Raw genomic sequence first — 72,089 nt, 5'->3', positions numbered from 1 at the left:
CTAAATAAACAGCTGAGCTCCTGTTTACAGGCTATGCTGTCAGTCAGTGTGCAGGCTGGAGATTGGTGGAGCAGAGGGGGGAGGGGGTGCCCGCTAGGTATTGTAAACGAGTATGTGTGTATGGAGTGTGTGTGTTACGCTAGAAGAGTCAGAGTTTGGGACGGAGTGGAGTGTTACCAGAGTTTTTGGAGTGCTCAAACAAACTGGCCTTTTTCCCAAATGCTACTCTGGTCTCCTGCTCGAGAGGGATTCATTACAATATCGTAACATGTTTTAGATTTCTAAATAAACATTCACCTCGTCGCTACATAAACCTACTCCTGAAAAACTCTTGTCTGCGCAAGGCTTTTTGTCCCTACAAGGCCACCGTCATTTACCCGATGGGAGGGGTGAGCAAGTGAGCCCTGCAATCTAGAATTTGACCACTGATGTCACTGGTTTCAACAGTTTTCAACCCATTTTACACAGTGGCCCTTTAAGAGAAACTGACAGTATGTGCTCTTGTGTCCACATCATTACACTATAGTTTCCAGCCACTTGTTGCAGCACTGAACATAATGCTACTGTATGTAGTAGATATGTAGAATAATATGTGGAATATATCTGAATAAAAATGAAAGAGCCGTGCTATTCTTATAGATGGTAGTTGTAGAAAATGAAGAAAACTGAACTGAGCAGGGGTTCACAGTACAAAGTCCAAAAACAATGTGCAATGTAAATAGCAAGACATTCTCACTCGGACCTTGCCACATATCGACGCTTGGTCATGGACTTTCCACGTCAACATATGACGTGCAAGGTACCCTGGATGCATTGGTTGTTGGCATGTCAACTTCAGCCTGTTACATGCATTGTCTCTTTTCAAAATACACTTCCATTTTCACAGGATATGTACAGTTTACATACAGTCTCTTTCAAAATAAATGTACTACGTTGGTACAACATTGCAAATGGACATTTTTTCCTTCAACAGCAAATGCAAGTGGTTACGTTTGGCGAACACAATACATGTGATTTAGTTTTAGGCAACAAAAGCATGTGTTTGTGTTTAGAAAAAAACACCAAGGTTTGGCTCTACATTCAAACGGAGAGCAGACACCGGCCTCCCAGGTGAAAGTGGTTGTTGTTTTTGGCAGTGGCAGCAGCATACAGATGTTAATAGAGGGGTGAGGGTGGGCTCAGTGATGACATTGTAAAATTGCATCATCACTGACTTTGACAAAATGAACTTCTTCAGCTGTCACAGGAAGTACAGTACATCCTGGGTGATGATGGAGTCCAGGAAGCAGAAGGACTCCACAGATTTGACTGGGGAGTCACACAGGGTGATGGGGTGGATGGTAAATACATTTAGTTTAAAAATCATGTGCATTATGTAGTCATTTGTGTTTTAAAAGTAACTGTGTTAACAGAAACTGCCAGTTGTTGTGGCCTCTGCAGTCATTATGAAGTGTTTGCAGTGGTGTCTGATTTAATACATTCATCCATTCATTCATTTTCCATAGCCACTTATCCTGTTGGAGGTTGCTGGGGGGCTGGAGCCTATCGCAGCTGACATAGGGTGAGAGGCAGGGTACACCCTGGACAGGAAGCCAGACTATCACAGGGTTGACACATAGAGACTAACAACCATTCATGCTTACATTCACAATTTAGAGTCACCAATTATCCTAACCCTAACCTGCATGTCTTTGGATTGAGACATGCAGGTTAGGGGAAGAGGAAGCTGGGGTACCCAGAGAAAACCAACGCTGACACAAGGAGAACATACAAACTCTGCACAGAAGGGCTCCCTTACCCTGGGTTCAAACCCCTCACCCTGGGTTCGGACCAGGAACCCTCTTGCTGTGAGGCAACAGTGCTAACCACTGCAAAACTGTGCCACCTTTGGATTTTGCTTGTAAAACATTGTCTTTCACATCCCTTAAAAGTGTGTTAAAATGAAAACAATATTGTGTTGTGCATTATTGCCTGTTTATTCATGCCTATGGGTTATTAATTTGGCTTAATTACTAATTTATGCACAAGTTTGTTTGTTTTTTTTTCACTCTGAGAGTCCACTGCACCCCAGCTGCTAATTGTAGAATAAATCATCTGCCATCTTTTATCCCCCTGTTCTATAAAGTTATGTTAACAGCAGCCTTAAATTGATTTATCCTCAGTTTTTTCCACTTGATGAGTCACTAGTAAGATTGCCCTTTCCTCAGTTAAGTTCATATATTCAATATAATTTTATGAACACCCAAGTCTTCCCTCTGAATATCAGTGAGCAGATCTGAATTCAGTTGGCCGCATTACGAACCACGTTCACTAAGATTACTCTCAGCAGAAATGGAGCTTTAACTAAGATGTCTCACTTGATCTGACTTCCATATTATCAGAGGATCATTACCGTCAATGTCTTTGAGCTGTGAGTGAATTACGTATCAGCAATCCTGCTGATCACTGACTGGGTCATCCTCGTGTAAATAAGCAAACAAAGGAGAGCATCAGATAAAGGCTTATCGGGGGATGAATAAAGCTTGAGAGCTCCCTGAGGATGTCGAGTAGGCAGACGATTTCACTCTCCTCTTCCACCTGAAGGAAAGAACAGAACCTGGCAAACAGCATTAGCCAGATGCTCACTCTGCCAATCAATAACACCAAGCCTAAACTTATTTCTCTTTATAACAACCACTGCACTCTGAGGTTATTGCAGCAGGGAGTGTCAAGTGTCAAGAGACAACGTTCCATAAGTGAAAGGTCACAGGTTTGACCTCTGCAAATCCCAATGGGCCTCCATTATTATTTGTGTTGTGCCGGTTGGTTTCACCTTGAGTTAACAAAGAGTGTTTTTAGTCCTTTAACTGAGTTAACCTACATCTAAGTCGTCACAGGAGAAAACTAAAGTGGGCAACCTGCAAAAATGACACAAGAAATAACAGTTGTTAAAACAGAAGCCTGAACAGATGTGCTCAGCTCAGGAGGCTGTGGTGTGGTAAAGCAGTTTTTATTTGTTGAGAAGAGCAGCCCAGTTGCCAGAGGAAAATGTTGGTATTGTACGTTTCTGTAAACCACGGACATGTAACGTGTATACATTTAATTCGTAGCATATGAACATTTCCACAGTGATGTAGTTCAGATTACATGTATACTGTATGAGCTGACTTTGTTTTGGCATTGCAGCACTTCCAAACCAGGGGGGTATTCCATCAAGCAGGCTAAAGGCAAATCCAGGCTTAAATGGCCAAGTCTGGCTAATGTGAGCCAGAGCTCTGTTCCATCAAAGTGGCTAAGATTAGCCTCACATCGGTAACCATGGAAACCATGGTTCTGGCTAAGCCTGATACATCGAGCTAAACTCCGGTTTCTGTTCCATCAAACTGAGCCACAACTCCGTTCCATCAAGGTGGTTAACCTGAATCCCAGCCCAGTAACCATGGTAACTTATGCTGCCAGGCAATCCTGGTCTGCTGAATTTTTTTTGTCACTTACGCATTAAGCCTGTCGGCAATATTCCGCCACGCCATCTCCCTTGCTTTATTAATTGCTGCAGTATTGCCTTTTTCTTAATCATGTCCTTATAGTCCTCATACACTTCCATAAGAAGCGTTTGCTCCGCCGCATAAAAAGTCTCTGCTTGATCCTTTCCTTTGCTTTTTGACATTTTGCAACATTTTCGGCACTCAACTAGTGTGGCTTGAATTAGCGTCAATTGGAGCCAGCTGATTTCACTTGGTGGAACGGGTTGGAGCTAGATTGGGAGTTGGCGTTTAGTCAAACTTCAAGATGACACCTTATGCTGCGTTCCAGGCAAGTTTCTGAGCCCATAAGTCACCACTTCAAGTCACGACTCACAACTTCATAGCGTTCCAGGCAAGTTATGCCAAACTCTCAAAGCAACATGGCGGACTGTGCGGGGTTTATGTTTGTTTATGATCACTTCTGTCACCAAAGGTGCCGGTTCCTTCCTCATTTGAGCGAAACGGAGGAGGAGAAGTGGCGCATAAGGTCACAGATGGTATTATACTTTTTATTTTACGTTATCTGTGTGTTTGGAAACGTATTTTGTATTGATTTATTCTTGCACTGGAAACCAGCTGTTAGAGCGGCTGCCAATAATGCGTTAACATTTTTTGTCTATTTCTCACCATGTATCACCTACATCAGCACTGCATCCATGGGGCTGCCATTGTTTAGAGGAGTAAGGTAATTGGTTTAGAGGGCTGTGTGACGTCAGAGAGCGTAACTGGAAGTACATAGATCTGGTACGAGTTCATGGGTGGTAAGTTACGGGTTTGACTGCCGTTCCAGTGCATTTTCACGGGTGGAAGGTTGTAAAAACACGAGTTACGGGTTGCCTGGAACGCGCCATTAGTCTGGATATTCTTAGCTACGTTGATGGAATACCCCCAGATGTTTTTTAGCAAGACATCAGGGCATTTCCAGCCATGATTGTGCCACCAAAACCAGGTATTTTCAGCCAAAACACTATTTTTTTCCAAACCATAACCAAGTGGGGGTATTTCTGTCTAAACATTGCCACAGTGATGTTAACACATAAAGAAATGTAAAAAGTTCTGTCATGTCAGCTAAATAATGATGTGCAAATGTAACATATCCGTGGTTTGCAGAAATGTACAATGCCAACATTTATTCTGGCGATTGGGTTTGCCAGAAGCAATGTGAAGATAAACAAAGTTGGAGGTTAAAGTTAGAAGCAAATGTCAGAAAGCAGGCATCATCAAAATAGGCGAGCAAAATATGAATATGTGTGGAAATCTGAGGAAACACAGACTCAAAAATCAGACTAACAAGATGCCAGTTTGTGTTGTTTGGACCGTTTGCATTGTGTTTGAACACTGGAACAGGCAGCTTAATCAGTCAACATAAAATTAAGTTGAACCTGTTTTGATTTGTTTTTTAAAGTTATGTTTTAGCATTTTGAGTTGAGAAAACTTCTCCAGTTCTGGCTTCCTCAATGTGAATGTATGCTGCTTTCCTTTGTCTTCTATGCATGTGGTCTGAATACCTATTGATTCTTTACAAAACAAGGCAAGACAACAACAAACAAAGACATCATCATTGATTTTTCATTATTTTTTGACCTTTTTTTTTTTTTAAACCAAATGATTATTCAAGCAAGTAACCACATTAAATGGCGCATGCCGCTCATGCACACTTGAACCGATGACTCTGCGTGGCAAGTAAACCACATATACCACTGTAAAAAAAAGTACTGATTAAAACATATATTCAGATGGCTTTAGTGACTGGATCCAAATGGTCCTGCACTGTCAACACTTAAAACACTTGAATTTTACAACAGCATCTTTGCCACCTGCTGCTGTTTGATGACAAGCTGAAAAAGATTCAGAGTCAGCATCGAACTATATGTGTACTGGAGCTAATAGCGAGCAGCTGAGCAGGCAGGAAGAAATTCAGTCATTCAGGAGTGGGACACTCATCAGTGGCAGATAGGGGACAGATGAGAGGGATTAGATAAGATCAGAGGAAGAAGACATTTCTGGTATGTGTTGAAATGTCAGTGCTCATATTGCACTGGTCAGCTCTTTAAATACATTTTTTTTTATTATTTCAAACATCCTCATTTATCCCTAGGACTGTATTCAGAAAGCTTCCTAGTTGCTCCTAGTGATGAAAATTTAAGACTAGGTCACTGGAAAGATAAAGTTATTCACAGAGCATCTAAAGAGCTCCTAAGGTGAAAAACTGTGAGGAGTAGAGAGGAGGACTTCTAAGAGTTTCGTAAGCAGAGGAGAAAATGGTGGAAAGACAGAGAGAAATATTCTCCAAACACTGCTGGAGAGTGAGTAAATAAAATGCTACAGATTAGATTGTGCAGGGATAATATTTGCGGTCGATCTCATTAGATATACCCACACATTTCCCACGTAATGCTATAACACCAGAAATAAAATAATCACAACACTAAGATATTTGGGAAACTGTAAAAACCCAACAGTGCAGCAGTGATGAGTTGAGTCTGTCTCAACCTTCCTTCAGCAGAGTGATCACACTAACAATGACAACACTTTCATAGTCAGCAGTTCATTTAATTTCAACGGGGTGTCCACACCCTGCAGGCTCACGAAGGGGCATGTTTCTGACAACCAATCAAGTCATCACTCCTGCACTTTTCCAGTTTTTCAAATATCTTAGTGTTGTGATAATTTAATTTCTGGTGTTATAGCATTATTGCGTTGGGTGTGATGTGTGTGTGTGTGTGTATCCCTAATGAAATTAATCACACATATTAATCCTGCATGATCTAATCAGCTGCATTTCATTTACTCACTGTCATCCAGCGTTTGGAGAATAATTCTCCAACCTCTTTGTGTTTCCACCATTTTCTCCCCTCCCTACTCCTTACATATTTTCCTTCTTTTAAGGACTAAGATGCTTTGTGAATATGTTTTATCTTTACAAGGACCTAGCCTTAACTTTAAGGGAAAATTCTAAGAAAAACATCACAATTCTAAGTATTTTCTTAGAATTTCATCACTAGGAGCAACTCTTAGCACTAGGAAGCTTTGTGAATACCGTCCCTGAGCTTGGCTAAGACAATAGGAACCAAAGCTAAAAGACAAATAGTTTAGTGGTTGTTACCCTGTCTGGCTGGTCCCTAAAAGACAAATGTAAAGTCATGTCTTAGCGTTTTGCACCGGTAGGTACCATGAAGGTTACCCCATCACTCACAGTAAATGAATCGCATGCACATACATGCTTCATACCAGGGTGTTTCTGCACCTGTGTGTGTGTTTGTTTTGTTTTTGGGAGAACTCTTAATCTATTTTCTTCTTCTTGCACCTCTTTCCTCTTCCTCTGTCTTACTCTCCTCAGGGAGAACACATTTTCCTCTCGGTTTGACACAATCGATTTCAACCCAGTTCAAGGATGAGTCATTTTCACCCCGTCTCCGTTGGCCTCTCCTTTCTCTTTCTCTGTAAATATTTATAGAAGTATCCAATTACTTCCTTCCTTTGGTCAATCCAATCAGATCAAATGAAATCAAATTTCAGTGCACCGTACTGGTGTCCTACACACAGTCACTGTCAGCACAGAAGAGAAGGAGACATGCACATCATGAGACAAATTAAAATGGCAGGAGTGACGCTGTTAACATCATGTTGCTGATAAGATTAAAGCGGAGCAGGTGGCAGAAAATCTTAGACACTGTAGCTCTTCTTCCCTGCGAGTCGAGTTTTCTCACACTAATATAACAACATCCTCTATTTTTCAGCTAATTTTAATTTATAAAGCCAAGAACCATACATTTTCCTCGGAGGGTTTTAAGATCTTTACAACAACACTTGCTGTCCTCAGACCAGCAGTGTAACATAATTGTGATTGGCCTGGTGCAAATATTTTTGTCACATACACATGCATGGACACATACAACCACTCCAGAAAATTGCAAAGCAGACCATGGAGAGGATCACTATGCAACTCCCATCCTGAGAACCAGCCTCTGATCGGCGCCACACACTGCAGTGAAAGCATTAAATTTATCAACACCAGTCTAGCAGCTTGCCCTGGACTCAAACCACCACAGCCTGATTTCTTCAGCTACAACTTCAACATCCAATACAGGTTTAGCCAGCCTACACAAACAAATCAACACAAAGGCTGCTTACACAATATGTCAATAAGCAGAGGTGGGGTTCTCAAGTCACATATTTGACTCAAGTCAGACTTGAGTCATAAATTTAAGAACTTGAGACTTTTGTGACTTACACTAATAAAAGACTTGACTTTGACTTGGTATTCATGACTTATGACTTGACTTAGACTTGAGGCAGATGACTCAAAAGGACTTTTTTTTATTGAATGTTTGCATTTTCTAGATATTGAGATGTTCTATTTTGTTTTTTAAAATATGATTTGGTGATGTAATGCGTGAAAACCTGGTAACCTACTGGACGCGGCAGTCGAGTAGAGGCAAAAGCATGAAGCAGCTATCATGGAGGCTAGTCCAAAAATAAAATAGGGTTCAAGCATTATGTCATCTATGATGGTACTACAAAGAGAAGTATGCAAAGTCTGCAACCACCACAACATGCAACTTCATCTGTCACTTCAAAACCCACAAAGAAATTTACTTAAATGTGTATTTTTAGTGGACTTATCAAATGTCAAATGTTAGCTTGAAAGCTAACAGATCATCAGAGTTTTTAATGACTTGTGGCTTCCTTTACCTTAGTAAGTCTTGACTTGCTTCATTTTCAACAGAGTAACTTGGGACTTGCTTGAGACTTTAAGGTAAAAGGCCCAGATACACCAAACTGATGTCAGAGAAATAGCGGTAACGAGAACAGACTGTTGCGTCGCCTGTGTCTTGGCCAAAAGGTTGCACATGAACACACCACAAAGACTACAGCAGTGACCAACCAGCATGTACATTCTGCGCCAGCATGAGAGGAAATAACTCTCTACACTGGCAGATGGCAGTGGTTTGTAATCGTGAGGGCAAACGGGAAGACCATCATGACACTAGTTAGCCAGATAGCACACTAACAACACAATATGGAGGTAAAAGAACAGAGCACATTTAATGTACGCCACTGAACAATAACACGAACCATCAGAGACATTTTTACTGAAGAGCTCTAATCTTACCTCATGTAACATGTTTTTTTCGATCTCACTCTCTCTTGACTTTAGTCATTTGTTGACTTTCCTCACTTGTGTTTCTCTTCATGCACTGAGCTGAACTGCCAGAGTGATTTCATTCACCGATGGGCTCTGCAGTCTCCACTGCCAATTGCATGATGAATCAGATGAAAAAAGCCGACATGGGCTTACAAGGGCCAGCGGTGTGGGACACACTGCAAAGACTAGGGCAACAGACAGCCTAACATTGAACTATGGCTGACCATCGGTTTGTAAGAGCCTTAACACTCGACACATGCACATGTATGACTTACTCCCACCTCTGCTAATAACCATAGAGCAAATAATTATTAAGAAAAGCACAGCAACTCATTACAGGCCCACTCAGTATGAATAAATGGATGATGGCACCTGATCACATCATTTATTAAAGCATTTTTAAAATTTTTCATTCATCATCAGTTGCACAGCAGCCAATGTTATCACTGACACAGATTACTATGGGTGCGCATTTTCCAAAATGTGAACGGTCACAACGACATTGCTTTATATATACAGTACATTTAAATCCCTGATCCCACTGTATAACAACATGAAACCTGTACTCACCCATTAGATGTTCATCCTACAAGCTTTGCTCTCAGCAGAGTCATTACCAACAGCAATACATAAAAAAGCTATGACTCAAAACCATAAGTGCCATACACAAGGTGGGAAGGTGGTTTATAAAGCTTTCACAATTCTAAGTAATTTTAGAGGTATTGCAGTAGCAGGTGCAATAGAGGGCCTGCCCACCTATAATTGTAAAGCACCAAAAAAAATCATCCCATGGGCGCCTGACAGCTTCTGGACTTCAGACCTCAGAAAGAGTGACAGAGATATCTCCTCTGGGAATGAGAGTTTTACCTTTTGTTTGAGATGAGGCTGCCATCGGATGTCAACCCTGACATGTAGATCAAGACCAATCAAATGCAGATATTCCTGTAATTTCAAGGATGCATGCTCTAAAAAAACATTGTTACTATATTTGAGCTCATTAATTCAATAGCAGAGTTTTGTTAAACATTTGTGATCCTCAGACAAAAGTTCCTTTTTATACCAATACAGATGCTTCCCTGCGTACACTCCTAATAATCCATTGTGCTCTGAGAGGCCTCTCCATATGGTGATTGCTTGAAATCACTCTGGCTTTTAGTGGGAAATGTTTGTGTGTTTTGATCAAGGCAAGGATACGAGGTGTCAGTCACCCCATGTTATGTTGAAAAGTGCCAGAAAAAATTGCTATATTTATCTTCTTCACAGAGCATGGTGACCGTGGTGAAAAGCTGTCACTATTGGGGAATCAAATAAAAACACTTTGTAAAACATTTTACAAATCCAATTCCCTACTGCGCTGTTTGCTCGTGTTACCAAAACAATTAGGAATAAAACACTCCTAACCTCTCACTGATAACCTATAACATATCGTAATATGGTTTAGATCTTCACCTCATTGCTTGTTGCTTCGGATATGTTACTGGCAGAGACGCTGCTCTCTGTCGCGGACGACGCCATTTTTCCAAAGTGTTTTGGTCCTCGGAGGCCACCGTAACTTTGCAGAGGGGAGGGGTGAGCACAGGCGAGCAAGTGAGTGCTGCAATCTAGAATCTAAACGCTACATGTCACTGTTTTCAACCCATTTTACACACTGGCCCTTTAAAGTAAGTGTGTTTGTTATGTACAGGATGTTGGTGAAGATTCTTAGTCATCCAGGTCAGAGTAATCTCAAAGCTCCAGTAGGCAACATTGTTTTGGTATAATTGAGTAAAAATTTTATAATATCCAATAAGCATAATGTAAATCAAGTGGTCTGAGACAAACAGTAGGTTTCTGCACCTCACCATGGCTCTGTGTTCAGCCTCTAAAGAATCAGTATCGTGCCAATGTGCATCAACCAATCAAATGTCATCTCAGACCACTGCATTCCTATTGGCTGTTCTACTGCATATGCGCGTTCCCATGCCGCCGGCAGAAGGGGAGAGCAAGTGGCAATGGCGAACAGTGCACCAGGTAAAATAGCTATTCCAGCATTGGCTACAACTGCCTACATGGCTAAACCCAAGAAAAGGAAGAAAGAACTCGGTTCCCCGGAGCCCCGGAGGGAGGGGAAGGGTGAGGTGGGGCTGGGGCCGGCCGGAGGGCGCGAGGGTCGGCCGTGGGAGCGGAGCCGAGGGCTCTCCGCAGAGAGGGAGAGCTGAGCCTTGGGGGTATGTGTGGGGTGGGCTGCTGCGCGGTGAGGGAGAGCCGAGGCTTGGGAGTATGTGGGGGTCTGCGAGGGAGAGATGGGGAGGGCTGCTGCGCGATGAGGGAGAGCCGAGGCTCCCAGAGAGGGAGAAATAGAACCAAGTAGGATAAAATACTTGCATGCTCGTCTGGTAGGAGGGGCTCAGGGCGGAGACGAATGAAAACTAACTCAGAAGAGACTCAAAAATCAACCGTTTTCAGGCTTTCTACCTACTGCAGCTTTAAGTGCTATATCATAGGCAACTGGACTTGCTTGAGTTTCTTGAAGACTTCTCCTCAGGTCAAGACTCCGCTGTCCATTTACATCTAAATGAAAAGGGACATTCTTTTGAGGACAGGAATGTTCACATCTTGGCCAGAGAAGACAGATGTTTCATCTGTATTAAATTGGAACAGCCATCCCTGAATAGAGGAGATGGTCTATGACACCACTTATCACCCACCCAATGCAGTGTTGGGATCCCTCCCCAGACTACTTAACACCCATTCACACCTGAGCCCATCTAACCCTAACAACACACATGATGGCCGGGTGGGTCAACAACTCACATGTGACCTTAATGACTCTGCAAGGATTCACACCCACAGTTTAAAGCATGTGACTCCACACCAGTCTATTAGAACTGAGGAAGCCTCTTGGATGAGAGGTGAAACGTCTTCAAGAAACTCAAGCAAATCCAGTTGCCTACAATATAGCACTTAAGATAACCTATGGGATGTAAGTAATGTCGTAATGTGATGTAACTACAGCATGTAACGTCACATGACTAGGTCATGTAACTTTGAGCAATTATATAAAGTACATAAGTACATAATGTTAAAATAAGGGGAAAGCAGGAAGTGGGTGCTCTGAAGAGTGCAACACACACATACACAAGCATCTCCCATGGATTTATAAAGAAAACTGGATACAGCGTTGGAGGTGGCAACCCATTCATTCCTTTAAAAGTTGTTCAGTGGTTCATGAAGCCAAAAAAGCCTGACTTCCGTGGGGCCCATACAGCAGGTGCACTAAAGATTTCCAAACAGCTAACCTCCACTAACCTGAACAGGGATGTAAAAGGTTTAATCATGCGGCTCCTCCTTTAATGATGATTTGTAAAACCTACAGTCGCCCATAGCACCTTTCTCTGAACCCATTTACGAGGATGTTTACATGCATCTTTGCAGAACAATAAATGGAAGAAGTGCATTTTTGTAGTATTTTACTATATAGAATTCTGCCAAGGATACATGAGGTTGTTAAAAAACTTTTTACATAGATTATTGTTTTTGCCTTTGCTCACCTTGACGGGGCGAACAAAGCCACCTGTCAGGCCTGCAGAGGGTACCTCATACTCAAAGGCTGATCACTTGGGAGTACTTGTTGTTGAGTATGCACTCTGGTGTGGTCTGTGTCACTTCCTAAAAATGTGCAATTAGTGAGTTTGTAATTGAAGTTATGAGGGTGTGTGTGTGTTTGTGTCTGGCTCACTCATTCTCCCTAAGATGTTGACCCTTTCAAGAACACTCATTAGAGCCCTAGTCAGGCATGATTGCCAGGCTGTGTTTTGGTCAGCTTTGGCAGGAGCACAAACAGACTGGCAGCCCTGTTTGTCTCTAAGTTGTCTGCCCTCTAAGTCACAGCTCAAAAACAACAACAAAACAGAGGGATGACATGATTTCAGGCCCAGATCTGCGTCACTAAAGCTTGTGATTTCGGCATAATGAGTTCGGTTTGTTTCTCTCAATCTCTCACATTTATGTGATGTGTTTTGAAGAACTAAAAACCAAACAATTCACTGCAAAGATCTATCAAGTTAAGTTACAATTTATTGGTCCCCTTGAGGAAATTTGTCCTCTGCATGAGACTCATCCAAAGTATTTACGAGCAACGCATGTTCTGAGGCCAAGGGCAATTCAAGCAACATCGGTGAGTTTGTGTGTTGTTCATTTCAAAGCCGAAGAGATTGAAAATAGACAACAAATGTGTTTAACTTTCAAGCCTTCCCTATTTTATAGCATTAGTGATCACTACTGCATTTTAACTTACCAAATTATGACTACTAACAGAGCAAATCATTCATGTAGCCAGCTATGAGGTCGCCGAGGTCCATCTGACACACTGGACAGCTTTTATTTTGAAATGACACGCAGGAAGTTATCTGATGTATCGGCAGACGCGGAAAACTTGAATTCAGTTGACAGGAAGATGATGATACTGCTAGCTGACAGACGAGGTGAGTGAATGACAGTTTTTTTATTATTATTTTAGCGACGACCAAGCAGCCCACTGTAAGTTAAGGAAAAGTTAAGTTCTTGCTAAGTAATGTTAATGTAACTTTAGCTGTGACACAATGGGTTGAAAGCTACTGGCTAATTAGTCTCGCCACCAGACAATCAGAGATCTCCGCCTTCTGATAGTCTGGGGACACTCCTTTCTAAAGTGTGTTTAACACACCGGAGAAAACGGCCAGCAACAAAGCAACGCCTCTTGCAGTTTTTGAAAAGGACACGCCTCGGAAATGTGCGCTCCCCCTTTTCTCGTCCGCAAGGAAACAAACACACAGAGAGCTTGAAAATGGATGCCGAGAGATTTAACTCTGTTTTATCAAACGTGTGCTCATCCGTAAAGAAAATATTTTAGTTACAACATTACTGAGCTATCTGGAGTAGTTTCATGTCGTATCCGACAACGGGAGGCTTTTAACAGATGACGTCCTGTTGTAGCTTTGCTGCTGCTGTTAGCTGTCCCTGTCAGCTGCAGCCACTGATGCTTTCTAGACATCGTGATTTCCCAAAACTGAATAAATACCACACATAGCAACACAAAACTGCTTTGCTAGCTCAGTCATGTTGTAACTAAGATATCCGCTGAAAAAGATATTTTTTTCACGGACCGTTTAATGAGTTATTACCTATTACAGACACCGCTAATGGCTAACAGGGCTAACAGCTAACGGTTAGCCCAGCTAAACGTGCACACAGAAATAGTAATGTTTGTTCAGTCATTGTGTTTATAGACTTTACAAACATCGGATTAGTCCAAACGGTGATACAGTGATGTGAAAAATGTGATATATAAGCTATATATATAGCTAAAAGCTCTGCTGGTTTTCTACCTGGAAGTATTTGTAAACAACAAGGCGATTCCCTCTATCGTCCTTCCGGACGGATGAGTCATGGCCTTGTAAAAGATTATGTTTGTTTCTTTTAGTTGGCGAGAATGTGTCGCCGCAAACGCGACAAACATCCACTAACTTTGACGGCGTTTTCTGCGAGCACGGCTGAGTCATTTTGTACCGCTACACGTGTTTCTAGTGCAACCTGATCTCACAGAAATATGTGAAATGACCACGACCTCTTAACACCGCATTCCGTGGTGGCATCACGTAATGGGTTGAAATTACGTGCTGCCACCACGAAAACAATGCCAATGTAAAGTCAATTAGGATCATCTCCCGTGGTGGACACACGGATTCCCTGATTCAATCACGTCACGTCAACCTCGTTTTTCTCAATGATATCTTTAACATTCCTGTACACACACAAAAACGGGGAAGTGTCCTTGATAACTCAACAATATGACAGGTTAATGTCAAGGCCATAAAATAAAATAAATGTATTTTGCCAGCTTTTGATAGCGTGGGGCTTTAAGAGCATTGTGCTGTGGGCGGATGGGACGCGTTCCACTACTGTTTTGTAGCTGCTGTCTGCCGTCTGTGGGCTTCATTCCATTTCAGATTGCCATCCGTCTGCCGTAACTGAATCCAAACGCCACTAATAAATAAATAAATAAGAAGATAAAAATAAGGCTGAGCACGGAAGAATCAGAGAGGAAACACCATCACATGGAGCCGGCTGCCCCTGGCAACCCGGCCACCCTGGAATGCGGTGTTAAGAGGTCGTGGTCATTTCACGTATTTCTGTGAGATCAGGTTGTTCTAGTGGGACTATGTTTACAAGCACAACAGTTCAGCGAGCCACTGAAGGACCGCCCTGCAGATTTACTATTGGTTCTGCAACGTAGGGAATTTTTTTAAACTCTGAAATTGTATCCGCCCATCTAAACACAAAATCAGGGAGAAAGTCATCAGTGTTTAGTTAAGCAAAGTGTCTAAAGACTGACTTGTGAGTCTACTGGCTAATCATGCATGGTGTGAGCTCGTTAAGTCAGTGCCATGCTCCCGAAGGTAACGTTATTTAACATTATGCAGGTGGCTGTTTCATGACCCAATAAAGTTACAAGAGTTTAGGTGGTGTAGAAACTACATACATATATATATATATATATATATGACAAAAATACTGAAGTTATTATAATATTCTAAGTTATGGTGATGCACTTGTATGTTGTACACTAGATTTAATTGAGGTGGGTATTTGATATATAATGCACTGGGTAATAAGAGCACCCCTTAATCTATCTGAACACTATTCATTGGCTTGAAGCCTTAAACCACATCAAATGTTGTTACATTATGCAGCGCTTTATTTACTTATTTGAAGAGTACATGACCTCACATGTTTGCGTCATCTACTATTTATTTGTTGTTGTTGCATTACTCTTGCTAGCCTAGAATTTGATAATGATCACATGCAATAATTCAAACCCTTCATTCCAAATTATCTTCAAGCATTATAATGTAATGTAATCAATAAGGTCTAATCAACCTTCTTGAGTCGAGTTGGGTAGTGTACTTGTATTTGTAGGTATCATTTTGGTATGAATTTTGCTAAAACTGGTTAAAGGGGTCTCTTCACCTCTCACCTCAATATGTCTCAGTGAAAATGGGCTTCTAGAGTCCTTACAATAGAAAATCTCTCTCCCTCCTCTCTCTCTCAAAAGACCATAATTGTTGTACTAAACCTACTAGTACAAAGTAGCGTGCCATAGAAAACCTCACTGTATAGGATTATGTACAGCCTACTATAAAGTAGCTGCTAGCTAGAGTGGTCCAAACTGATGTTAAAATGCATATATTTTGGTAGTCAAATAATGTGAACATTTCCTGCAGCTGGGCCAAATCCCCCCCACAGTGTTTGAAAGCACTGAAACAGCACATGGGCTTTTGGAAGCTCTGCAGCTCTGGCTGAAGTCAGACTAAAGGAAAGAAATTGATTGTGAAAACTTATTTGTTGAAACTGCACAAGGTCGTCCAGATTTAATAGGTTAAATTTAATAGGTTAAAAATTGGGGTATGTTTGTTGAAAAGGGAAAGTATATATGAAGTAAGTGAAATGTTGTTTAAACAATGTAATCATCTAAAATAAAACTTCCAACCAAATATAGGTCAGTTTTATTGTCTTTTGAACTGCACATCAGCAGCTATGCTTCAAGCTGGGGTTGCCAGTTTTCCAAAAAAAGTGGCAGAATTTGAAAATGCACCATTCTCCTGCAGCTCTTGGCTCTTTGTCCTAACCCCCTCCTGCCAGGCATATGCACCCGCTTTATAGAGTAACACAGTGTTCCTCATAAACTTATTTATGTAATCCTATTTTATTGTAGAGCTCTTTCTCTGTTTATCCAACCACAAATGAGACAAGAGCCCCTTTTACATTGCCTCATCAAGGCAGGAACTTCACGCTGTTATTTCGCCTTGCCATTCTGTATAAAAGGCACAATAGCAAAATGGGGGGACAGAGTGTTATCATGTGTGTCATGGGTGTGATGTTATGTGTGCAACCCATCACAGGAGCCTTTAAAAGTAGATGGTAGCAGTTAGCAGTTAACTCAAAGGAGAACAACATAGTCCTTAAATGTCCGGAAATTGGGAAAACAGTGAGGTCCAGGAGCTTAAAGTCAGCGGTCACAGCGGGCCAGTGGTCAACGGTAGTGCCAGGTCTAACCTGTGTAACAACAGCAACAGAAAGTTTACTTATCTGGTGGGGAGTCAGGGCTGTCCAGGGTTGCGCTGACTGTATTTTGGTTGCTGCTGCCGCTTACTTGGGGTCTGTCTCCAGAACTGCTTCCCACTTTCCTCCCATCAAGGTAGTGTGTAGCAGCACGGAGCGTGGTGGAGGACATGCTGTGTTTTGAGGCTCAAGCTAGCTTCATAAACATGAACTTGAATTAATGCCATAGCCATGAGTCTTTGGTTCCAGTTAGCAGAAGGCTAAACTATGATCAGCATTTCCTCTCCATCTCTGAAATGCTTCACCGATACTGACACATTTGATTTTGTTTATCGTTAGACTCTCTTATTAATGAGTCCGTCTTCCTTTTACAGGTTACTTTGCAGTGTAGGCAGTTCTTGCCAATACTAAAACAGCAACTTTCTCTGTAATGAAGCAATGTGCACACACATCTGTGTTTGTAGAAACACCCTCTCTCTGAAATGACCTGTGATTTTTTGCCAAATGACGCCAAAATGAACCTGCCTACCCCAGTTTTATCATGTGTATACACACACAGTCACACACATCATCCACACAAAGCCTGGAGGATATTATATCTCATAAGTTTCAACGGTTGCCTATTGGAAATCTATTTTAATTGTTCTGTAATTTCAACCTTGAGCCAATATATTGGCAGTTCAACAGTGGACGTACTTCCTGCAGCAGCTGAAGAAGTTTCAACCTGCCAAAGACAGTCATGGTGCATGGAGTCCATCCTCACCTCCTCTATCACCATCTGGTATGCTGCTGTCCCCGCCAAAGACAAGGGCAGAGTGCAGCATATTATTTGCTCCACTGAGAAGGTGATTGGCTCCAATCTGCAAATCTGATTCTGATTCTGTCAACAAGCAACCACAGAGGTTAGAAGATATAAAAAGGTGCTGCCATTTAGTTGTAGCAGGAGCAAAGATTAGTTGTTATTTATAAAATGACATTTGCTCCTCCTGATAATTGTTTCTTTCATGATCACACACATATTCTTTGAACATGACTGGCAGCAAAAATTGAAAGTAATTTTCCCAAGGTGTTTCTCACTGGTCGAGGATATGAGAACATCTTTATACTGGCAGACTTGCCAATAATGTCTTGAATGATGATGAAGTTCTTTTTTATGAGTCAAGGTCACATGCAAAGCAGTTGAAATGGAGAGGGAAAATAACATTTATGAAGCGGACCACAAAGACAGCGATGAAAAGACATATCCCTGAAATCAGCTCTTTTGTCAGGTGTGATTGCAGTTCAGGAGGCTTGTACAGGGACAAAGAGCGTTATCGTTATCACCATCCCTTCTGATCATTGGCGAGTCCTGAGTAATCAATCTTCAACAAACACAGGTCCAGTCTCCATTGGACACTTTTTAACTGTGTCTGATTGTCTACAGGCTCCACGAATATGAGCTGCAGGTCTGAAAGGCCGAAGTTATCAATGCACACTCCAGCATCAACTCAAATATTTTGATGCATCTTCTATTTAACACAAACCTCGCTTGGCTAAAACTTCAGCCAGGCGAGAGTGGAAGAAATCTGGCATTATTGGGACTGGCACGGCAAGTGATAAACAAGCTGTGCAGACAAAGATGGTCAGTGTTTTTGCGACAAAGTTTGATCTCAACCTGGCTGTCGACACACTTGGTGTCTATTTGAAAGAGAAGCTGGGTATGGATGTCAAGGTTTGTAAAACTGACTCTGTACAAAGTAGATTCAGCTCTTTTTGTGTCACTGCTGAATGTAACGATGTTGGGGAGATGTATGACCCGCAGCTCTGGCCAGCTGGGTCATTTTTCTGGCTACTATGAATCACGCCGCCCTAGAGTGGCTGACTTGGGTGGCCCCAATGGACATCCCTGCTATCAGAGCTCTGCACCGCTGTCCAACCGTGATGCACAGGAACCCTGCGAGTCTGCTGCCTCTGAAGCTGGGCCAGCAATCTCATACTGTGCCTGAAATCTCGCGAGCTTTAGATAAAGCCCAGCTGGATACTACTCCAGGTGGAGGTGTCTCGTCCTCGGTCCACAAAGTTGAAGTCAGGCAAAAAGTCAGCCATTATTCTATAAATCTTTCATAAAATAAATGGATGAACTTTTCAGGCTACTGTCCGGTTCTGCCTTCCAGCTGTTGCTGCTTGTTCTCGCGATATTTCAGGCACGGTATGAGATCACTGTATGTTCTCGCAATATTTCGGCCATGCTTTGGAAAGCAGAGCTAAATGGTAAACAAACATGGCACCACACCGGTAAGGTAAGACAACATGTTTACATGTCGTTTTCTATATGTTCTCTGACATTTATCCTAACGATATGAGGCGGTCTTTGTGGAAAAAAAGCTTGTTTAGTGGACTAACTTTGCACTTGAAGGTTGCCCGTTCACTTACGTTTTAACAGGTCTGATGCTACTATGCGCCCCGGCTGTATCTAGGCTAACGGCTAACATGCTAACTATTATTTTTATGTCACTAGTCGCTTGAAACAAATTTAGGACGATAGGAGACAGATTGAAATAAACCGAAATGTCCCTTTAAGTATGCCAGCTCTAGGCTCTGCCCTCTGCTTGCATGTGTTTCACAGGCCTCATGGTCATCTCATCAAAACAGCTGAATGGGTGTAACACTGGCTGTCTTGTGGGTGACACTGTTGTCAATCATCTCATGTATGCAGATAACTTGGTAATATGTAGTCCGTACAGTTCTGAACTGCAGCAATTATTGAAAATTTGCACACAATATGGCAAAGATTTTGACATCAAATATAATGCAAAAAAAAGTAACATCATGATCGTAAGAAGTAAAGAAGACAGGAAATTATCTTTTCCTACTTTTCATCTGTGTGATAATCCTCTCGTGATATGCAAGGAAATTAAGTACCTTGGGCATGTCCTCACTGATGATCTGACGGACAACAGAGATATTTACAGACAATGTTGTAAAATTTCTGCACAGGCCAATATGCTGCTGCGGAAATGTAAAATGTGTTCTGTTGATGTTAAGTGTTCAATGTTCAGAGCCTATGTCACACCTCTGTATACAGCTCATTTCTGGCATTTGTACAGTGTGAGGAGTATGCAGAGGCTCAGAGTGGCTGTTGCTTCACATTCCCAGATGGCATAGTGCCAGTGTACTGTTTGTGTCTGCTGGTGTGCCTACATTTGAGGCTCTTTTAAGACAATTAATGTACAATTTTATGTCTCACCTTGATGTGTCTGAGAACAGTATCATAGAGGCTCTAACCAGCCCTATGAGAAGCAGTTATCGGTACACATCTAGGCTCAGAGAGCACTGGCATAAGATTTATATTATATATGTATATTGAAAGGGCAGACATTCATGTTCCTGAGCATTTCATTTTATTGTGCGTGAGTCAGATAGAAATCCCATAAGTCAAAGCAAAGGCAAGACAATGTTACTCATAAAACACATTTGATTCTAGGTAAATTTAAGGAATTAAAAAACTGTTGTTGTTGATATGCCTGTTGAACGTTCCATTCTTGGGCTGCTTGTAAAGTGCCAGATATTGATTAAGTGTTTTGACTACAAGAAAAGTCAATGGGGAGACGCATCAAGCAAAGTTTGGACAGACACGACAGGTACATTTGGATAGGTTGGCGGGAATTGAAACAAGGACTGGATGCACAAGTTGAAAATGTTTCAACTTTGTGCGTAACCTGGGACTTTAAGAATCTGCTTCTTAAACGTTCAGAGATAAGAGGGAACAGTAGAGACACGAAGGAACTAACAGAAAGAAAAGGAGCCTCTGGTGAGAGGCTGAGCCGAGCACAGACACACAGGCATACTCCATTGCAAGATAGCTTACAGCTAACTAAGCTGGTACGTTGTCTGTTTGCGGTCAGATTTGCAACTTGAGGCTCCCGTTTCTCATTCAAACCCCACTGAAACTGCAACAGCTAGAAAACAAACTGGCACTAGAAAACACACACCACAAAACTTCTGCGTAGGCAGCACACACACTTAAAATGTGTAATCATAATTATGAACATGAGCTTAAGGTGTCGATCTGGTCTGATTAAGTGTCTGGGATGTGCCAGTACCCCGCCTCACAACCCACATGACTGAATCTGCCACCAACACCTGGTACCAGACACCATAGGACACCCCCCAGAGGTCCTGTGTCCATGCCTCTAAGGTCAGAGCCAAGATCAATCCAAGGAGTGGATCGGAGGTACCTCTGGGGTACCAGCACATCCAACAAATTCTGGATCAGATCTGGATCTAGGAAATTTTGAGGCCAGGTCGACACTTTGAGCTCTTTCTCACGTTCCTTGGGTCACTGCTGACCAGTTTTTGCAGTGTGGCATGGTGCATTGTCCTGCTGGGTGGGGGGCACTGCCATCGGGGAGTGCCATTGCCATGAGGTTGTGTACTTGTTCTGCAACAATATTTGGGTGGGTGAAGCGTGTCAAGTGGCATCCATATGAGTGCCAGGACTAAAGATTTCCTAGCAGGACATTGCACTGTAATAAGATGATCAATGTTCTTCACTTCATCGGTCAGTCGTTTTCATGTTTTGGCTGATCAGTGTATACACACAGAGCATTATGAGGCTATTTTAATAGTAAAAATAAAATAAAGGCCAGAGCATCTCAGTTGGCTATACTTAGTAGAGTACAGTATTTTGCAAGAAAAGACTTCAAACATAAACACAGCACGTATGACTGATTTTCAACAAAGGACTGTCGATACCCGTAAGCTTTAGAAACATAAGCAAAATATAACTTTTTTCCCCATCAACATCACAAAAACATACATAATGACACATGTACACACACAAAACCACTTTGCACACCCAATATATGATTTTTGGAAGCAAGGACGTGGTGACACCTTGTGGTTACATTTGTGTGTGTGTGTGTGTGTTTGTGTGTGTCACAAAGGTGCCTATGTATGAGTGCACAGTATACAGTTGTGTGTGTGTGTTTGTCCCATGCACCATCAGTGAATGTGACAGAGTGCTTACTGCTGTAGCAAATAAGTGCAGAGCGAGCGTCCGGGGGAGTCCAGGCATCACACTGAGCAATCGAACCACAATGCACTGCAGCTGCGATCAATTTAGGAAGCAAGAGAGTGTGTGTGTGAGTGAGTGAGGGAGACAGGGGGGTGGCGGCCAGAAGGTCCCATAATGGAAAGGTCACAGGTTTGATCCCTGAGGAAGCAGAGACAAGACTTCCATTAGAGAAAGGACTCCTGCACTGTCTGAACCCATCACTCTGCTCACACGCGGTTTGGAGGATGTTCAGTGACTGACAGCGAGTTTTAGTAAACATGCTAAGACTTGAACTCTGGGACTTATGTCCTGTGTAAAACATTAAATACCAGTGAAAACTGCACTCCTCTGATCATTATAATAAAAACCTTTGAAGTGACATTAGAGGAGAGCAATCAAGAATAAATGTGTTTATTGGTCACAGCGATAAAAACAAAATGCAGATATGAATATTTGGGTTTCCTTTTCCTTACAGAGGTCAAAAACTGACTTATTACGAGAATAATAAATTGAATAATAACTGCAGCAACTGAAATAAACACAAATAAAAATTAATTCAAATAAATGTAAAACCCAAAAATGTTTATGCAATACAAATGTTACTAAAATTTAAGAATATATTAAAGTATAATATTATATATAATATTATTTTATGACCTATATATAAATGAAAATATGAAAAAGCAAAAAGTCCAAAGTCCACATCACATTAACTTCAGATATGAACAACTTAAGATCTTTACTGTTAACCTTGTTTATATTTTTTGGACTGTTTTGTATTTTTGATTTCTTACTCTTTTGCTACTTTGCACCGCAGCTGCTGCACAATTTCCCTAAATATTAATAAAGCTCAATCTTATCACCCCCTTTGAGTGTAATTAGCCCATTAAATAGCCATTATCAGTTGTTATCACTGCCATTACAATGCTTTTTATGTGGCAAACTGAATCTACCAGTAGTCCAGAAGATGCATTTCCAACATTGTGATACAGTTACAGTTTGTTGGGTTTCACTTCACTGAAATTATGTAATTAGGTTTAGGAAAAGATGGTAGTTTGGGTTAAAATTAGTACACTTTTAATATGATCTGATGTAACGCTACATTATATAAGTTTACTTTAGGTATATCAGTCAACCTTGACTTTTGGTTTCACACAGAATAGGAACTGTCCTGGATGAAAGTCCTGCATTTGTTTGACCCATCCATCCAACTAGCATCCTCTTCACGTAGACTTCGGTGTTCTCTATACATCACCCGACCTCCTCTTTTGTTCCCATCATAAATACTACAACTGCTAGAGGTTGCTTCCTAACAATTAACGTAAATTTAGGAAGTTCAGTAGGTTAGTATTACCTCAAATCTATGCTCCCCATGACAAGAGATAGCCATTAAAGAGCAGGTTATCTTATTCTATTTATTTATTTTTTTGTGGTTGGATTTACATCCCCTCAGCAGAACTAATTTTCCTGTTGGAGGAAAAGCATTAATTGATGTCACCAGCTGCAGTGTATTAAACCTTTAATACTGTGTGCAAACAAAAGCCTGGCCTGATTGTTTCTTTTTCCATTTCCTTATTTTCAGTGTATTTGACCATAGTATTTATTCATTATTTACCCTGTTTATTATAAGTCAGCTTTGGTCTTCCATCACCCTGTTGTGAGTTGTTCAAAGACCTCAACTTTTCCTTTTTGTTGTGATTTTTCAAAGACCTCAACTGCATTGCATCATCCATATGCTCATGTGTGGAGCGGGCTTGAGAGGAGACTTTAATGTTGGCTTTGTTCAAGACCTTTATGAAATAAACAAAGAACAAAAAGGCTTTTTAAAAGAGAGACTCAAATTTTAATCTTTATTAAAAAACCTTAGAGGCCATATTTGCATTTTTCATTAATAAGCGGCTATAATATTACAGTATAATGCAGTCAGCATCACATACAGCAGAGTGACTACAAGAGCTTACAACTGAGCATAGAGGGAACGCTATCTCACACATACACACACAGACATACAAAAACAAGTTTAACATTTTTGCCACAACTATGTCTGACTTTTCTAATTCAATTGTATGAATTGTATGGACAAAGTGAGCGACCTGTAACAAAGGTTACAATATTGTAACCCTAGTTCTATTAGCACAGGCGGAGCCCTCTACTGGACTCTATGGTAATACTTTCCTCCAGTAACAAGCATGGAGTTGCCCACTGAAATTTGCATAAACATAGCCTGCCAAGCAGGACATGCCGACCTGCATACATGAGAGACCCGAGTATATAGGAGACGTATGAAGGCATCAGCATTCTACATCTTCACCAAGCAGCGCAGGAGTGATAGGGCTCCTAGATAGAGGGCTCTCCCTGTGCTAACAGAACTAGGGTTTCAATATCGTAACCTGCGTTCTCCCTAACACAGGCTCTGCCCCCTACTGGACTGTTTGGGTACAGTGGGTGGAACCCAATGATTGAACACCTTGTCGTGACGTAACATCAACCCAGCCACACCGATCCTAACCGGTTAAAGGTTAGTCGCCGTAGCCCTCCTACTTCTTTATAACCGAAACTGGCACAGTGGACAAGCAGGGGCTCCAGCCAACCCAGGTAGTATGCCACAGAGCTGTGTGGGGCCATGGTCTAACTTTACAGGCGTCAAAAGCTGATCAGTGTGCAATCGCCACCCCGAAGAGAAAAAGGATGTTGTTGCCATAATACAGCTGCCATATATTCTGTGGGCTCCTGAAGTATTTGGGTAGGCATGTCCTGTTTGGTTGACTACATTTATGCAAATTACAGTGGGCAAATGCATACTTGTGATTGGAGGAAAGTATTACTCATAGAGTCCAGTAGGGGGCTCTGCCTGTGTGAAACAGAACTAATGTTCTCTTAGATGCAAATTAGCTGCAAGAATGGGCAACTTGTTATCCATTCCTATCTTGTTTAGCTGCTCATTATTAGATCACATATTATGATCAATAGCTGCGCACACACACTATGAAGTTGGACGTCAGCTGCTATCACAACCTGCAGCGTTAAGCACACATGCGCACACTCACACACAGCAGTTGCCTTTGACAGTTAAGCTCTCCCGCATGTGTTTGATTATCATGCAGCAGTCAGTTTGATAAGAAGAGATAAAAAACATCCACTTCAGGTTCTTTAAATATGTAACTTGTGGAGGTTCGACTTGGTGCCTCATACCCTGTATTCATAAGGAGATGGTAGATATCTTCACATTTCTGTTCTGGCGTCTTACTGCCTACAATAAGATCTAAAATTCCTGCCTTTGTAACGCCTAAAAAGCTTTGTTTACAACACAAATAATGCATTAATAGTACCTGACATGCTATCATTACACATCAGCATCTTATTCACTTCACTAACTAGATAAATCTGATTCTGACCAGCAGTTAATGTGTCCTCAAAAATATCCATGTGTGTGTCCACACACTCAGTAAAGTGCTATATACAATACAGCATCTTAGCAGTTCATAAAAACATACAACTATATCATTAGCTGACATTTCCCTGATTTATAATGCTTCATTAACAGCAGAAAGGCATGGGCATTTACAGTGTTTGTACATATATGTAAGCTTATGCGTGTGTACACACACACACACACACACACCTGAACATGCACACATTCACAGCAGACACAAACGCAGTACAAGTTTGCATTATATCTACCAGCAGAAACTTGTCATAACTCATGTAGTAAAACAACATAAATAGCAACTTTTCAAGTAAAAAGTGTGACTCATTCAACAAGCTGCTCTGTTCTGTTCTGTTAGGTAATAATGAGCATGCATGTGTATGACAGGTAAAGCAGGTGTTCACAGTACATTAAGTGAGGCACATGTACTGCTTTATGTTCCTCCTTTCATCAAAAAGCATCAGTGTGTCTTGAGTGCTCGGAACGGTGAGTCATCCGAGCAGGTCAGTATTGGCGTGTTGATCCGACTGACATCAGGAGCTCATAAGTGGTTGATTACCGTTCAGTTATATCTTCCTGTTGTCACTTCCTGTGAGACATACAAAGAGAGAGATGGCATCATGTGGAGAACAGGAAAATCTGTTATGTAATTATGGCTGTAGCCACCACTGGCACCACTGAGGTCCAGTCCTCGGTATTTTCTCCAAGGTGTATATAATAAAAGTCATGAAATGATTGCATAAGAATAACTTTACTTTCTGAACGCCAAGATTACCATTTGATGTGCGTGTGGGTGGGTGGTGAAAAACTTTACTCAGCTCGGTGGTTCTTTAATTATGCCACCAACTTGAGGAAACCTAACAGGCAGCCGAATCCATCAAGGCATGATACATGTAACTTTATAGGTTTACTGGTGGACTGCATGTAGCACATTCATCCCCAGACATCATCTGACCATTAACACCTGTGTGGCCGCGCTACATTACAGAGGACTGACTACATTTTTAGGTTCATACTTTTTGTGTTACTACCAGAAGATGTTTACATACTTTAGTGTTAAAAATATTAATTTTCCTCATACTGTCTGTGCTAAAACACCTGTATTCACCCTGTCTGAGACAGCAGCTGTTTCTTTAAGCTCCCCTCCTAAAGAGCCCAGTCAGCGTTTCTGGGTCCTCCATATCTTAGCATCTTTGCACCATCATTTCAGGTGGAGGAATGTCTGTAGCAGAGAATAGCGGCATTTTCTACCGTGAAAAATCACCATTAAAATCTTGTAAACCAAAATCTTCACAAGCAGACATGTTCCAGTGGGACTATGTTCCAAAATCAGGGAGAAATGAGCAACATCAGCAACCAAAATTACATGTTTCCCTGACATTAGCATGTAGCTGTGCAGCAGTGTAATGTGAACACTTGCAGTAGTGTGCCCAGAGCAGATGATCATATCAAGAAATCTGTTACGATCTGATGTCAGCAGTAGAAAAAGCATTGGGAACAGAGTATTTAGAACAGTCTGAAGGTTTTTGCTCACAGAGATTACTTTTACATATGTTTACCTCATTATTTAAAACCGGCCACGATCATGATTAGATTTCAACAGTGTCTGTTGTGTGAATCTCCTTATACTTGAACTCCTTATTTAAACATAAACATTAATTATCAGAGGTTTTGCGATATTGTTAGCCTGCTCTATATTTCCAGACTGTAATGTGGATTTTTAAATGCATTTAACCTGATTGTCATGTATAACTGCTTGACTGATCAGATCTCCAATGACATATTTAAAAAAAAAAAGAAAAGTGACCAAATTCAGGATGTTGCATAGGAAACTCATTTACTCAACTCTGTAAGCCCCTCAGCTCTAAAGAGTTTTTCTTTTTTTTAAAAAAAGGGGGACTATCAGAAACTGGTATATTTTTGGAAATACTATTATCTACTGTCTTGTCAAGAGTTTAATGAGAAAATTAATATGATTCTGATGACTATACAAAAACCACAGCTAAATATTTGTGCTCAGCAAATGAGGGCATTTTTCAACTGTTAAATGATTTCTACAAAGTTAAGCAGACGTAAATAGACTAAAGGAAAACAAAACTCAGTAAGTTGAAATAAATAAAATGAAAACTAATTTAAAGTTAAAGCTATAGTGCGTAACTTCTGTCGCCTCCCAGCGGATAATGCGTTATTACAACTAATAAGCCGGCAGCACTTCCATGTACACAGAGTAACACTCGCCACACACCATGTACACAGAGTAACACTTGCCAGTCGCCACATACCGTACACAGAGTAACACTTGCCTTTGTGGTAGGATCCACTTCTGAACCGTGTCTCGGCCACTTCCCCACCATGTTGCTTTCTCTTTCTACCTGCGCTCTACCTCTTGCTATGACACTCTCCGCTCTTCCTCCCCCTCCCTTCTTGCTGTGAGGAAGCATTTCCTGTGAACCAGCACGGGAATGTCGCCAGTCGACACGCAAACTAAAAATGATATATATTGAAAAATACCGCGAGATGTTAGAGGAGCCGATCGGCTTAATCAGCATTGTGTCATCTCCTCTAGTAGTGGCTTGGGTGAAACGGACATTTACGGACCTGTAGAAGTTACGCACTATAGCTTTAAATTATATCAAAAATAAAATTGAGCAATGGTGACTTGTCATTGGCATAACAGTGGTAAGAGATGCCATTTTCACAGATTATGACAGGAAATGCCTGTAAAAGGGATTAAAAGTGGTACCAAAATTGACCCCTGAGGCACACCATACCTGTTTTGTTCTACTCACTGTTTCTACCAACCTCCAGACTCTATAATTTGACAGCCACTAAAACTGACAAAGACATTTTAGAATTAAAAGAATAAAACTCCTCAGAGAAGCGTTGACAGCATGTGTGTGCTCAGACTGAGTTGTCTTATCAGTGGCAAGAACACCAAACAGACGATGCTACAAAGAGCAGATGGAGTGACATTATCATTCCTATGTGGTTGGGTTGTCAGAGAAACTCGGGAAGGTTTTTGGAACCATTACCTTTTTCGATGTGGTCCATATGTGTCCAGCATGAGCGTGCTGGCCTGTTCCAGGTTCATCTGGCAGCGCTGCAGAAGCTCTTCACACTCGGCTCTAGATCGCAGGCCCAGACGAAACAACTGCTCCACCTACAACACAGACAGAAAGAAGAAGCATGTTAGGCAGGGAGGTAGGCAAGCTGTTCAGTGTAGACTGCTACGTGTTTTATTATTGAATGATTCTCTCACCTGCACTGAGTTACATGTGTTTATTGTCCTGATATAATTCCATTTCAATGTGCACTTTTAACATCTGAGAAGTGACAGGACTTCAAAAATTCAGCTTTATCATAGTTTAAGTATACATGACCATTTGTATATCAACTACTCACACCATGATACATTGAATTCGGGAAGGAAAAGGTTTTTTTCTTGCATACCACAGTAAACGAAGAACCTAAAAATCTATTCTTGCTAAATTTAAGTCATAGGGGTCCACGTGTATAGCAAAACTATACTAAAACACCTGTTTACAAACTCCCATACAACTTGTGTGGTATAATCCAAGTCTCATTTATCCAGTCATAATACTTCCAAATGGGCCCTTTCCAATGGGGAACTGACCTTAAAGTAAAACTTATCTATGCCCTCTTCAAAGCCAGACTCCATTGACAAAAACAGTAATTTTACCTGACTGATCAGAGGAACTGCTGCTCATCTAACTCTGCCTCAAACGGCAGTTTGTTTGTGTTAATGTGTGACTTTGGTGTCTTAATAGGTTAGTTTAGATTCACCAAAGTCACACATTAAAACACAAACTACCTACTGAGGCAGTGGTAGTTCAGCAGCGATCATTTTCAGCAAGTTAAAATTACTGTTTTTGTCAATGGAGTTTGGCTTTGAAGCAAAGATAAATGTAACTTTCAGTTCAGCTCCCCATCAGACAGGGCTGTCTGTTTGGGAAGTGCTGAGCATACGTCTGGATAAATGAGTCTTGGATTATACTGCAACAGTTGTGTGAGAGTTTGTAAATGTATGTTTTCATAGTTTTGCTGTTGTTAAATGCAGATGATTATAAAGTCAATTCATTAAATTGTTTTCCATTTTTGGATTCTTTGCTCACTGTTGAGACATGCAAAAATAAAAACAGAGTTTTCTTCCAAAATACAATGGTGTGAGTAACTGATATGCAAATGGTCTTCGGGGGAGAGTAATTCTTAAAGGCGGGCTTGTGTTTCTCAGCCGTTGTCAGGTGGGGCTGTGAGCTCAGGAACAGTCTGTGTGTCAAGCTTCCTCTGATTTGTCCAGACCAGCACATTATCAGGGCCACACCACCAAAACTAATTGCATTAATATGCATTTAGTTTTGGTGGTGTGGCCCTGAATGATTATCATTGCCATTCCTGTCCGGTCTGACTTGCATAATAATTTCGTCTCCCTTGCACCACTCCCTCTATTTTCTTGTATCATCCAGTCTGATCTGCTTTTGGGGCCACTGAGGCATGGACATTGTGAATTTGAAGAATTGAGATCCCAGTCTCTTCTGGGAATTACTGCCAAAATCTACTCCTTTTCTGAGAAAAAACAAAACGTGCAAGAACCCAGAATTTGTGGGTTCTCGTGTGCATCTGTTTGTGTAAAAGAAAAACTCATAATAACACGATTTCATGGCTAATCATCCATAGTCATGTATTTAAAAATTATTTATGGTTATCACAGCTTTCCCAGTGAAGCAGTGCTGGAAAATTAAAATCACAGGAGAAACTTCTGCTCACTTTTATCTGTTAAGTTTGTAGGAAATGTTATTTTACCACCTGGTTGTAACACCTACCCAAGGGCACAACCGACGGAGTCGAGCTTTCATGGCAAACAAAGTCATATTCAATGAAAAGATGTAAATGTACCTTCAAATGATTAATGGCCTGAGGGATACTCCAGTTGTGACTCTGCAGAGCGGCCTGACACTCCTCCAGCGTGACACCGTGTACTGCTCCCTGGACCTGTCAATAATGCCATGAACTTATAAAAATGCAGGTTTAAACTTAAAGAAACTCGACTGGACGGAGGGATTTTTTTGTATCTTAAAAAATGGTATATAAAGAAAATGATTTTTAAAAAAGTTGTCTAATCTGTAAATAACTGCAAAGCCTTGAAAAAGTACAACCCCAAATCCCCCAAAAATGTGACGTTGTGTAAAAATGTGAATAAAAACCAAACCTTTTTTGACCTATGTTCAATTGAATACAGTACAAAAGACATGATATTTAATATTCAAACAATAAATATTGTTTTTTGTAAAATATATACATTTTTTCTGAATTTGATGTCTGCAGCACATTCCGAAAAAGTTGGGACAGGAGCAACAAAAGACTGAGAAAGTTGCGAAAGGCTCAAAAAACACCTGCTTGCAACATTTAGCAGGTTAACAGGTTAATTGGTAACAGATTGAGTGTTGGGTCTGAAAGGGGCTTTCTTGAAAGGCTCAGTCGTTCACAAGCAAGGATTGTCACTTTGTGAAAAACAGTGTGGGCAAACAGTCCGACAGTTTAAGAACAACCTTTCTCAATGCGCAGTTGCAAAGAATTTAGGGATTTCACCATCTACAATCCATAACATCATCAAAGACCCATAGAATCTAGAGAGACCTCTGTGTTCAAGGGCCAAGAAACTAACATGAATGGCTGTGACTTTTAACCTCTCAGACTGAATTAAAAACTGACATGGGCTCAGGAACACTTTGGAAAACCATTGCCTGTAAACGCAACTCGTCGCTGTATCTACAAAAGTTAAGCGGACTGGGATTTAACTGAAAAGGCCAATCAGGGATTTTAAATGTTGTCAAAAAGTGACATGCTATGGGTGAGATTTTTTAATTTAAATGTATATGTATAACACCATCTCATACAAAAACAGTTCTTATGCATATAAACAAGAGACATCCACGCATATATGTGCATAAAAATCAGTATGTTATATATACACATACAACCAAACACACGGCACAAATGCAGTGTGTTCATTTAAGAAAATGCTAGTGTTGGAGCGAGTCAACAGCCAGCCCCCGCTGAAAGCATTTTTAGGAGCGTTTTAGATGTACGCTTCCATTTCCACACTGACGCCCTCCCCCAAGTCTATTTTTTCTATAGTTCAGTGAAGTGTAATCTGCATAGACAGCTGTTTAAATCACACAACTAGGCTCTCAGTTTGTCTGTGTATCCGGTAAACAAACAGAAAAAAGTGCCCGAGTCCCAAACAGTCCGGCTCACTCTGGCTGGTGGGCAGTGAGGGGTCACTCCTATGTTCCCACAGTTCAATGTTCCTCAGCTCTATATGGCACATAATGGGAACCTGAAACAGCTCTGTATTTGCTTAATATGACAGTTGGTTAGGGGACTAAAATCATGACTTAACTGCAGCCCACGGATAAGAAGGAATTAATTAACAATTAACAGTTCAGGCATGAAAAAGGAGCTCACTAAGGGTTAGAAAAGGTTGCTGTGGCAAGAACATTGCCTTTGTACTGTATATGGGACACCCGCTCTACCCACTAAGCCACCAGGTGCCTCTTAATCTGACATTTTAATCTATGTATTGCTCTTCATCTGATGTGTTTATTATAGTGATACGCAGAGTAAACCAAAGCTATTTAACAGAGGGTGAAAAGACAGTGGCATGGACTCAATGGGATTGTTGTAACTGAGGAGTATAAGATTGTGGGAACAACCTTGGGGATATAGATATGCTCCCAGGGTTGTTTGGTTTTGGCTCTGCAGTTTTCAATATGGCAGCCGAGTCGCAAACTTTCTCATTTTACAGCGAAAATAAGTTTCTGAAAACATTAAAGGTAAGAAATAGCCAGTGCAATGACAGAATCTTGATTTGTATTTGATCAGCGCGGCCTAGTTTAAGAGTTTGATCAGAGTTTCACGTTACTATGGATGGCCCTCATTTGCATGAGTCAAGATTATGCAAATTTCGATACATCAAATGGTCAATCAGCCTGCCGTGCTGTATCCATCATGCGATGTAAGGGTGAATTTCCTGCTCTACATAAAAAATAAATAGGATCCGTCAACTTCACATACGTCAACGGATCCAGTGTGTCTCGGCTATCACTTGCTATGGTGGGCGGAGAATAAAATCATGGCTCAATACATAAAAACACTGTTGATTTCTTCCCTTGGAGCAGGCATAAAAAAATTTCAGTTAAAAAAATTTCTGCTGAGCCTGGTGAAGGCAGACTAGCCTGCCGCTGTCCAGTCACTTCTTTATGCACTGCAACTGACTACAGAGATGAAGGTAGAGTGTGGATTGGATGACAGCACGCTGACAGGCCACTCATGCCTCACTCTCATCTCACTTCCAGTGGGAATTCCCAGTAAGGCCAGCAGGCAAACTGTTCAATCCTTTAGGTACATAAATACTGAATGCCATCTTGTCAGACTTTGAAAGTGCTCGAGGCACATGGAGAAGATTTCCACCTTGTGACTGGAGAGATGTGCAGGGGTTATACACTGACAGCTTGTCTGAGATGTACTGTAGAGACAGAGCAGCATGTGCTCTGTAGCCGAAAGGATGGTTTTAAATTGTATTCTGAAAACAGGGTTCCCAGTGAAGGTTTCGGAGCACTGGAGTCATACAGCCAGATTTTTTTGTCCTGGTAAGGACTTGTGCAGCTCTGGATAAATTGTAATCTATGGATTGACACATTCACAGAAAAAATACCAAAATCCAGATCTATCTGACTCAGCTGAGGGAGAAAAAAAAGATACTGTGCACTTTATTTCTCTTTCTCTTACCTGTGTGACGCTCTGCTCGTGTTGCATGATGGGAGCTGCAGGTCCTCCATTGTTGTTGTTGTAGGAGGAGTTTGGTTTGGCTCCACCGGGATGCTGAATCATGGGTTTGACTGCCGCCATATTGGCTGCTCCGTATCTGATTCAAAATATGGTGACAGTTTTCATAATTAGGTATGAATAAATAGATAACAATGTGTGGCTGCACTTTAATTTATACTCTGAATCAAAGCGTGTATGACATGATAATGAGTCTGAAAAATATCCAAATATATCCACAACTATTACACATATTCCGACATATTAATTTACTGGCAAAGTTAATCTGCTAGTAAAGACAACAGCTACTAAATGCACCTTAAAGCAGTGGTTCCAAACTGGTCCAGCAACAGGGTCCAGGTTTCTCGTCATTAGTCATTAGATCTGTGCCAGTATAAAAGTACTTTAAAATGAAGTGAACCACGACCCACCAGTTGGGAACCACTGCCTTAGAGAGTGATTATTTTGTCAACTGTAAAGTATGAACTTTAAAACTATTAAAATTCGTTCTCTTGGTGAAAAGGATTCAAAACTGTTTTTAAAATGGCTGCAAATGACAATATATATTATAAGTAAATAAGAATCAGACTTAAGTGGACTATAATATCAGTATTGAATTTTTAAAAAAACAATTTCACGCAAAGACTGCAAAAGAAAAGAGTTAAGATTTGTATCAAACGACTTCAAACGTCACAATTTGAGTCCAGTCTTTTACATTGTAGCTACAAAATAAAAATATTTTTAATCATTATCTATCAAAGTGAGGACAATAGTTGGCTTTCTGCACAGAATTAAGAACTGTTTTCCTTTTGTACATAGAAAAAGAATTGTAGAATTTTTTTGTTTTGGATTATGGGAATGTTATGTACGGAAAAGCTGCTGCGTCTACACTGAGATGACTGGATGCTGTCTACCACTCAGCCCTAAGTTTCTTAACAGGTGATTCCTACAGCACCCATCACTGCCACCTTAACTAAAAGCTTGGTTGGCCATATGTGGCTGTGAGGCAGGAACAGCATTGGTATTTGTTCAGTTACAAAGCTTTAATGCAGATGCTTCCGGCCTATATTTCATTCCTTTTAATGCTGACCTCACATACTCTTGGTGCTCTTTCACAGAATAGGTTGTTGCTTCACATCCCCTTAATCAGAACTGAACCAGGAAGGGTGTCATTCTCTTACAGTGCACTTTATACATGGAGTAATCTGCAAAAAACCTTAAACTTGGACACTGTGCCACCCTTAAAATGCCTTGTTTCTGATCTTGTTTCAATTGAGAGTAAATGCTTTTAACTCTACATCTACATTATCACGCTGTATTTCTACTTGAAGCGATCATTTATTGCTATTGTTGTTGTGTATGATTTCATATCTGTTTTAATTGATATGCACGATGGTTCTCTGTTTGCTTATTGATTGTTTTTTATGTCTTTGTTCATGCTCAGCATCACTGAAAAACGAAGGTCTCCCTCATTCGATTTCCCGAGTCTTAAAGGTTTTGATGAATGAATGAATTCATTTGTTTGTTTTTCCCTCATTGTTGCATTTCTGTTTTATTATTTTTGTTTTTCATCTATTTTTCTCTTTAATGTGCAAAAACCTGTTGTGAATTGTGTAATTTCATTGTGAGGATCAAAAGGAGAGTTGGACCTGTTGGAATCAAAATAAACCACATAACTATCTCCCCTGCAGACTGAAGACAGAAAACTAATGCACCAAAAACATCTTAAAGAGGCGACGTCACTGTCTGCAAAACAAATTAAATAATGGGTCTGGATTGAACCTTCTTTTTGTTGCCTGAGTGAACAACACTTCACATGGAGACAAACCCAGCTCAGTCAGGCTGTCAGTCACACAGCACTTTCTCACTCTGTATCGAGTGTCGGCTGCTCTCTCTGGGTGTTACATGAGCTTTCATTTCAAAACTGTGGTATTACATCAACATTGTTTGGTGTTGTCAGTATTTTAGGAACAATGAGAGTGAGCTGGAAAAGCTGTTTTATTGTATGACATGCAAGAAACTGCTAACAAAACAATGTTTCATCTTGACTTAGACTGACTGATGCCAGTGGACGTATTCTAATGTGGCGAGTACTTCAAGGCTGTCTTTGTTTCAAGGCCTGTAATCACTGTCTCTATGAGACAGAAGTTATACTTAGAAACAAGGAAAACTATGGTTAGACAGTAAAGGAAAACTTAAGGGATTTTTCAAATTATGACTTAATATCATTAAAGGACAATTCACCCCCCATATGACCAATTATGTCACTATAAGATGTCAATTACACATCCTGTTTCACGTTGAATCGTGACAAAAACTCTGTTTTAGTGGCCTCCTGTGAAAAAAGAATCCACAAATTATATCAAAATATCCATTTACAAACTCTCACACAACTCATGCAGTATAATATAGTCTCATTTATCCAGTTGTATGCTCAGTACTTCTCAAACAGCCAGCCCTTTCCAACAGGAAACTGAATGGAAAGTGAAACATCTCCATGCTCTCATCTTAGCCAGACTACATTGACAAAAACAGTAATTTTACCTCTCTGAACACAGGAGCTGCTGGTCTAAGACTGCCTCAATCAGTTAGTTTGTTTGTGTTATTGTGTGTTTTAAAGCGTTAGCTTGTCTTAAGCAAAGTTGCACAATAACACAAACAAACTGCAAATAGAGGCAGCATTAGATCAGCAGCTCCTGTGTTCAGTGAGGTAAAATTACTGTTTTTTCTAAATGGAGTCTGGCTTTGAAAAAGGCACAGATAGGTTTTACTTTCTGTAAAACATTAATGAAAAGACTAGTCCATATTAAACACCCAGTCTCTTTTACTAGCCTGGTGTGGCTACATATTTTGACAAATAAAGGCCTGTCTCAATTAGACGCCTGGTCTGGTTGCCAAGCAGTTCAATTTTTTATAAAAGTTCTTAGGATGTATAAAAGTGGGATGTTGGCTACCTTAAATATGTGTCCCTTCCTTGATAACCCTGTAAGTTGTCCATATTCCTTAAGTCTGTAAGGGTCCTCAAAGATCAAAAGGGTTTTTCATTAAAATTAATCTAAGTTGTGAGTACTGCTTTAACAGGATAAAGTGGTGTTGTGTCGATATGAAGAGTGCCCTAATCCTCTCTCTGTGATGTGCTGTCTGTTGGAGCTAGATCAAATGAATGATTGATTTTTTTCATAAATTATCTGAAGCCAAATTTTTAAACAAGTGATATTTATACTTGTTTAAATAAATACTTTGATTTGATAATTTTGTGTGAAAGAAATTAAAGGCCTGTCCCAAATATAGGCCCGTTGATATTAGTGATTTAAGCAAATAATAGCCTGGGCTTTTAATTTAAGTTTTACAGTAGGTTTTAGCATAAATGCATGTGTTTACAAAGTACTGAGCATACGACTGGATAAATGAGACTTGGATTAAACTGCACAAATTATGTAAGAGTTTGTAAACAGATGTTTTGATATAGTTTTGCTGATGTTAAACATGGACTCCTATGACTGATCACGATTTTTTTTGTCATTTTTGGATTCTCTGTTCACCATAGGCATGCTTCACAAATTCAACGTAACACAGGGTGAGTAACTGATATACAAATGGTTATCTGGGGGATGAAGTATTCCTTTAAAGTAGTCATGCTACCTTCGCACATACAACTCCATTGTAGGGATTTAGGAAATGTGACATCCTGCAGATCAACTTGTAAAGGGTCAAACAGAATGGGTCTCCAAATAAACACAGTGTTTGATATCAGAAACACACCTTTCTAGAAAAGCTGGTCGCTCTGGCAGCGGTGCGGGAGCGGAGCTTGGGGTGCTGTCAATCAGTGAGGAAAGGGTACGCCCCTCACGAAAGGCGAGAGGATCCAGTAAGGAGCTGGATGCGTAGGATGAACCATGAGCTGAGAGCTGGGAGGACTGTGATGTGGCTTGAGCCGGGGAGGACAAAGATGTCGAGTTGGAGGACAGAAGGGGGCCCAGAAGTCCAGACGCTCGGCGTGGGGAGACAGAGAGCGGAGGAGGAGGCAGGACAACAGGGTAGGAGGATAGCGGCGGCACCAGTGGAAGGGGAGAGGAGGAGCGGGAGCCCGGCTGAGAGAAGGCGTGGTCTCTGGGTGGGATCTGAGGAGGTGTGTCGTCCTCATCGCCCAAGGAGATGGAGCTGGAGCGGGCCTGTGGGTGGGTGGTGCGGGTGGAGAGGTTGCGCTTGGAGGGACGCAGTGGGGGGACGGGGCTGCGAGGAGGCAGCACCGGCCGGTCCTCGAAGCAGCAGGGGAAGGAGGAGGTAGAGGTGGAGGAGGGGGAGGGTGGAGGCAGGAGGATCTGTCTGTGGGGGCCCAGCGGAGCCAGGGGTATAGGGAGCGGGGAGGATGGGAGGGAGCGGCCTGTTGCCATGGGAACCTGCAGCTTCACCATCACCTGCACCCACAAAGACAGACAGAAATATCAACATGTGTCTGTTTGTGAGAAGGAAGAAAAATCTGATAAACGGAAACTACACGTTCATCACTTTCTTTACCTCTCTCTGTAGTTCTTGGAAGAGGTCAGCTGACTGCGACTCGCTCCTGCCCGCCATAGCGCTGCTGGGCGTGGTTACAGCCTCTTCAGTGAATCCCTTGTTGATAGATCGCACCTCCAGGTCCTCTGATTGGTCCTCGAGCTCCGGTGCAACCTCATCGTAAGATGGCTGAGGGAGAGGCCAGTCCAGGATGGATGGGGTGTCCTGTGGGGGAGAATGATGGAAGTTTGAGAAGCCCCTACAAGCCCTGTTGAGGGTTGAGGAGGGGCTCGACCCTTTTCCAACTGACACTGGGCAAGAGGTGGGGTACACCTTGGACATTCACACCATTCACACCTAGACTACAGCTCACATTTACACTTAAAGGCAATGTAGAGTCACCAATTAACCTGCATGTCTTCGGATTGTGGGAGGAAGCCAGAGTACCTAGAGAAAACTCATGCGGACACAAGGAGAACATACAGGCTCTGCACAGAGGGGTTCCCCCACCCCGGGTTCGTACCCCCCACCCTGGTTTGAACCTGGAAACCTCTTGCTGTGAGGCGACAATACTTAACACTGTACCACTGTGACGCATATGGATGATACTGCAAATTCTAAAACATGGATACTTCACACTTATCGTCAGTCGGGCAGCACATAAGATCAAAAATAACCACAGATTCAAGGTGGGTACCCAAGATTAATTCCATTAATTCATTATCTGACATTATGTGTCCCTTTGCGTCTAGGTTATGGGGATGAATGTTGGCCAGTAAACTGTCTTTCAGAACATTATGATGTCACAGCGAAGGTAACCCTTGAGCTTGCTTGTCATTACTTTGTCCATTTGTGTGAAATTTTGTCACAATTCGTGTATGAATTCCTGGCCAACAAAAGTTAGTTGTGCAAGAACTGAGGAAATTCCCACAGGGCATTTTGAAGATATATATACTGTATGTACGAATGAACAGAAAGACAACTCAAAACCATTATGCCTCCAGCTTTGTCATCATAATAACTTGATTCATATGCTTAAATAACGACACAGTTTTCTTACATAACATAAGCCCTAGACCTTTTGCAGCTAAACAAAATATGTGAGTGAGTTGAAGGCTTATTTTGAATGTGATAATGGCAATTTATGCACTAATAACTTTAAAAAAAAATCTTGCTAGGAACATTTCATATTCATAAAGATTAATTTCTTAATTCAACCCAAACTGGATGAACGAGATCCATGTCAGTAGCTAAAGTCTATTCACAGATGTTTGGTCACATAAATGATCCTTGTTTTTATTTTATTCTTTCAATTATTTTTTTTTCTTTCTTGCCAATTGATCTGGCATGACTAATTGTTTGTACTTTTATAAGAGTTGAGTGATCGGGTTGGTCCAGTTCATGTCTGTTCATGTTTTCAGACAACTGAGTACATTCCAGGACACCACCGCCAACATCACCAGTGACATCAGTGAATTCACAGTCTGTTACAGTGAAATCATTCTATAACCAGAAACCATGAATTACCAGAACCATCTGGAAACATGGAGAATTATAAAGTAACAGCTAACATTATATGAAGAGGCAAAATAAAATAGACAAGATTACAATGCACAGGTCGCATCAGTCTGCGCTGAGGTGCTGGACCAACCTTGCCACCCATAACAGCAAAAGTGCTCTACCAAAATATCTGTCCTCTACTATTACACACAATCATAATACAGTGCCACTAAGATATAGAATGCATCTCCATATTTTTATGTTGTAAACATTGTAAACAACATTTGAAAACTTCAAAGCATTTAGCTACAGCTTAGTGGAGATGATCAAAAGGAAGACAAGAGGAGACACTACTGTGGAAAGTAAACCCGTAAGCATTAATGTACACATGATCAATCAATGAGCACAGATCCATCACACTGCACCCGCCTTGGGCTCATCCAGGGACAAAAGATGATTCAAGCCATTTCGTAGCCAAAGGCTAGACAGCTTCTTCTGAGGACATGGATGTGTGATAAGACAGTCTGAGATGGTGTTTGGTCTTTGACGGGATTTGAATAATGTGGATTGCTGGGGCACAATTGCTTTCTGTGTGTGCTGGCGTGGGACAGGAGAAAGATAGCTAAATGCACTAGATGCAATAGAAAATCATGTGTGAAAATTTAAAACCACCCGCTGTCCTATGACTGCGGATCATTTGAAGAAATTTGTAAAAATAAATACTTTTGCGAAAGCGTGTCCTGCTGCAGAACATACACGTCATCCTTCCTATCAACCTCAGCTGGATAAATGATTCAAAACTGAGAACAGCTGTGAAAAAAAGGAATCAAGTGACCAACAGGGATGACCAAGCTAACACTACAGCTAGCATACCAATCTGCTAGCATGTCTGCTACCAGCTACTGTCACAATGCTATTTTATATAGTGCACACAATGTTGTATTATGTGGAAGTATTTCAGCAGGAATATGTACTAGAAAAAGAAAAGACGTTTTCTGTCTGTCTTTTACGCACATTAGCATCAAGCTAATACTTTGGCATTATCAAATTTAATAATCTAGGAAAGAGGTCTGTGCATACAGAAAACAATAAGTAGGGATTTTTGAATCAAATTTTTCGCCTCAGATCCCGATCCGAGTCATTTACTATTGAATATCTGCCGATACCGAGCCAGATGCCAATTTTCCTACGTAACACAGCTGCACAGTGCACACTTTAAGTGCTTTTAAATGGCTAAAATCAATCCGATGTATAGCCTTTGCTTGACAATTTAATAGCTCTGCAATGCAGAGCTACAGTGAGCTACAGTGAGGCTAAAAACAGAGTTCATATGACGTTTTTCCAAACAACTTTTTATGTCGGGGCTGCAGCACACTTGGATCACTACGGATGAGCAGTATGGAGATACTTTGTGGATTCAATTTTGTGTTTTTGGACGTTAGTCTGGGGCGCTGTATGCCATTAGGTGTGCTAGCCGCTCTCCCCGCCGATCTCCGCACGGGATGTGAGCACTCTAAAACTTCACCAGGGCCTCCATTGGCATATGGGTGAGTAGATAATGGCTGAATTTTCATTTTTGGGTGCACTATCCCTTTAACCCTATTTATTGTCTATTTCTGGACATTTTTAAGGACACTGAACCCCACTAGTGGATACATCTTAAATTGCACTTGTATGCTGTCTACTCTTGTTTTGTGTATGCACTCATGTTTTTACACAAATGACATGGATGTATGAAGTTATTTTGATACATCCAGCTGCTTATTCTGTATTTATAATCTAATTTTTGCTATTACTGTTCTTATACCTGCACTATACAGCATATTGTGCCCACTGCACATGTTAATGCTGTTGGTACTCTATACATCATAGCATATTCCACCTCAGAAGTTCCCAACTGGTCCAGCCACAGGGTCCAGATGTCTCTTTAGTCATTAGTTCAAGGTCTACACAGTTTAATACACTCAGCGTCATACTTGTGTTTGGCCATGTCCTAGTTTGCTGCCTCTGTTAAGTAGCCGTCCGTTAGTCACTTAAGCCCAGTTCAGACCAAAGATTCACGACGAGACGAGTTGAAACGTGCAACTACTTGCAATGCGCAGTTCTGCAATGTTCTTAAAACCTGACGGTTCACACCAATGCAACTAGATGAGATGGTATATCATCTCTATGCAACAACTCTCTGTACCTCCGCTCTGTTTGCAGCTTTTCAGGTTTATTTTGTGGCTGAATATAATTAGTGACATCTATACATATAATGAGGATAGTGATAGTGAGATGCTGGCTACAAGTGCATTTGTAGTAGGGATGAAACAGCGGAAAACATAAGCTAAACGAGCATCAGATGGACTGTGTTCATAATAAATACACCACCATAATATAAGTTAGCAGCGCTAATTAGTTAGTCAGTGAGAATGTGTGTGTGTGTGTGTCCGGCACTTGCGCAGGCGCACGTGAGGAAGTTGTTTTAACTGCTTACATATGCCCATCTATCATCATTATCACATAAGTAGCCTTTACTCTTCTTTAGTTTTAAATGGTATAGCCACTCTCACTCTCTAACTCTACCTTCAGTGTGTCCTCATCCGGCTGCCGTGTCTCAGTGAGCGGTGAGGGCGTGGTCGAGCTGAAGCTGTCGTCAGTGAAGTCAATGAGTGACACCTCGCTTTTGGCCGAGCGCACACCGGACCCCTCCCACGGTCGCAGCTTCAGCCCCAGCGACACTCCCAGCCTCTTCAGCCCTGACGAGGCGCTGGTGTCGTCATCGTCGTCGTAATCGTCCATCACAGAGTCGTAGAACGGCTCTGGACACACACACAGGCAAACACCAGAGTGAGAAAGCAACAGAGGTGTATATTCTAAGGACAGATGGCGTATAGACAGAACAGGGGAAGAAGAAGCACTTACTCTTCAGCAGAATGGCAGGTTGGGGTGGACGAGGCGGTGGTTGCTCTGATGAAGAAAGTTTTAGACATTAATCAAAGTGAACACATGTGCAAAAAGACATGTGGAGTATATGCAGTGGTGGAAGAAGTTTTCAAATCCTTTAATTAAGTAAAGGTACAAATACCAGACAGTGAAACTACTCCACTAAAAGTTATGTAAAAATCCTGCAATCCAAGAAGGTTTTTAAATTAATCTTAAGAAGTAGGAGAATTTTCTCAACATATAAAGGGAAACTTCCAGGAACACCTCACATCCTTCAGTTTATCACAAATACTCATAATCATAATCACCAAATTCAAAGATACACAGTTTTCACTGGACAGGTAGAGGAATAAAAAGTACATTTTGAAGGGATAGTTCGTACCATTTAATGTGGGGTTGTATGAGGTACTTAAGGTCCCATCTAAAATATGTTTTGCTGCTGCCCCCGTCCAAAACAGTACATTGCTTAGCTTCCACAGCAGTACTCCTGTATGGGGGCATGCCACTTATCATCAACAGTATACAATATACTGATTATGAATAACTACCTCATACAACCTCACTTCAAAAAATCCGAACTGCACCTTTAACTAGAATACCCGAGTAAGTGTACTTCCACCACTGAGTGTATGTATTTAAATGTTCGGACAAACTTACTCTTGGAACGGTTGGGGAGTTTGGTCGGTCTTGCAGTGCCCGAGTCCATCCCTAGCACATCAGGAGGGTCCATGGGGTTCCCCAAATACAGACTGAAAGAACGCAGACAAGTCAGTCAGATTTAGTGACAGTAAGTTGTAGCTATTAAGTCATTTAGCATTAGTTTGTATGAAGAATATGTTTAGATAAAGTCTACAAAATGGGCCAGGTAACAGCTGAATGTATCATTTCTTTACCAGCTCAACAAGTACATCTGTGAACTGATGCACTGCTGCACTCTAGTGGACAGGGATGGAAGTACAGGTAGCCATACCACTGTAAAATACTTGATGACAAGTTTTCAAGCTCTTGAGTATAAAATACAAAAGTACTGGCTCCAAAATATACAGTAAAGACCTCATTATGCAGAATCAATGGAATATAAATATGTATAAGCATCACTTAATGTTGGTTTTGGTAATTCTAATTTTACGTTTAATTTCTCTTGTATAGTTTTTATTTCTATTTTATATACTTTATATACTTATTTATGTACTTATTTCTGTCCTTATGCTGACACAACACCTGAAACTCATTTCACATTGTATAAATAAAGCTAAACTGAATTGGTGAGAATTATTGACCTGTCTATGCGGTCTGCGTGTCCCCAGCTCCTGTGAGGGTCTGTGTCTCCGTGTCCAGTGTGGATGAAAGAGTGTTTGAGGGGCCGGCTGATGTCCTGGGCAGATAGACCGGCGACAGACGTCACCACGTGTCGAGGAAACTGACCGACACGCAGCGTCCCCCTGTTCTGACCTCGCCACCAGTAGTGCTCTGCCCTGAAAACACATACAGAGATTTACAAACACAAAGGACCTACCCTCTACTCTGTTTATCATGTGACATGCTCTTCTGATTTGAATTATCTGTGTCCTGATATTCAGCATAACTAAACAATAATGGGACTTTCCTGAGTGCAAGAAACTGTTTCTGTCACATTAATATACTTATATAAATCAAATAATATTGCGTTAACTTGTTAACATCACCAGATGCCACAGTATTTATGTAATGAGCCGGTAACAGGACAGTAATTGCAGTAATTTCCCCCAATGCAAGGAATCCAGCGTCAACAAAAGATTCATTTGTTGTCTCGTAGGAGCGACCATCATTTTGCCCTGACACACACAGGCATGACTGTCATGCTAGTAATCCTGTTAAGATACTGCTTTGTGATTAAACACCATTTTTCGAGGGAACCTGCATGTGACAAACTGACCTTCCTTCTATGATGGTGATGACATCATTCATTTTAATCTGCAGCTTGTCTTCCTCCTCAAAGTCCTGCAGCGCTCTCATGTCTGTCGGCATGGTCTGCAGAACACATACACACTTAAGAGTTGGAGCAAAAAGCCACAATGACTTATCACTGCCATCGGTGGGATCATAGAGGCAAACACTTCAGGACATTTTGTGTAATAGTGATGTATTTGTTTCCATTTGCTTCCTCTTCATTGTCCTTTATTTGCCTGTTGCATCACCCTGGTGACTACTTTTGGAGCTATTACAACACATTTGTGTTTAAATAATGATACACACCTCTCTGCTTCCACCAGTACGTTACCAGAAAAAATATCATCCCCTAAAGGTTGTTGTGTGTTGTCATGTAACTGATTATACGCTACCTTATAGAAAGGTCATGTGGGTTATAATGTCCAGTGTGTTTCCATTCATATACCTACAACCTATCCCTTTCTGCTTCTGCATTCTAAGACTGCCTAAAAGTAGCGGGAATAAGAGTTTTTTCCTTGTCACGGTGATCAACATGTAAGGATGATGTTAGTGTGTTGGGTGTTTCCATTCACATTTCCTACGACTGCAGAGCTTAAACGCCGGCACACAGTCCTGTTCTTATGCATAACTCTCTGTCTGGTGCTGCTGTAGCTGAAAGGCACACCTGTAACTGTGTTTCATCTCATAGGCCCACAAATATTTATCTATTCCTCATAATTATCCCTCTGTCTGACCCTCCCTGTGTCCAAGGCCATTTATTTTGAAGGGTCTAGGCTATTTGATTGTTCTATATCATCAGGCTATCATTAATATAAGCAGGGGATTTTAATACAAAGAGGTAACCACTGTATGCTCATTTTGTGAGCTCATTTTGGTGAAAGTAACACAAAATTAATGTAATTAGTAAGTTATTACTCACCACAGAGAGTAATTTTGTAAAGTGTAGTGTAAAAATTAATCCCTAATCCAGTAAACGTGATATACTGCATAAGTTGATCAAGAAACAAAGCCATATAACCATCATATAACCATGTTTCATACAAAACTGAGTGAGATGCATCTGTATGTGTTAAAACACTGTCATATATAACAAAGTATTCCTAATATGAGTTCACATTGTATCCATACGCTATAGAACACACACTCAAAGATAACCTATCGTGCTCTGTATAATGATAACAAACATATACTCAAAACATACACTCAAATGCTTGTATTACCTGATGCACATTAAAGGATTATATTGCATGAAGGCATAAGGGACTTAAAGAAATAGTCCCTGAGTTCCATATGTTTTTTAAAAAATAGTGCAAACCTGAGTTCCAACCTAATGGTGGGAGAGTCTGGGGATTTACAGGCCGGGGGGGGGATACACCATTAAAACATGCCTGGGCATGTTCGGGCATGTCTGGACAAAGGCAAAAAGGCCGGCCACCAATAGGTTTGGGCTTGGGTAGGAAGGGCTAAAGAAAGAAGGTGGAGATTCTCTTGAATCTTCACCAGCATAAAAGGGACAGCTCAGAAAGTGAAACTTCAGTCCTGCTCCGGAGCATGACTCGATGAGTTGTATGTGTTGAAGCTTGTGAACACATTAAACTCGATTGCATCGGACTCTGCCTGTCTCCAGTGTTTCTTTGAGTATTACTTAGCTGAATCCAAGGTACCAGATTGACATCAAAAGGGAAACAGAGAAGTCAAGTGGAGGACAAGGTCGGGAGCCTACAGGCCCACTTCCAGGCACCGATTTTTGCCTCTACAAAAGTAACTTATTACTTTTAAATGCAGGTAACTAGTAATATGTAATACTTAACATTTTGAGAGTAGCTTGCCCAACACTGGAAATTATTCATGTTATTTATCTACATTCATAATTTCATACAAATCTCTGAGTCCAACTAAAAGTAAACACAGAAATTAGCTCCTGATATTAGCCATTATAGCTAGCTAACTACTTCCAGGGCAAACTTCTGGCTACCCAGATATTTGAAATGATTTACATAAAATTGAGTTTAAAAGCATTATACTTAAGTGCATTTTTGATGTACTTTAGTAGGAACACTTCACCCCCCAAATGACCATTTCTATATTAATTTCTCACCCTTAATTTTTTAAGATAACCAGCACGTTGTCCTGGAGCTAGCTCCCTATTAGATACAATCGCTAATCCAGGGGGCTACTTTCTAAATTTGCTTTCATTTACCCTTAAAGAGACAAGTTCTTGCCTCTTTATTTAAAAATGTAAGTTTATTTGGAGGCCCATGCTGCTTGCCCCTTTATAAGTTGTTCTGCAGGATGTCAGGTTTTTTAAATCCCTACAATAGAGTTGCAAGTGCAAAGTCAGTATGACCCCATTAAAGGAATACTTTATCCCCCAAATGACAGTTTGGGGGATAAAGTATAAATATCAGTTACTCACCCTGTGTTACATTGAATTCGTGAAGAAGAAAACACGAAGACTCCAAAAACAAAAAATTTCTTGATGAATTTACGTCATAGGGGTCCAGCTTTAACAACAGCAAACTCAGTACTTAGTAAACACATGCATTTTTGCCAAAAGCTTACCATTTCAAAATGAACTGAAAGTGAAACTAATCTATGCTCTCTTCAAAGCCAGACTCCATTAACAAAACAGCAATTTTAACTCGCTGAACACAGGAGCTGCTGGTCTATAGCTGCCTCTATCTGTAGTTTGTCTGTGTTATTGTGCGACTTTGCTTAACTCAAACTAACCCTTTAAAAACACCAAAGTCATACTATTACACAGACTAACTAACTGATTGTGGCAGTCTTAGACCAGCAGCTCCAGTGTTCAGAGAGGTAAAATTACTGTTTCCATTAATGGAGTTTGGCTTTGAAGAGAGCATAGATAAATTTCACTTTTAGTTTAACTCCCCGACTATGACTGGACACATGACACTTGGATTATACTGCACAAGCTGTGTGAGAGTTTGTGAACAGATGTTTTGTTATAGTGTTGTTGTTAAACGCAGACCCCAATGACTTCAATTCATCAAGGATTTTCTCCGTTTTTGGATTCTTCGTTCACTGCAGAGGGATGCAAGCAAAACAATTCTTCATGAATTTAACATAACACTGGATGAGACATTATTATACAAATGGTAATTTTGTGGGTGAAGTATTCCTTTAAAACTTTTCCAAGAGAACTTACACATTTCTAAAATTATATATCATTAAGCAACAATTTGCCAGGCAATAGCATGTATAAAGTAGGTTGATTAATATTAACTCCATATTGACTGACTATAACATTAATAGTGATGTTATAGTAATAATAATCTGATCATGTGTAGCTGATATAATCTATTATTGCAAAAGGTTTATGAATCTCATTTTGACTATAGTGCTACCTCAAGCAGGAAGTCTCTAAGGGCGATGAAGGTGGGTCTATCCTCAGGTTTGGGGCTCCAGCACTGCAGCATGACGTTGTAAATATCCTGAGGACAGTCGTCTGGTTTACACAGCCTCTCAGCCTCCACGTCCACCTTGTGCAGGATCTGCAGAGAGGCACATATATATAACAGAATGTTGAAGAATCATTATTATCTGGTGAATTTTTAAAATTGCACAAAGCTGCAATCATTTTGTGGGTTGAGCTTTTTCAGAAAACATTATATGCAATAATAGATTTTTATCCAAAAAAGATGTGAGTGTGCATATGCATGCACCTGGCTCCCATTAAGGCCCAGCCACGGCTCCTGTCCGTGGGTGAACATCTCCCACAGAGTGACCCCAAACATCCAGGTATCGGATGCATGTGAGAAAGTACGAGACTTCAGAGACTCCGGAGCACACCTGGAGAGAGACAAGATGGAAAGAAAAACTTCGCAGAGCAACACTCGAACTTTTGAATCACTGGACCCTGGCAACAAAACAACAAAATGACACATGATTTAGTGCGACCAGGACGTTCTTCTCACCATGGGAAAGGGATTTTATGTCCCTCCTCCATGATGTATTGGTCAGTGTGCGTTGGCAGCGCCCTCATTAGGCCAAAGTCTCCAATCTTCACCGTGTCATTGGTGGACAGCAGAACGTTGCGGGCAGCCAGGTCCCTGTGGAGGAAACGTCTCTGCTCCAGGTAGGCCATGCCACATGCCACCTACACACCCACAGAGTCACACAGAGACAGAACCAATTACATTTGATTAACAAATCTACTTTAGTATAACTTTAAGGTACTTGTACTTGAGTATTTGCTTTTTATGTAACTTTATACTTCGACATCTCAGAGGCACATATTGTAGTTTTTATTCCACTACATTTGTCTGACAGCTTTAGTTACTTTTTTAATTTTTTTTTTTACCCCCTTCCTGTCCAGTGAAAACCTGCTCCATGTTTTTTTCTTCTGCACACAACAGCTATACTACACTGTCGTACTTTTGCCATTTGCTGCATGATAATTCTTCTTATCATTATTATTATCATCATCATTATTATTATTAGTTTACAGAAATGATAGAGATCCACAGTGTGAAAAACTCCTCTGATTGTTGGGACTGAACCAGCCATGCATCTGTAGGCACTTATTGGTGTTGCACTGACCTGCACAGCGTAGTTACACAAAAAGGAGATGAGGATGTGACCTTGACGCTTTCTCAGACGATCCAACAGGGAGCCCAGAGGTGCCAACTCAGTCACCTACACACAAGCACACACAATATGGAAATAAAACACTCCACTCATTATTATTTACATATCTAACATGTGACTTGGGTGTGTACTTTTGCTTTAACATGTTTGAGAATGGCTGAGTGTGTTTACCATCTTCATGGGCTGTGTGAGGACGACGCCGTACAGCCGGATGAGGTTCTGGTGGCTCAGTGAGTGCATGGCGTTCACCTCTCTGATGAAATCATCCAGACCGTCTGATTCCAACACGGCAGCCTTCAGACACTTCACTGCCACTGACAACTAAGAGGAATGAGAGGGAGAGATGATATAAGCTTAACGACCGACAGAATAAACTGCTGTAATTCAAAATGGTGCCTCTGAGATCCAACCTGAGCACATTTTGCACACTCCACAGCGTGTTATACATTTCCTTGTTAGCTACTACCCCCTACTGTGTCTCTGCATCTCACCACTCTGCCATTGGGTCCGGTCCACTCTCCTCTCCGCACCACCCCGAACGTGCCATCTCCCAGACGCTCAAACAGCTGCAGCTCCGTCTCTCTGATAAGGCAGGTGAGCGAGGCTCCCGGCTCGCTGTTGGCTGGTGCAGAGCTGGACGACGCCCCCTGAGGGAGAGGCTGCTGGGAGTCAGCATCGGGTCGTTTCACTGGAAACACCTACAGGGCACAGAAGCAGAAACCAGAGACAGGTTTTCATGCAGCCTTTATAATAGCAGATTCTGCACATGAATTTCCCCCTGCTGCAAGCAAAAACTAGACAATTAGGTATTTTTAAATCTTCTATTCTAAGCTGCAGGATTTTTGATTTGATTTTTTGGGGATCTACACCAGTCCAAAATGGTGTGTAGATTTCAGTAACAACCTCTCACAGGGGAAGACTAGTTTATTGTTTGAGACCGTGCCTGGGAGAGCAGCCAGGTTATTGTTTCATTAAAATATGAAACTCCCACATTCTTTACTGATCACGTTGAGGAAATATGTGGAAAACCGTCTTTGCAACATAGAGCAAAATATCTGTGTGTGTGTGTGTGTGTGTGTGTGCAGGACAGTGTTACTCCACCTTGCTCATCCAGGACTTGCGTTTATAAAGGGCTCTCCTCCTCTTGACGGCCTCCCAAAGCCTCCTCTGACCTGAGCCAACACAATCACAAACACTTTATATGTAAACTTTTTTCACACCAAAGCACAAATAAACTTGAGTGTATTATTTGTAAATGGGAACAGAGGTAGTAACAGGACGTACCTGGGCGTCCCATGCCGATCTTCTCCAGGTCTTCATTCTTGACGTAGTCGAAGTGGGAGAGCCGCGTGACGTTGAGATCATCACGGATCCGCAGGAAGTACTGCTGCAGCTGCACATCTGTCAGCAGCTCCAGCAGCCACTCTGTCCCCTCCTCACACTGCATCTGCACACACAGTTACCTCCTTTTACTATACATGTGAAGACACACACATTGACACGACAAAAATCACTGACGAAGGTGCATGTTAGAATCTACCTCTAACTGGGTGTTAAGTGTGTGGTATGTTAGTGCTGGAGGAATTATGAAAACAAGCAGGCTTTAAGAACTGTGTTCAATTATTGAGTGTGATGTTAATGGGCTCTTAATGGACACACTGTAATGTGCAGTGGAAATGGAAGAGCTACTCTCAACTACAAAATCAATATTTAAAAAAATCATTTTTACTCTCTACAACCCACATAAAGACAGATATAACATGTTAATAAGTGAGCTTTAGAGGTGCTGATAGGCAGATATTTTACATTTGGACAGAGCTAGGCTAGCTGTTTCCCCCTGTTTACAGTCTTTATGCTAAGCTACGCTAACCAACTGCAAAAAAAAAAAGCAAATTAGCATTTTTCTATAATGTCAAACTACTCCTTTAAGTTGGATTCTTCTTAACTTTTCCACCCGACTGAATCTCTACATGATGTCACATCATGTATTTTAAGCCAGTTTTGAGTTGGAATAAGAAGAATCTACCAGGAAACAACAAAAAAAGCAAAGAAATTCACATTATTTAAAGCTATAAATGTTATTTATTGGCGGGAGTATTCTCACTTTTGAGGATTTTGCTTGTCCTTCTGTCTCTGCAAAGACATTATTTTAGACAAATACTGCTGTAAACATTAAACAGTTGAAGTCTTTTTTTACATGACCACATAACATTAACAGGGCTGGGTATCAGTACTCAGTTCCTTTAAAGTATTGACAGAAATAACCCAGTACCAAATAGAATTGAAACTTCTACAGTCAAACGTTACCCACGTTTGATTCTTTTGTTTCTCTCTAACCATTGACAATTCCAAAGTTTGTCCATCCCCTCAGGTTAAGAGTCTGGGTGTCATCCTAGACAGTACACTGTCCTTTGAGGCCCACATCAGCAATGTTACTCTGTCTGCACACTCATCTACAAAATATTAATCGGCTTCGGGCATGACTCACACTTCAGAGTGCTGCTATCCTCGTTCACTCTTTTGTTACATCTCGTACTGTTTACTGCAATCCCTCCATAGACCATATCACTCCTGTTCTCCAGCAACTTGACCGGCTTCCTGTCAGTTTCAAGATTCTGCTTCTCACCTTCAAGGCCCTTCATAATTAAGCCCCTACCTTCTAGTCTGAACTCCTTCATAATCACACACACTCTCCCATACTCTTAGATCCTGTTCTGCACTCCAACTCACATCACCATCTGCCCACTTGACCACCATGGGTTCTAGAGCATTCAGCTGTCCGCTATACCTAATATTTATATGTACGATTTTTGTCATTTGTCATTTTGTTAACTTTTATTGTATATAATGGCATCATTTGGTTTTATGATCTATGGATACATTGCTGCTTGTTTTTTAACTGTTTCTTGTAAGGTGTCCTTGAGTGCTTTGAAAGGTGCCTATAAATAAAATGCATCATTATTGTTATTATTATTGTTGTTGTTGTACCCAGATGTAGAAAAAGGCTATTTGTATGGTTTTGCATGCACCCAATAGCTGCAAGCGTTCTTTAATTTAAGTGACGTTGTGATTGGCCTACTGCCACAGCAGCTAGAGCCCATTCAGTCTGTGGTATATTTGTATATAAATAAAATAACTAAAGTTAACTGAACGCTTCAATTTTCATGATGGGTATCGAATGAAGTAGAAAAAGAAGTGTCAAATTAGCTACTCAATGGTGTTAGTATCACTTTAAGGGTACATAAAGGTACATAACATACACAATTATTAAGGGTCTCTTAATGGTTTTTTGTCAAATAAAGGTATGTACATAGCCTGACATTTTACAATAGAAACAAACGTGTCTGTGCTCTCTGGTGGACAAACAATGTCACTGAGACAACACAGAACAAAATGAAACACGTAACCATGTAGCAACACCCAGACTGGATCCAAAAGTCCACCCTCCGAACCTGCGTGCTGAGTCCTCGAGGACTTCAGTCCTATGTACTGTGACGTATTCACTGTCATCACGTTAAGTCTGAGAGGGCGCAAGACTGAAAGCCGCTGATACACGGGCCTCAAGTCTGTTTCACTTGTTGCCATGGAAACACTCTGGCAACAGCTACAATGTACACTGCTACACATGTCCACTGCTGTCATGCTCCTCATGCAAATGGATGATGTCTGCTCATCTGTCCCTGCAGATAACAAGATATAAATCCATGTAAAGGTTTTATTTTTAAGTGAACAAAATTATATTCATACATTTCTTTACACCACGAAGACTATACACATTTAAATACAGAAATGCTTTAAATAAGGACAAGACTATGACTGAATGAACTAAGTATTGCTTACACTAGAAAACTTTTATTCTTTTTTTTCAACAAAGTTTCTTAGCCTTTATATTTGGCTGTACACAGCTTTTAGCCTATAATGTAGGCTGCAATAATACAATCATTTTGATGACCTCTACAGCCTATACTTCTACATATCTGAATATTATTTCTGGTCTACACAATTAAAGTAACCTTTTAATACAGTAATTGTTCTATACTATCATAATAAGTTTGTTTTGTTTTTTTTAGTCAGCATTTGGAAAAACTACAACGCCATGTTGGTATTGTGATGAATTGTGGGTAATTAAATCAATGACATCTTGTGAATCTGCACCCCAAGCAGACTATTGTCTGCTTGGGGTGCAGTCTGCAGAAAGGACAGGAAGTCCAGACATTTGGACTTTGCAACATAAAATATGTCTTACACTCACTGACCACTTTATTAGGTACACCTGTTCAACTGCTCATTAATGCAAATAACTAATCAGCCAATCAAGTGGCAGCAACTCAATGCATTTAGGCATGTAGACATGGTCAAGACGACCTGCTGAAGCTCAAACTGAGCATCAGAATGAGGAAAAAGCAGTGATTGAAGTGACTTTGAACGTGGCATGGCTGTTGGTGCCAGACGGGCTGGTCTGAGTATTTCAGAAACTGCTGATCTACTGGGATTTTCACACACAACCATCTGTAGGGTTTACAGAGGATGGTCTGAAAAAGAGAAAACATCCAGTGACCAGCAGTTCTCTGATGCCAGAGGTCAGAGGAGAATGGCCAGACTGGTTCAAGATGATAGAAAGGCAACAGTAATTCAAATAACCACTGGTTACAACCAAGGTCTGCAGAAGACCATCCCTGAACCAACAACACGTCCAACCTTGAAGCAGATGGGCTACAGCAGCAGAAGACCACACCAGGTGCCACTCCTGTCAGCTAACAACAGGAAACTGAGGCTACAGTTCACACAGGCTCACCAAAACTGGACAATAGAAGACTGGAAAAACGTTGCCTGGTCTGATGAGTCTGGATTTCTGCTGCAGCATTCAGATGGTAGGGTCAGAATTTGGTGTAAACAACATGAAAGCATTGATCCATCCTGCCTTGTATCAACGGTTCAGGCTGGTGGTGGTGGTGTAATGGTGTGGGGATATTTTCTTGGCACACTTTGGGCCCCTTAGTACCAACTGAGCATGGTTTAAACACCACAGCCTACCTGAGTATTGTTGCTGACCGTGTCCATCCCTTTATGACCACAGTGTACCCATCTTCTGATGGCTACTTCCAGCAGGATAACGCACCATGTCACAAAGCTCAAATCATCTCAAACTGGTTTCTTGAACATGACAATGAGTTCACTGTACTCCAATGGCCTCCACAGTCACCAGATCTCATTATAACAGAGCACCTTTGGGATGTGGTGGAACGGGAGATTTGTGTCATGGATGTGCAGCCGACACCAAATTTAAAGAACGGGACCCAGCAGGTTTGGAACAACTGGACTACACCATTAACTTAAAATCAAATGGACGGTAGTCTGTACTGGCAGTGCTGCAATCATAATCAATGCACACACCACCACAAACACACTTACATCCTCTCTCACACACACACACACACACACACACACTCTTCACCTCATAAGCACACTCACACAGTGAGAGGAGAAGACGAATCATTTGATTTCCACGCACAACTTCACATATTACCATTTGTGCCCCGACACCTTCTCTGATCCTCCCATCTCTCTCCTCTTCGTCCTCCTCCTCCCCCTCCTCCCCTCCTCTGGTGTAGGGGAGTCGCCGGTACATATAGCTCTCCCCCATGCTGTAGGAGCTCCTCTCGTCCTTTGCCTTCTCTGTTTCTCCCTGTCTCTATTTTCTTTTGGCTCTTCTCTTTATGTCTAGCTGCTATTCAGAGGAGGCGTTAGCTCTGCCGCTGTGCTCCGGGTCTAGTTTGCTAATCTCCTCTCAGCTCCATGACCTTCTCTGCTCAATCGATAGGCGCGTGCACACGCACGTTCACGAACACACCGGGAGGCATTTGACGCCAGTCTCTCCAGTCGTATCACCCAAAGCTATCTATAAACTCTCTCTGTCTTCCCTCCCACTAGGTCTTTCTCTCCCTGCTGACTCACGGCTTCCTGCAGCGTCGGACACCTCCATACTTCCCTTTCTCTCTCCATCTCTTCCTCGCTCTAGCTCTCCATCTCCTCCTGGCTCTGCAGCCGAGCCCACTGTCTGTCTGATGATAAATAATTCAGCAGCTCTAACATGAGGATGAGGGAGAGGGAGATCGCGCAGGAGAGGAGGGGAGAAAACGTAGAAAGAAAAAGGCAGACAGATGGATGGGTAAATGGATGAATGGTCAGACCAAAGAGAAATAACAGGGAGACAGTTCCCAGCATGCATCTGATAGATGCAGACATGCAGATGGTACAACAGCTAAGCTTGACACCAATCCAAAGAAGAAGAGCATTTCTAGATAGATGGAAAGATGTTTTGGTGAATCTGAGAAATTAGCTTTGGAAGCTGTGAGCTGATCTCAGGAGCATTTTTTGGAAAAATGGTTGCATTGAAAATACATTGATTGTTTATCTACTGAGGTCATTTATCAAGCAGCTGCGGTTCCAGTGTGGTTTTATATCATTGTAAACTGAGTATTGTCAAACACCAAAGCAAGACTCTGCAGCTCATTCAACTCATTCAGCTCAACCACTTGGTTGAACTCTGCAGCTCAACCAAGGTTGGTTTCCTGTTATATTTACATTGATTTTAAGCTCCTCCTCCTTGTATACAAAATCCTAAAAATGGCCGAGCTACATCGCTAACTCCCTTGTTAACTATTTGCCTCCAAGAACACTGCCATCATCTGCTGCTGGTTTGTTGGAGATTCTCAGCAACAGCCTGAAGAAGATCAGGGATGTAGCCTTTGACAATTACACCCCAAAGCTATGGAACACACTACCTATTGACATCAGGGAAGCTAGCATGCTAAATATTTTTAGAGCTAAAAACATATCTCCTCACTTTAGCCTTTAACTAGCTCTGACTTTCCTGATACAGGTCTGAAATTCTTTCTTTTCACGCTTCATGCTGCTGCAATTCTTTTAAAATGTTGTATCTTACTTGATTTTATGATTTATGGTTTTACCTTTGATTTTATGATGTCATGAGCTACATTATTTCATCGTGTGATTTCTTTTGTATGATCTTAAGTCTTTTGTGCTGCATTTCTTGTAGGAAAGGTGCTTTATAAGTAAAGTTTTTTATTATTATTATCAATATGATTATTAATACTATTATTATTATTATCATTGTTTGGGTTTTGGGCTGAAGAAAATTATGACTGGCATTTCAACTCCCAAGCCTAGTTTAGAATAAAAAGTCTATTAATTAATTTAAAAAAAACAAACAAAAACAATAATTGATATATTAGGCAATAATGTAACTTTAGGTTAGTTTTAACCCTAGAACCATTGTTTAAGACATTGTTTATTACATTTATTACTTCTATGACAGCGTATTAGGACATTGCAGGTAAAAAAAAAAAAAAAATTACAGGGCTGGACGGAAACTTGTAAATTACCTGAAATAAATACAAATCACACAAAAAAAAAGTTAGTAAAAAAAAAACATCACTTCACTTTGCAAGCTTGGATCAATCTTATCAAACCACAGATGCCACCTGGAAAAAAGGAAATCCCAGCAATCACTGAGATGCTGAATGAACTTTGTTTGATTGTCAAATTAAGACGTCCCATGGTGGTTAAAAATAGTTACAGAATAAAAGTTGTGCTGACTTCCTGGACATTACCTGGCTATTAGCCAGTGTCCTGGCAACATCCCAATATGATGTTAAGAGGAATTGGCCTGTTCAGCTGTTCTGCTTAAGTATAGGCAGTGTGCATTCTGAGCTTTGTACATCCTATACACATAAAACAATAAGCAAAAAGGCGGATGTAGTTCAGTAGAAAAAAATAGTTCCTACATGAAACTGCTCACAACAAGGTCTGTGGATTATCTTGAGTTACCAGGTCATGATTTCTGGAAAGAAACTTTGCTGTTGAGTTTTTCAAATGTACTTCTTTGATACTTTGAGCACCACAAGCCGAGCACCATCTAGTTCCATTACTGTATATCCTAGAGAAGACACACATCATACAGCAGAAATCTCCAACACTCAGCAACTCACAACATTGGGGCATTTTTAGCCTTTAATGGATAGGACAGACAAGTGTGAAAGGGGGAGAGAGAGACAGAGTGACATGCAGCAAAGGGCCACAGGCTGGAGTCGAACCCGGGCTGCTGCGGCAACAACAGCCTTGTACATGGGGCGCCTGCTCTACCACTAACCCACCGACGCCCCTGAACTGTCCCTTTAACACAAAGATGCCATTTTCAAACAGATTTAAGCATTAATTCAGTTCTTGTCAGTGTGTTTGATAAAAGCTTATTCACTGCTTGCACTGAGCTCTTGACAAAGACTAAAATACACACAAAAATGATCCTGTGAGCTTCATTCAAAATATAATTGGCTCAATGAGCTTGGAGTTGGAAGTAATATGAACGTGGCTCTCATGGAAATTAAAGATGTAAGGCATTAATCTTTAGCTTCCGCTGAGCATTTAGACAAGAGAGAAAGGAAAAAGAGAATAAAACAAAGAATTCAATGCTGTAGAATTAGAAGGAGGAAGAAACAATGACAAAAGTGAGATCCTGAGCCATCACCATGGGCAACACGCAATGGCAAAGACAGGCGAACTGTCGCCTGTGCATTTCACATGCGTGTTTCTGTATGTGTGCATCTGTGGCCTAAATGAGCACAAAATCAGAGCTTTCATCTCTCTGCCTGCACGAGTTTTTATCGAGGGAGATGCTCTAAATATAGGAAAGCTAAATTTAGCTTACATTCAGTGGCTTGGAGAGTGGAGCAGGGCTGCTTTATTTTACTCTCAGCATCAGATACCTGAGACTCAGTCAGATAGATACGCTGATGTTTCCCTGGTGAGGGAGATGATTTAATGTGCATGTGCATTCCCGGTTTTCTCGATTCACTGTCCACATGTTTTGACCACTGAGTAATTACAGACACCAGGATTCAGCTTTCCTGTAATTTTGTACATTTATAGTGGAATCAGAGACAGAACATGATGCAGAGAGGGAACATTCAGAGGAATAGAAAAGGAAGAACTTGTTAAAATATGGAGTTATTACGTTTACTGAGGCTATTTCTGGCTTTTAACCTCTCCTGCGCAACATCCAAACTTTTTAAATTCTTGCTGTCTTTTAATACACGTGTGCAAATAAAAATAAAAGTGTAAAGCTATTAGATATTCATTTTGCTGTCATGTACGACAGGGAAATACAGCAATTTCAGAAGCTTTAACCAGAGAATGTTTGTCGTTTTTGCTTGAAAAATGACAAAGAACATTTAGCGATTATGGAAAAAAAGGTCAGTTAATTTTCTTCGTTGCGGCTCTAATGTTTCCCCAATGCATCAGTCACTAAAGTAAAATATTAACATAGAAAATACAGATCAAGAAAAGGAAGTTTGGTGTATATTCTTTGGTCGGTAGTCATACACCGATCAGGTGATGTGAACATTAATCATCTTGTTACAATGCAATGTTCTGTTGGGAAACCTTGGGTTCTGACATTCATGTGGTCGCCACCAGACAGGCTCCACCCACCTAAACACCAGTGCAGACCAGGTACCCCCCCCTCATGGCAGTGGCACTCCCCAGCAGGACAATGCACCATGCCACACCACAAAAATTGTTCAGGAGTGGCTCAATAAACATGACAGGGACCTCAAGACATTGATCTGGCCTACAAAATCCCCAAATTCCAGTCTGATCAAACAAGATCTGAAGCCAATGTGTTGGTGCCAGACACCATAGGAAATCCTCCAGAGGTCCTGTGTCCATGCCTTGACAGGTCAGATAGTCTGGTCTAAGGAGGACCCTCCGTGGATCGGGAGTACCTCTGGGGTACCAGCACGTCCTTCAAATGTTTGATCAGGTTGGGATCTGGGGTATTTGGATGCCAGGTCGACACCTTGAGCATTTTGTCGCATTCCTCGGGTCATGCCTGAGCAGTTTTTGTGGTGTGGCATGGTGCATTGTCCTGCTGGGGACAGGTGCCATTGCAATAAGGGGGTTTACAAGGTCTGCAAAGGTGTTCGGGTGGGTGGAGCGCATCAGGTAGCATTTACATGAATGCCAGGACCCAAGGTTTCCCAATGGAATATTGCACTGTAACAAGATGATCAATGTTGTTCACTGCACCCGCCAGTGGTTTTAATGTTTTGGCCAATCTGTGTATATTAGTGCAGTCATAACACAGGGAACATTTCTAGCCACTTTTTAAAACATGCAAAGCTCATCTTTTATTCAAGAGATTTAGTTAATGTTTCTTTTTATAAGAAAATTCAAATTTGCTGGTAAGAAAAAAATATATATTTTTGAATACACTTCTGGGGCTGCTGAAATGTTTCCTCTTTTTTGCTGCAGCTATTCTTCACCAAAATAATCTCATACAGGATGTGTGTCAAACTTGTCTCACCCTGCAGAAGTCTTCTGGTGGATCAGGAGTTAACGCTGCAGTCAGGAGTGACTGAGGTCGCTGGAGGTCACCTGGAGGAGGCCATGGATGGAGAGACCCCACATCTGCATGAACATATAAAGAAAGAAAGTTACTTCCAGAAACATACAAAAAAAAAGAGTAAAATTATATAAACTGACATGAAGACAAGAAAGAAAACTTGAGCTCCATCCGTCTGTAAACAGCAGAGTAAATTATGACACTCAAGCAGTCAAGTCTCAAGTCCTTGAGTCGAGACAAGTCCTCATAACCATTTGCAGGTCTGAATGTCGACCACAAAAATGACACAGTATCTAAATATTTCACTTTTGAGTGAGTCAGGCAATGCAAGGCCTGCAAGATGTCTGTTTTATTTTATATTTTTTGTTTGAATGTTTCTGCTTATACAGCTGAAGTCAAGACAAAAGTCTGACCTATGTGAGTCAGGTCCAAGTTAAGTCTCAATCGGCGTCTGCAGCTACAGCTGTGGGCAGTGAGGTCATGTCTTCTGTTTCTTTTCAAGGAATTTATTCTGCAGTTTTTTAAGTTTGTTTAATTGTTACGTCAGAAGAACCCGATCCCGCTGCACTTTACTGGAAAATGCACAGACGATCCCTTTTTTTCTCACCAACATTTCATCAAGATATCTAAAGTGGACTGCTTTTAGGGCCAAAAAAAATATACAACAAATGAAGCATTCAACAGAGACCTTGAAGCCATTTTTATCTCGTGCACACATCTTTTTATGATTTGCTTGCGAGATAAAAATATATCCCTCAGAATACCTGGGGCTTTCTGGCACTGCCACCACAATGTCTTTCCTGGTTGTAAGCAAATGACCTGAAACAAATCTAAATGCTTCAGATCTTCATGCTTGAACATTAAAACTGTAGCTATATAATGATTTAATTTAAAAGTTAACTGGATGAATAAAATATGGCAGCTTCAAGATAAACTTTATTTAGTGTTTGTGTTGGTTAAATCTTTTGGGGGTGAAGCAAGGACTGTAAAATGACTCAAATTGGCTGTAATCTGATATAAAATCATAAATATTAGGACATAAATCTGACTCCAGGTCAGCTCTGCGTACTCACTATATATTTATATTAGAGACACAAACATAATACATGATTTAATATTTTAAAAAAGTCACTATCAGTGTATAGCAATAAAACTAATGCATGTATAGTATGCATCTGCTGGGATTTGGATATTTAATCATCTCTATTTTAATTGCTCAGTCTGTCTGTCCTCCAAAGCTGATTAGCCTCAGTCACGTTAAGTGTCTGTCTGTCTGTCTGTCTGTCTGTAAACATCTCACCGTTACTGACAACAAGAACTTTATTTCATTTATTTATTAATGTATTATATTTTGTTTTGGTGCAACATGTCGCATCTCCCTCACAGAGAGTAACAAGCTGCTGGAAGGAAAAACAACCCGGAGTACCGACCTGTGAAGACGGGCTCTGCGGGAGACCAGTGTTCTATCTCCGGTCAGTCCTCGCTCCGTCCGCCGCTCTCAGCCGCCGCAGCCCGGCGGGAATCCGGAGCTGTTTACCGGGGTGACGGTTAAATACAACGGGTCCGTTATCGCTCTCCTTTCTCTCCTCTGGTAATTCCGGGACGCTTCTCAATGCGCCTGTGGAGATTTATGAGCGTCACCGTGCGTAACATCAACGCACAGATGATGATTCCTGGCCCGGATTCACCAAAATAATTGCACTTCCTGTTTGGCGAATCAGGCTTCAAAATAAAAGCGCGGATTAACAGTGAGGAAAAAGTATCATTTTAAGTTTCAATTATTCAGGTTTTATTAATTATAAATAGCCTACTATAATTAAACATTGTTTTATTTCACATGTATTAATGTAATAATATAAATAATAAATAAAATTATACTTAATATAATACAGTTAAAAATACTGCACTGTTTTCATATTCCAAACCCTAACACATTACACTGCAAAACGGTTACATGCAATACACAGGAAATTAAGTTAAAGTAACAGACTATTAGTCTTTAGTTGCTTCTAAAACATGTAATGATAGGACCTCTAATTATTATTTAATTATTTTAATTATTATTATTTTAATTATTATTAAAACTAGTAGGGGAGAATAGGGTTGGTTGTCACATTCCTTAGATCTCACTCCTGAGATTGTGCTGTTAAAAAATGTAAAAATGTTGGCAATGAAATTTCCAGCACTGGGGTCAGAGGTCACATACTGGGTGATTACAGAAGGAAGACACTTGACATTGAGCAGAGAGGAGTTTTGGTACTTTCCATGTCAAAATGTAAACACCCCGCTCTTCTACGTTTCTCGTCTAGACTTTTATATGATGAGTTTATGATACAATAGTTATAACTGTAAAAAGGATTGAAGGGAGAGCTGTAGTTTTTTTCTTCACTAAGTTACATGTGATTGTTAGCGTAGTCACTATCATAAAACAAAAAAAGGAAATAAGTTGGTGATGCTTGTCACATTCTTTTCAGGGTTGGTTCTCACATGTAGCCTACTGTTCTTTGTTTTGTACTTTACAATGTTAAATACACAGGGTTTTTGATATTCTACATTTAGTGCAGCAGGTGATTAAGCCCAGTACTTGTGGACCAAAGCAGAACTACAACTGATCCACTGAAAATCTAGAAATTTCTGTATCTGGAATTGATGAGTGCAAATTGTGCTCTTATTTTGAAAAGCACAGCACCAGAAGCATAAAATATGTTGCTTAAGTGAATAATGGCATACTCATGATTTGGCACAGTTGAAACATCTGCTTAAAGGTTCCGGCTGAATCAGTTTTTCATGAGTTTCCTGATTTTCTGAGCATTTAAAAGAGGAAGGATGCAGCTGTTGATTTTGCCTTTGAGATTTGCTGTAAGACAAAAGTAAAAAAAAAAACAATAGAACTCACACACAGCAATGCTGAGAATCCTCTGCAGTGTCTGTAATTCACCATGACAGAAACTACCATCAGACAGATTTACTGGATGCTAAGCCAAAAGGGTTTATTACACTTTTCTGCTGGACATGAAGATCACAGAAATATGATTTCAGTAACAGGTTTTGAAACACTACAGTGAAGGTTAAACAGTGTGAGCGGAAAAGCCGTTTCCTAACCACCAAGCTTCCCCCCTCAGGAAGAAGCAACCGTTCTTTTAATTCTTGTAACTGCTCGTGGGAAAAGAAAAATGGGCTACAACAGTTTAAAGCTCAACAGAAATGACACCAAGAAACAAAAAAAATGACTCAAACATGTAATAATCTGAACTATTGCTCCAGTGCATGTTAAGATAAACAAAGGATTTCAATGTAGTTGTACATATAAATGGGTTTGAGTGGCTGATAATGTTCTTTTAACATGTTTGTACTCACTAATAAGTGTATTCAGATTCAACACGTTCCAGCTGCTTCTGTGAAATTCCTCTTATTGCCGTTACAGAGGCCTGACAATATTCTTTGAAACCCACTGGCAAACTTTTGTAGGAAGAAAACAGTAAACTTAATATCTATCAGCAGCTCTGACAACAAACAAAATCTGGTTTTGAATCTAAAATAAAACAGAAAATACTGGCTGAACCCTAATAATATGAAAAGTTTGTAGTATGGTCCGTGTCTGCTGAGCTACATCTCATGAAAGCAATACAGTACAGTGCAGTTAAGAGGAAATATGTCACTGATATATGATATATGTCACTGATACACATGCAAAGAGAGCTCTGGCTTGTGGCGTGGAATCATACAAAAGGTGCAGCATCTGTTGCAGCTTTTAGGTCACTAGCACAAAGAAACACATGAGATTTCCAGGCCGACAGACCAGGTTTGTTAACAACCACAAAGAATACAGTGCATTTCAATATTCAGTGTTTGTGTATTGACCTGCTTGTTTGGTTGCAAAGCAAATCAAACATCTAACACAACTCTGCTGCAGGATGGTCGTAACGTGACGCAGAACAGTGAGCAAAAATGAACCCAAAAAAACAAAAAAAGCACACTCGCACATAATCCAAAATTAAAAGACAACACAAATAAATACAGAAAGTATAAAACTCTGGGAAACACTGTCCCCGATAAGTTGTTCCACCCTTCAGTGAAATATGAGAGACACTGCTCTCGATAAATACACATGTAAAACTCACACACGATCACACACGCTGGTAGGCAAAATCTACCGTCACTGTTTTTCATTATGGGAGACACTGCTCCCGATAATGGGTTTTAAGTATGGAAGGCACTGCTCCCGATAACTTTATCGTATTAATAAGTGCTCCAAAGTTGACTGTGCAACATAAATGGCTTTCTTGCAAATTATGGAACCAATCAGCTCAGTTGTTGCAGTAAAAAAAAGGGAGGTTGATAATGTTTTGGCTTTCGTGCAATCTTTTTTTTTTTTTGATTTAGCATTAATCAACAAGAATAAATACAGTCTTAACTTATCTCTGGGCTTGTTGATACATAAATAATAATAATAATAACAACAACATCAAAATAATCCAGAGTAGAGCTGCAAACAATTAGTCGAATAGTCAATCAACACCTATTTTGCTAACGGATTAATCGTAAAAAGTAAATTTAAAATTAAAGTAAATTTTCATGCAAGAATAGCAGGAAATGCTGTTTTCAGCCTTTAAAATATGGAGATTCTTTTGCTTTTTTAATCATATTAAACTGTATATCTTTGGGTTTTGGACTGACTGAATAAAACATTCAAAGACATCACATTGGACTTTGAGCAACTGGGATGGATGTGTTTTTTTAAAACAATATTTTGACATTTTAGAGACCAAACAATTCATTGATTAACAGGGTTCCCACACATTTTTGCCAATGAAATATCAATACTTTTTACATAATATTTTACCCCATTTCCATGACTTTATTTCAGTAGTTTAAATGGGCAGGCCTATAGCAATACAGCCATTCATTATCAAACATGCATTTCCCGGGCATTTGCAGATGCGCAACAGCTAGCGCGAACAAACTTTACTTGCTCATTAGACGTTCCCATTAGACCAGACCAGCACTTATGGGTTCTTCGCAAACACCAAGGCTGCGCTGCTTTTGGGGGATAGAAAACGGAAGACTCTGATGATTAAGAAATTTAATGTGTGTTTGGATATACTTTTGACATGACTATATGCTTTTATTTATTGTTAAACAAATGTTTTATGGACATGTCCGATAATTATTTTACAACTTTGCCTGAACCTGAGCGTTTGGGGTACCTTAACATTGAAGTTGATTGCCATCATGTCCCGTCAGGCTTCCTCCGTCCAAGTGGATCAATGACCCAACACAGTGTGACACGATACCTATGATATCTGATTGACTCAACAGGTATCTTAGGGCCAATTGCTGTCTGTAAATAACGTGTTAACAGCCAACTGTTTCACCTCAACAGACAGTTAGTTGGAGATGACGCTGATGCCGCTGTAATGCAGCAGCCTCCCACTGAGGCTAATGTTAGCTATCCATCAGTAGTAACAGTCACATGCATCATTTAGAGATTTACCACACTGACAGTGAGTATTTACAGATTTTAGGTGCTTCAGATCTCAGTGTGAAAGCTTCGGACTACACAATAGCTTTCCAACATTTTCCTGTTTCTCTCCTGATGTGACTGTACGTTTCTTTCCCCCAAAAGGGGGTGTGGCCTTAGTGATGACGCAGTGTTGGTCTGACGTAGGTGTATCACGTGATACGAGTGACGTGTCAGTGGTCACACAGTGCAGAACTAGATATTTAAATTAGTAATGCAAGAAACGTATTTGGAATGACGTTGGACATGTTTTGGGATTTTTATGAGCATATTTATAACAATACAAAACAATGTGTATTCAGACTTTTTCAAAACAGTTTTTCTATTTTCATAACTTCTCCTGGAATTCAATGACCGTGGGAACCCTGGATTGATCTAGAAAATAATCTGCTGATTAACTGATAATGAAAATAAATGTTGGTTGCAGCCCTAATCCAGAGAGTGTCATTTTCTCCCTGCTCTTAGCCAGATAAAGTCAAATACATCTGATGCTGTATCATCAGGAAAAATTCTTTTCTATCCTTCATTTCTCCTTTTTAATGCATTTTAAATAACCATTTTTATGGCTATGTGAATAACCACTGATGTACACCACTTTCTCATGAAATCATTTTAGAAAAACCTCCACAGAAAGACAAAGAAATGAAGGCCATAATAACTAAATGTAACTTTATCAGGGGCTCCATTTTGTCAGCAACAGTTGAGGAGACATTTGTGTAGCAGATGCTGCCGGAGGATTCGACAGTATAACCGTCATAATTATGGAAGGCACTGCTTCCGATAACGTCGTATAAAAAGACAAACAATATATTTATAGTGGGCACTGCCACTGATAAAAAAACTTAAGTACAAATAAGGTTTCTCAGTGTTTTGATGGCGAGAGGTAACAGCAAAGATTTTGACTGGTTCTATGTGGAGCCAGGAGGAGAGGAGGCAGGTCTGTCAGTAGCTTTAATATTTCTTCAAGTATCTGATGATGGTTCACAGCTTTTAAGAATGTGATCTGTACTTTTCTGTCTCCTCCTGGACATTTGTGATGTTTGTAAGACTCTAATTCCCCCCCCCCCCCCCCCCCCCCATAAAACTGATAAGGATCCTGTTTTTAAAGGGTGAGGCTTAAACTTCTGATTGACAGCTTGTGCTTAAGTGCTGATATTGGAGCTCCTCCCTCTGCTCTACCTCAGATTTCATCTTGAACAACACACACACTCAACACCTCACAACTCTCGGCCCTCCTTCTTTAGATGGCTTCATCGATGTCCCAGATGTTTCCCACCATGGCGTGGGCACAGCCCTGCAGGTTCCAGGTGGCGAGAGCCAGCTGAGTGTGGAGATGATCCGGATCGGTGGCTGTGGCGATGGATGCCAAAGTGTGGGAGCCCCGACCCAGCAGGAGGTGACGGAAGGGAGTCTCAACGGGGGACACGTATGGAGAGAGGAGGCCGTGCTCAACCTGGAACAACATAAAAACGACTATAATAAACCTTGCACTTCCATTTTTACTGATGTCTGACTGAGCTCAGGATCATACATGACACAAACAAAGAAATGTTTTAGGATGTTTTAATTTCATAAACCAATCAGAATCATTGAGGGCGGACTTTGATCATGCTAAACCAGCATTCTTTAAAGGGCACCCATTATGCCTTTCCTAGTATTCTGTCATATATACAATGTTAAAATGTCAGATGTTCATATCAAACATGGCCCAATTTTTAAACAATGAGGTAAATGTATGTAAAAAATAATCCCTGTGAGCAAACACCTCAGGCTTCAGACTGTTCTGAACACTGTTTCAAATGTTTTTTCTACTTTTGTTTGTGTCTACTTGTGTTTTTGCAGAACATTATATGCTGTCACAATGAAGTTGACTTTTTGGATAAACAATGTCATCACTTCATCATTTGTAGAAATTTTGTCATAATTAATGTATAAATTCTTGAGTTCTGGCAAAAAAAACCATGTTTTGTGGGGTCACAGTGAGCTTTGACCAACAAATTTTTATCAGTTCATCATTAAGTCAAAGTGGACGTTTGTGCCAAAATTTGAGGAAACTTGCGATATTGCGTTTAAGAGAATGGGACTGACTAACAAACAAACCACCAAAATACAAAATGCCTTGGGTGATGGCTTCATTGGTCTGACTTCTAAATTAAATTGCAAATGTTGCCAATTTTGTTATATGCTAATAAATTCTGCCTTTAAAGATTGAATTCAATTAACATTTTAGATACAGCAGAGGTGTCACAGTGTGTGTCTTACACTCATAATCCTGTCGTTGAGGATCCGACAGGCCTCCTTGTCATTCAAGTCAGTGTTGATGATGTCATTCTTGATGCCGCTTGCAGCACGTTGGAAGGAGCCGCGTGCACGGTTCAGCCAGTTGGGATCGACTTCCTTCAGCTGACCAGACTGCAATACAAAAAGACCAATTAACATCAACATAAAGACAATACTATGAACAATCATTCTGGTCTTCACAGCTAGATTTCAACATAATCCATAGCCTCCTTCAGGAAAGGAACCAAACAACAGCATAAAAAGGTGTGAGACAGTCAGAGAGGCCGACCTGTGAGAGCTGATTGACGTGTTTGTAGACCTGGAACACAGCCTTGGTGAGGATGCCGCTGTATCGACCTATATCCAGGTTGAGCAGGTGGTCGTGGACTAGCCGCATAGCCATCTGGCCGGCAAACTGTGCCGCCACGGCCACCATTTCACTGGTGCGCTGGTTTGTTTTGTAATTGAGGTGATCCATGTTGTCCAGGTTGGTGCCATAGTAATCATAGGTCAAATCCTTTGGACACATACACAAACACGATTAACATTAAAAAAAATAGCAAATGTCAGTGAACTGCAATCATACAACACAATTTTGTTTATTAGCCAGCTTTTCTGTGATCAGAAGGGCTTCAACTAATGATTATTTTCATTGTCAATTGATCTGTTAATTATTTTCTCCATTAATCAGTTTGTCTTGTCTAAACATTGCCAGAAAATGAAAAAAAAAAAAAAAAAAAAAAAAGGTCAATCAGATTTCTAAAATCCAAGATGACGCCATCAAATGTCTTGTTTTGTCCACAACCCATAGATATTCACTTTACTGCTACAGAGGAGTACAGACAGCAGAATATATTCACATTGAAGAAGCTGGAATCAAAATTAATATTAAAAAAAATATATGAAATTAGTTGGCAATTTAAGCTGAGTAACAGAAACAGTGGCATTATGTTTGTTTAAAAATGACAACCATTTAAAATCTCTACTACACCTACCATGTGATTATCTCTACTAACAGAAGGGTTGTGTACATGTAAACATTCCCATTAATATTTGTTGTGGGTAAATGTGAACACAGATCATTCTTAACAGTAAATATCTGCTTTGTTTATTTAATATCAAGACTCACGTTGGGAGAGATGAAGTGGAAAGAGATGGAGGGAATTCCAGAGAAGGCCAGGAAGGGATAGGCGGGGTCGTCTATTGACATCGGCCTCAGTCTGCAAACACCGTAATGTTAAGTTATTGTACCGCTAGGTCTAGCAGCTGCTCATTTCTACAGCAAAAGATTGTAGGCTGTAGTGCTGGGGATAAAACCTCAATATTTTTTTTCTTTCTACCTAAACATGACTGTTGAACTGAGTGTGGCAAACTAGCAGAGAATGCCAGGTAAAATGTGTGACCCTGTTTACTTTCTCTTATATCAGATTGTTCTGATTTAAATCAATGTGCCAATTTTAGATTTCATTTTATTTAAGCACAGCTCTTGTCTTTGTCAAATTAACATTTGAGAGTTTTGGCTTTTTTCTGTTAAACAGAACAAAGGCTTTTACATATTGAAAAAAAAAAGTATTTAAATTTTTCAAATTAAAAGGCATCTGTATTAGTATTTTCAAACAATATCCAAACGTACATTTCTGTGGCTTTCAAATTTATGTTGCTGTTAATAACAGTATTTGATGAGTTTCATTTCGAAAGAACATTAAAACTGTTCTGACAAAATTAGTGAAATAGTTACGAGGCCTGGATGACATCACAATATACCAGGGTACTCAGGAATCCCCACAGTATGATTTTCAATATGGTCAAAATACAGACTCTCCTCTTTCTATTAAACTGATATGGAGATGCTTTATTGAGGTGCTGCATTGTAGTGCACAGCAAGTGCCACCAGGGGTCAGTCTCTACTGGTGGAACAGATCGCAGAGCCAACAGACCTGATGACTGTGACTGGTGGGGATAAGTAAAGAACTAGTAAAAGACCGCCAGCAATGGCAGAGAGAGACAGATGGGAAAAACATGTAAAGCCAGCATTATTGTCACATCTAACGTAGTAACTTTAGGGTTATTTCAACCAAACCAGAGCTGGTGATTGTTGACACAGTGACTAAACAAGACGCTCTTGGCGAATGAAGTATGATTAAGTATGAAGAACTAAGTTTGAAGTATGATTTTATGAGTGATTTTTTTTCATTTCTCAGACCAAAAATGCTCACATAGCTTGTAGAGCAAAGCAAACTTGCCTCTTGAGCACATCTCCCAGTTAAAACCACTGGGGAAATACCATTATATGCCGTATACCCTGGTGAAATATCAGGAAGGCATGCAAAAAGAAACAGCCCAAGCCTAATAGTTACAGTAGTCTACTTTATCTTCTGGCTGGCTGACTGACTGAAAACCTGTCCTTACATACTGATTATCTACTTACGTTTTGGTCCAGCTGGTTTTTCCCACCATATCGTACACAGTTCCAGTACCAACTGGACTCTTCACCTGCATGGACAAAGCTTAATTAATACAGACACGACTGGTTTGTATAAAACTGGATCAGCATTGGGTGGGATGTTGTTACCTCTTTCATCGTGCTCTCAATGAGACTGTAGAGCAGCGGACTTGCTGAAGCCATAAAGCTTCCTCGACCTTGTGAAAAGATACACTCAGTCAGCTTACAATCACTAAAAAAAACAAAAAAAACTTAAAATTTAAGACGTACTGCGGGTGTGTGCTGTACTTACCCAGGACCAATCCATCCAGGTTTATGTAGGTAATAACACGTTTGTCAATATTAGACATATAACCCTAAAAACAAACACAGACATACTGAAGAACATTACATACAGCTCTCTTTTTAATACGTCTAGATCAAAGTAATTTAGTTCTTACCTCCAACCACTCGGTGGCGCCAACACTTCCATACTCTCCAGCACTCCAGCTTGCAAACACCAGGCTTCTCCTGGGCCTGAACCCATCTGAGGAAAGAGAAAACACACAAATGAGAACACTGTGATGATGAAGCTTCATTTATACTTCTGCATTGAGGAGTTACAACATGGCTCTGAGGTTAAACTGTAGCTGATGTGTTCCTCTTTCAAAATGTTACTACTCATCAGAGCTACGGCAGCTACTAAGATACCACCAGAATTGTCATTGGTCAGCATTTGTTGTTTTGGGTTTTTTTCTCCTGCAAGTTTCTGATATCGGTGGAGATTGTTGAGTGAAAAAAACTTGCAAGTATTTACAATATTTCAAAGTCAGGTGAACATATGAAGACTAGATATTCCTTTTAATACAGGCTATTAAAATCCTAGTTTTTAGGATTTTTTAGGTTAGTCAGCTCATTATAAAACTCCCTCTTTTGTTTTCCTAGACAGAGTTTCGGCACTGCGGTGGGGGGATAGTAACAGAGAGAGGAAGTTTTGTACTAAAAAGGAAATCATTTGAAAGATATCAACTTGATTTGACTGACTCAGACTGCTAAAGACTTAATCAATCATAAATCAAATACAATAATACAATAGCTTTTCCTTGGACAGTTGCTACAAACTACAACGGTGAAGAACACACAATGTCTTTGGTTTTAGCTCTTAACAAAGGAAAAATGGAGTCACGTCCCCATTTATCACTGCTTCTCTTTCTTGTATTGTGTCTTGTAAACAATGTGTTGTACTTGTCACCTTTCTCCACCATCTCGTGAAAAGCCCTGGCCAGCTCAATCAGCACGGAGGTCCCAACGGTGGCTTTGGCGTAACCTTTACCCCAGGCGTCTCTCTGAGCTCCCAGTACAAGGTAGCGATCTGCAGATTCACAAACAGACACAAAACTTTCTTAGATGTACAGTGATATTAAACAAATAATCCCACTGTGGATGATTAGAGGGGAGAGAAAGGTACCAGGATCAGTGAATCCTTTGATGACTCCAAACACATTGTGGATCTCCCTGTTGACCAGCACGTTGTTCACCTCAACAGAGATGTTCTTGCTGCCTCCCAATCTGTAATCCACTGACAGGAGGGCGCCTTTAAATTTGTCACCAGCTACAGGACCTCCGATGTTCCTAGAGAAGATGGAGAGTTCAATGCAGTTTCAATCATCATTTAGCAACTTTATTTATACAAATTTATTTAAGATGGAAAAGGAAAACCACCAGAAAAACAGACATTGCTGTGCCCACAGTTGAGTCTTTGGAGTGAAAAATATTACAAAGGAAAACTTTACCAAAACAAATGTGTATAATCACGTGGAAATTAGAATCCTCATGTTTTCGTCACCTTAGAATAGGGAGTATGTTTTTTACCAGTTTAATCACCTGGTCCATTTATTTTGAAAAGGATGACACCTCTGTGGATAAATCGGCTCTAGGTTAAGGTTAAAACCTGCTAAACAATGGACACACAGACTTCTAACTAGGAAAAGTTTTAGCAGGTTGCAATCTGCAATCCTCACCACTAGATGGCAATAAATCCCCCTGAATCTCACATGCCATTCATTTAAGAGATAAATTACAACTGATATACTCACATTTCTTTTTAAAAACACTGACTACTAGGGCTGCACGATATTGGAAAAAACTTTTTTTTTGCAATATATATTTCAATATTAAAAAATACAAGAATTTTCACCAGATGACTTAAACTAAGAAAATTTTAAAAATAGTGGCTTTTACTCACCAACTGCAGAGGCTACCAGCTTCATTTGAAACAGACTACATTATAAAAGAACTGTTATTTATTAATCCCTCTGTATCTTTATATTTTTACTTTTTATCCGCTCCCGTTGCCTTGATAAAGTTAATGCATGGCGCCGTCATTTCAAACTCAACACTTCCTGAACTTGTTTCAAATTAAAAGCCCCTTATAACCTCTGCTGAGAGAATCCCTCCATTTTCTAAATAGGCTTTTATTGTGAAACATTTGTAGGAACCTGTTGTGGAGGATTCAGTGGCTTGTATGTTTGTGTACGGTACTTCAAATGTAGCTCCTGCCATCTGCTGATGCTTTTTAGGTGATTAGGTGAGTGGAGCAAAGAGCATCTTCAGAGCTGCTTTTGTGAAGCAAAACAAAAGTTTACATGTTCTAAAAAAAGAGAAAACATCGCATGTCCTGCGATCGCATTTGTGATGGCGATGTTTAAATGATATCGTGCAGCCCTACTGACAACCGTACATCTTCAACCAATCTCCAGATTCCTATGTTCTAGACGTCCTGTGTTTAACCAACTCGTGAAATGATGTTCCAACTTACACCAGCCCTATACCAAACAACTTTTAAAGTGATTTCACTATGTTGGAATAAAATCACAAGAGTTTTGCTACAGTTGGTGCACGCTCCCATGATCTCAATAATTTGGTGTAAGATGATCATAA

The 72,089-nt window shown here is 40.6% G+C and overlaps 2 protein-coding genes across 4 annotated transcripts in view; both read right to left on the bottom strand.

Moving 5' to 3' along the window:
• Positions 1-25,643: 25,643 nt before the first annotated feature.
• tnk2a (tyrosine kinase, non-receptor, 2a) lies at positions 25,644-60,513 on the bottom strand. 2 transcript variants are annotated; one of them, XM_033639257.2, is made up of 21 exons: positions 60,357-60,513; positions 58,888-58,991; positions 49,788-49,950; positions 49,605-49,675; positions 48,995-49,201; positions 48,675-48,824; positions 48,456-48,551; positions 47,831-48,012; positions 47,579-47,705; positions 47,261-47,407; positions 43,879-43,973; positions 43,244-43,438; positions 42,621-42,712; positions 41,943-41,987; positions 41,604-41,839; positions 37,557-37,760; positions 36,801-37,456; positions 33,003-33,138; positions 30,108-30,203; positions 28,226-28,353; positions 25,644-25,782 (listed from the first exon to the last, which is right to left on the bottom strand). In XM_033639257.2, exons 3-21 carry the CDS (start codon positions 49,948-49,950, stop codon positions 25,776-25,778), a joined length of 3,033 nt encoding a protein of 1,010 aa, XP_033495148.2. In that variant the 5' UTR covers positions 58,888-58,991; positions 60,357-60,513; the 3' UTR covers positions 25,644-25,775. The 2 variants fall into 2 exon arrangements, with proteins under 2 accessions (XP_033495148.2, XP_033495147.2); XM_033639256.2 differs by lacking the exons at positions 58,888-58,991; positions 60,357-60,513 and adding an exon at positions 54,031-54,567.
• A 5,035-nt stretch (positions 60,514-65,548) lies between these two features.
• tfr1b (transferrin receptor 1b) overlaps positions 65,549-72,089 on the bottom strand; it is a 19,354-nt gene continuing 12,813 nt past the window's right edge. For both annotated transcript variants that reach the window (XM_033638360.2, XM_033638361.2), the window contains exons 10-19: positions 70,618-70,781; positions 70,402-70,521; positions 69,611-69,696; positions 69,463-69,526; positions 69,300-69,367; positions 69,156-69,220; positions 67,857-67,947; positions 67,017-67,244; positions 66,710-66,859; positions 65,549-65,900 (exon numbers count right to left, since the gene is read on the bottom strand). In XM_033638360.2, the coding sequence (XP_033494251.1) occupies positions 65,688-65,900; positions 66,710-66,859; positions 67,017-67,244; positions 67,857-67,947; positions 69,156-69,220; positions 69,300-69,367; positions 69,463-69,526; positions 69,611-69,696; positions 70,402-70,521; positions 70,618-70,781 (1,249 nt within the window). In that variant the 3' untranslated portion in view covers positions 65,549-65,687. The remainder of the gene's footprint in view (positions 65,901-66,709; positions 66,860-67,016; positions 67,245-67,856; positions 67,948-69,155; positions 69,221-69,299; positions 69,368-69,462; positions 69,527-69,610; positions 69,697-70,401; positions 70,522-70,617; positions 70,782-72,089) is intronic.

Source organism: Epinephelus lanceolatus, chromosome 20 (assembly GCF_041903045.1).
Source record: "Epinephelus lanceolatus isolate andai-2023 chromosome 20, ASM4190304v1, whole genome shotgun sequence".
In the NCBI taxonomy this organism is placed as follows: Eukaryota; Metazoa; Chordata; class Actinopteri; order Perciformes; family Serranidae; genus Epinephelus; species Epinephelus lanceolatus.
This window is presented reverse-complemented; position numbering and strand designations above follow the sequence as displayed.

Excerpts from the sequence above, each read along its gene's own strand:
- tnk2a (XM_033639256.2), bottom strand. The coding sequence starts at position 54,147 with ATGGGGGAGAGCTATATGTACCGGCGACTCCCCTACACCAGAGGAGGG. Across the intron at positions 47,706-47,830 it reads CATAAAATCCCTTTCCCATG|GTGTGCTCCGGAGTCTCTGA; the intron begins GTGAGAAGAACG and ends GTCTCTCTCCAG. Across the intron at positions 41,840-41,942 it reads ACCTGCCATTCTGCTGAAGA|AGCCGTTCTACGACTCTGTG; the intron begins GTAAGTGCTTCT and ends GTGTGTGTCCAG.